The 72,089-nt window shown below is 37.0% G+C and overlaps 3 protein-coding genes and 2 pseudogenes across 5 annotated transcripts; 4 read left to right on the top strand and 1 right to left on the bottom strand.

The window, feature by feature from the left end:
* Positions 1-16,670: 16,670 nt before the first annotated feature.
* LOC143556536 (uncharacterized protein At5g01610-like) lies at positions 16,671-17,123 on the bottom strand. The gene has a single exon (XM_077045826.1). The coding sequence runs from the start codon at positions 17,121-17,123 to the stop codon at positions 16,671-16,673; it is 453 nt and encodes a 150-aa protein (XP_076901941.1).
* Positions 17,124-36,019: 18,896 nt separating this feature from the next.
* LOC143556526 (large ribosomal subunit protein eL18y-like) lies at positions 36,020-37,875 on the top strand. Its single transcript, XM_077045819.1, has 4 exons — positions 36,020-36,128; positions 36,239-36,367; positions 36,549-36,731; positions 37,673-37,875. Exons 2-4 carry the CDS (start codon positions 36,305-36,307, stop codon positions 37,829-37,831), a joined length of 405 nt encoding a protein of 134 aa, XP_076901934.1. The 5' UTR covers positions 36,020-36,128; positions 36,239-36,304; the 3' UTR covers positions 37,832-37,875.
* Positions 37,876-38,959: 1,084 nt separating this feature from the next.
* On the top strand, positions 38,960-42,349 carry LOC143556544 (epoxide hydrolase 1-like). Its single transcript, XM_077045835.1, has 3 exons — positions 38,960-39,534; positions 40,459-40,700; positions 41,923-42,349. The coding sequence occupies exons 1-3, from the start codon at positions 39,067-39,069 to the stop codon at positions 42,167-42,169; spliced, it is 957 nt and encodes a 318-aa protein (XP_076901950.1). The 5' UTR covers positions 38,960-39,066; the 3' UTR covers positions 42,170-42,349.
* Positions 42,350-49,064: 6,715 nt separating this feature from the next.
* LOC143556545 (endoglucanase 17-like) lies at positions 49,065-55,899 on the top strand (annotated as a pseudogene). Its single transcript, XR_013139387.1, has 6 exons — positions 49,065-49,398; positions 49,485-49,685; positions 49,759-49,851; positions 50,797-50,958; positions 54,711-54,831; positions 55,090-55,899. The product of XR_013139387.1 is annotated as an endoglucanase 17-like (transcript).
* Positions 55,900-56,798: 899 nt separating this feature from the next.
* On the top strand, positions 56,799-69,112 carry LOC143556535 (putative GTP diphosphokinase RSH1, chloroplastic; annotated as a pseudogene). The gene is made up of 24 exons (XR_013139386.1): positions 56,799-56,823; positions 56,890-57,053; positions 59,072-59,215; positions 59,523-59,579; positions 59,759-59,850; positions 60,279-60,408; positions 60,668-60,769; positions 61,304-61,381; positions 61,463-61,534; positions 61,610-61,717; positions 62,961-63,058; positions 63,146-63,206; positions 63,297-63,359; positions 63,817-63,875; positions 64,136-64,236; positions 64,383-64,541; positions 64,705-64,836; positions 65,149-65,235; positions 65,329-65,400; positions 65,785-65,871; positions 66,988-67,450; positions 67,579-67,640; positions 67,949-68,017; positions 68,511-69,112. The product of XR_013139386.1 is annotated as a putative GTP diphosphokinase RSH1, chloroplastic (transcript).
* Positions 69,113-72,089: the final 2,977 nt, after the last annotated feature.

Raw genomic sequence — 72,089 nt, 5'->3', positions numbered from 1 at the left:
TTATATTAACAATAAATTAATTGTCAAAGTTTAAAATGTTATATTGTTAGTTCAAATATTAAAGTTTAAACGTTAATATTAAAGTAAATAAGTAAATAAGGAAATATGTAAATCTTTAGACAAATTAAAGTAATTCGTTTGAATATTAAAGTTAATTGGAAAAATAAGTATCCATATATTTTTTGTATATAACCATTATTCGTTATACAAATTAGAAATTTGTAATAAGTATTCATATATTTTTTGCATATAACCATGATTTGCAATTACAAATTTATTTATCATTTCTATTTATTTATCATTTCTATTAATTAGTATCCATTTTATTTCTACACTTTCATAATTTACATAAATAGATAATCGTTATAGACAACCATAAAATTTTATAAATAGGAAATAATTATAAATTTACACCTTCAACCATTTTTTCATATTATAATTTACATTAATTGCAAATCATTTCTATTTATATTATAAACAAACCGATTTTAAAATTAATTTGAATTATTTGAAAATTATTACTTGATAGTAAAAGTGAATAAGTTAATTTGGTATTCGAAAATATTTAAGTTAATATTAAAGTTAATTTGAATATTTTTTAACCATCTAGTAAATAAGTTAATCTTGTATATTTTTGATACAAGTTAATATTCTCTTACAATCCATTATTATGTTATTAAGAGTTACTATTAATGTTGAAAATAGTAACCGTAAATTTTTAATGGTCTTTAAGTGAAGCATAATATATGCATTTTATACATATAATTGTGTATTTATCAATAATAATAATTTGTAATTTAATTATGTTTTGACCGAAATCGAATAATTAATTTGTATTAATTGTATTACCTTTGCTTCAAGGAAAAGAAAAGACAGCGGACACATTTTGGATTTTTAAAAAAATGCATATATATTAGTTGACATTTTGAACTTAAAATATGACATTTTAAAATTAAAAGTTAGACCTTTTAATTCAAACATGGTTTGTTAATTATTTTTCCAGATGGTAGGTTAATAACTATAAATTTTTCAAGATGATAATATTTAATTCAAACATGGTTTGTAATAAATGTTTTAAATTGATGTGCAAATAAACACGGGTACTATCTTAGAATAATAAATATTACAGTTATTGATGTGTAATAAATGTCTTAGATAGTCTTTGTTAGTTTTTGTATGTTTTAGTATTTGATTCAAATAAGTTATAATGTCTTATAATTCATGTAAAAATATCATTTATTTATAAGTACAACATTCGCATTTCATTAAATTTATATTATGTTACATATATATTATGTTTTTAAATATGTTCCACCGTGTGTAACACGGGTACTATCCTAATTCAATATAGAAATGCAGTTATCTGTTTCTTTTAAGAGATTTGGATAACTTGAAGCTTGCTAATGTTATAAAAGAAAGGACACGTTTGGATTTGGAAAATGAAGTTAGTGATAAATGTTTTTCAAGATGGTAATATTTAATTCAAACATGTTTTGTAATAAATGTTTTAAATTAATGTGCATATAAACATGTGTACTATCTTAGAGTAATAAATATTACAGTTTTTGATGTGTAATAGATGTCTTAGATATAGTTCATCTTTTGAATCAACATTGAGATAAAAGTTTTGTTGAATCGACAATTGTTTTATTGATTTGAAGTCTAATTTCCTTTGTTTGCTTATTATTGTACTAATGATATAAGTTATAAAATATTTTAACTTTTCATTTATCTTTGTTAGTCTTTGAATGTTTTTGTATTCGATTCAAATAAGTTATGATGTCTTGTAATTCATTTAAAAGTATCTTTATTTATAAATACAACATTTGCATTTCATTAAATTTATATGATGTTACATATATATTATGTTTTAAAAATATATTTCATCGTGTGTAACACGGGTACTATCCTAAATCAATATGGAAATCCAATTATTTGTTTCTTTTAAGAGATTTGGATCACTTGAAGCTTGCTAATGTTATAAAAGAAAGGGCACATTTGGATTTGGAAAATGATGTTAGTGATAAATGTTTTTCAAGATGGTAATATTTAATTCAAACATGTTTTGTAATAAATGTTTTAAATTGTTGTGCAAATAAATACGAGTACTATCTTATAGTAATAAACATTATAGTTATTGATGTGCAATTAATGTCTTAGATATAGTTCATCTTTTGAATCAACATTGAGATAAAAGTTTTGTTGAATCGACATTGTAGAATTGTTTTATTGATTTGAAGACTAATTACCTTTGTTTGCTTATTATTGTACTATTGATATAAGTTATAAAATATTTTAACTTTTCATTTATCTTTGTTAGTCTTTGAATGTTTTTGTATTTGATTCAAATAAGTTATGATGTCTTGTAATTCATTTAAAAGTATCATTTATTTATAAATACAACATTTGCATTTCATTAAATTTATATGATGTTACATATATATTATGTTTTTAAATATGTTCCATCGTGTTTAACACGGGTACTATCCTAAATCAATACTGAAATCCAATTATCTGTTTTTTTTAAGATTTGGATCACTTGAAGCTTGCTAATGTTATAAAAGAAATGACACATTTATATTTGGAAAATGATGTTAGTGAGAAGGTAAAATGGTTGTTAGAGTGTGAGAACTATGAGTTAAATTTTTATGATCTTCCAAACTCTTTGGAATCTGAAGATAAAATTTAAGGTAACACCAATAACTTAGTTATGTAGTTGATTACTCTAAATTTTTTGTTTTCATTGTTTACTTTTTGTTTTCTATTTAAGTTATTAGTTTAGTTCATTGTAGGTTCCTGAACGCGGATCGTACACGGGAAATCTCTAACAACGCAGGTGCGGAATCCCTGCGTATATAGGTACGAGTGTAGATATTGTAGAGATTGAATACACGAACAATGAACACGAGCTATAAGGTAAACACGTTATATTGAATAACTAAACACGTGACAGTAAGTCACTGTTACAGAGAACAAAACGAAACAAAGCGTAACCAAAAACCCTAACTCACGTCCTCCTCTGTTTCGGCTGAAACAGTGTATTTAAACACGACAACTTCGCCACTGGCGAAGTTGTCAGTAACCTCGCTAAATCAGCAAGTTCGCCATAGCGAACTTGCTGATAACTTCGCTAGTTTACAAAACAAAACATAAACAAACCATTAACTATATTACAGACTCGATAACAAATACTAGACTATGAACTACTGACAAACATGTACCAACAGACTCCCCCTTGGCAGTAGCTTCATATCTTGATCTCTGAGTCTTGTAATCTTGCACTTTCACGCGTGCGCCCCTTCTCTCACACAAACCGACACAACTCCTTGATATTTCCTCGCTTGATCCTTCCAAGCAGGAATGTAGAAGATCTTCTTGTTGTTCAGCACTTCCAGATCAGCCTGCGATAGATTAACAAGATGCATCGGGTCATAAACCCGAAGAACTTCTTGTTCGTCCTCATCTTCCATAACCGCCTCAGCTGTCTCGCAATCCACATACCACCATTTCAGATCTGTTAGGACATTCTTGGGCATGACTCTCATTGGTACTTCCTTCAGATGTCGGACTGGTTTATACTTCATAACCATCCATGGTTTTCCGTCAGCCCTCATTCCCCTATCTTTATCTTCTATCAATCTTCCTTTCTGAGGCTTTAGCAGTTCAAACTTTTTGTCTTTGATGGCTTCTTTCCAGACGATCTTTTCAATAATTCTCGCCATATTATCGTTACTTCTGTTAATTAGCCCCAGTCTTGCTAACTCTTTCACCTCGCATTCCGGTAGGGAGTTTAGAGATCTCAATAATCTTTTAAAGTATTGAATGCCGTCGTACCTTTTGATCACAAATAATTTCAACTCTTTGTCGTACAACCAGCATATAATACCTTTCTTCGACTCTGCATAGCCCTTTATATTATACGTCTTTCTAAACATTGTTGGCACTGCAGGCTTCTTAGTTTTAACAAACCATTGAGCACACCCTTCTTTCCAATTTGGTTGCTCCTCCCATACCGTATTATCTACCACATTCTCATCTCCCAAATCTGCTCTTTCAACAGCTGGAATCTCATGTTCCACTGCGTCATCCACGATCTCTCCTTCTTCCAACACATTCACCACATCAATATTTTCTCCAATCCTTTCAATTTCCTCCACGGGCAACACATCATCGTCATCATCATTCACAAAGTCATCAACCTCCTCCTCATCTAACTCCTTCAAAGCATCGATGACGTCTTCAACATCAGCATCGTCATCAACATCCACAACATCATCACCCGCTGCATCAGTTGACTCCCCCTCAGCTGTGGAAGCCCCAAGATCCTGAGAGGTTCTTGGCAGCTCACCACCTGCACCCGAAGGTGCGTTGGGATCATCGTCATGATCTTGTCGTCTCTTTGTCCTCAACTCATCGCCCCTGCAAGTCGTCTCCCCCTGAGATGCCAAGAATTCCTTGAAGGCATCGATAGTTCGTCCGTGTTCTACCAGGAGGGCGGCTTGGATTTGATTGGCTTCCACCAGGCGGTCAATGGTCTTCGATTGTTCAGCAACAATACGCTCCAGCGAAGCAATCCGTTCAGAGTCTGAAGCAGGCGATGGAGTTGGTGGAAAAGTAGCAGCTGAAGTGACCGCAGGTGGTACACTAGGTAACCCTGCAGTTGTTGTAATTGTTGAGTCGACGAAGCGTGCAACTACCACCGGGGGATCAACCAGTTGGGGTGGTAGCGACACAACTGCTGGTGCCGACGCCTCGACCGTAGTAACCTGTGCAGTAGTAGGCAATAGAGACATACCTGACAAGGCAGGCGGAGCAAATCGTACGAACCTTGAAGTCTCCCCCGCTCCAGTGGCCATACCTTGTCGTTCTCGACGTGAGCGTTTCAGCACAAGTCGGACTGCCTCTTCCTCATCTTCATCATCTTCATCCTCATCCACAGCCCTCGGCCGCTTACCCGATATCCTCTCCCGAGTCACCAACAACCGTCTGGCCTCAGCAAATGTTTCATCCAGCTCGGTTTCAGCTACCGAAGTAGCCGCTGAGGTAGTACCCAAAATCTGAGAACCCGAGAGATCCATATCGAACAGACCGTGTCCACTGAAGGCAGCATCCAGATCAATGTTTGCAGCAGCAGACACAGCCTGCGATGAAGTAGCTGGCACAGCAGCAGAAGTGACAACAGGCGCAGCTGATACAGCATGAGGTGCTGCCGCCTGATGTGGTTGGGGATCGCTGAACTCGTCCCCGCCTGCATGGACATACTCTGGGTTAATTAGATACCCGAAAAGAGGAGTATGCCTGGGACGACGCTCAGGGTTGCTCCGAGCGCTTGACGTCCTGCACTGAGCGAAGATACGCTTAGTGACACACTCAACGAATCGTATCGGGCGCCTTTGCGGTAGAGACGGAGCAATGTGATTGATAATCATCTGCAAGAAGCGCGGATACATAGTGAATCGCTCGCGCGCCGCAGCCCGTATTTGGCGATCAATCTCATAGAATATCATCTGACTAAATGAGTATCTGCGATTATAAGTCAGCGCAAGCATAGCCGATTGCATCGTTGCCCCCATTCCGTCTGTCCCTCCCTTCCTGCCGGACATGCAAACAATCAACACATGCATCAAGAACCGCCATTGGTCCAGCAGAAAGCCTTTCCTCCTTTGTGAGTCCCCCAGCGGACCCGAATAACCCATTCTCAAATATGCTCCATCACGGAAAGGAGCTGTGAATTCCGTAGGGTCATCTCTGGTTTCTGCACCGAACTGCAGAGCCAACCGTATATCCTCAGAAGAGAATTGTATGTTTTGGCCATTTACGGTTGCTCGTATCACCGAAGGCTCAGCCCTGCAATCAAGGTAAGCTGTCTTCCAGAAGTCCTCAATGTTTGGCAGGGAGATGGGCAGTGTTGTCGTTAAAGCATGAAATATCCTTGATCGCTGGAGAAATGTGATAATCTCCCTGAAATCATCTAAGCCTCGTGCATCTGGATCTAAGGTGATATATTGGTTGTGGGATGGAAAGAATTGTCGTTGGTCATCACCGTCATTACCACCAGTTCCTCCAACAGCAGCCATATCTGCACCAAACAAGACAAGTTAGAGAGCAGTAGTGTATTCCACAAGTTCGCATAGAACCAAGTGCGAAGTTGTGAGGTAACCAGTACAGGCGAAGTTAAGGGTGAGGCGAAGTTGGAGACAACTTCGCTTCGTCCTTAAGTTCGTCTGAAAACTGATAAGGCATTTGAAATAGGCGAAGTTAAATTCTTGGCGAAGTTACGGTTAACATCGCCACTGGAGAACTTAAGCCGAGGGCGAAGTTGGGGACAACTTCGTCATTGGCGAACTTCAGCCACTGGCGAAGTTGAGGATAACTTCGCCAAAACCTTAACTTCGCCAGAACCAGAACCAGCGACTGTTCAGATTCAATCGATTTTGTCCGATGATTTTCGGACAAAATCGATGATTTATAAGTGAAGAACAACATATTTCAAAGGATTTGAGACGTAAGGCTCGTCCATGATCACGTAACAAAGGGTCGGAAAAACTTGGTTTTGAAAGACCGACGATCCAAGGTCTCGAACCGGGTAAACTATTACGAACGAGAGAGGTAAGATACAAGTGATAACACATACCACAAGAATAATAGTAACAAGAAACACAAGATCGAAAAGACGATTGAGTATAAAGATCGCCGAAGGATTTGAGGTTTTATGTTCGCCGGAAGATTTATGAAAGAGCTACAGTGTTGAAACAGAACATATATAGGGCGGAGTTGTGTCTGGCGAAGTTACGAATAACTTCGCCATGGCGAAGTTAAGCACAACTTCGCCAAATTCAACAACTTCGCCAAATTCAACAACTTCGCCAGTAACTACAAAATCAGCCCTTTAAGTTTGAAAAATTTGTCATTTAACCTTGGAAGCTTCCAAAAAGAGTTATAACTAAAATGGTCATGTCCAAGTAACCAGTCAAAATTAATACAACTTAAAAAATAGGAAAAACTTATTTTACGAAACAAGGGATCAAATTTCAGTCTAGTCAGGGGACCACCATGTTTTAGAAAAGATCCTAACAGGAATCATACTAACTACGTGACTGTCACTTGGATCCGTGTTTGGCTGTATTATGACATAGAGAAGCAGGTTATAAGCATGTAATAACTTAAATGGTTTTCATTGTTTCTGTGATACGGATTAAGGTTCAGTTAAGCTCAAAAATTTAAGTTGGCAACAACTCAGAGGTAATGATGCCTTCTATCTATTCTCAAAGCGTATTTGGCTATACCCAAGTCACCCCGAATTGACTTCGACCCATAGTGTCTGATTAACTTGTAGATACTCGTTGTCTGCTTCCCGTTTTCTTCTTACTCCAAACTTGAGAAATCTTGAGAAGTGTCGGTTCTCGTGTTTATTGTCACTACTTCTCATAAGTACATTTTTTTTTTTTTTTTTTTTTTTTTTTTTAATCACACATAAGAGTTTTCATCGGAGTACTAAACTACTGCAAGTCCCGAATCTGGATCACTGCAGTGTCTTGAAATGCTTTCTTCACGGGAATCAGAACACTCACGGGCTCGTGTATGACTGGGTAGTTGCTTTTCTGCCTATCCTTCGAAAAGATATGTATGAAGACATGCAAAACTCTTAAGGAGTTTCCACATTAAATTCGAGTAAATTTAGGTTAGTATCACATACACTTTTACGCACCATTAAAATTACCATGACATACAATGACTGTTCTAAAGCCTTTTAAGCTTAATAACTTCACTAGTTAGGCACACATAGTCAGTATATATATCATTTTCCAAGGGTGGATCAATTTTCTTTTAAACACAGCAAAGAACTTCTTACGAAGTAATAGACTTGAAAAGTAATTTCATTTCCCAGAATAAAGTATTGAATTCAATTGCCCCAATCATGTCAAAGTCATCAGGTAAACGGCTATCCTGAAGATCCATTGGATCAGCTGGACCGACCACATGCAAGTATGTGTCCTTCTTACTAAGAATGACCGACTAATTTTCAGCAACTGAAAGAAAAACATGTCAACACTGCCCCAGTTACTTTCAGTCTTCCGGTTAATGGCTATCCTCATTTCCTAAGTCGAAAACAAGGACCAAAACATATCCGAGGAGATGTCCATCAAACCGAGGTAACCGACTAATTTTAAGCAATAAAGACTCATTTTTTTTTTTTTTTTTTTTTTTTTTTTTTTTTTTTTTTTTTAAATCAAAAACAAAGACATGGTTACTCGGGATTGATCATCCCATTTAGTTCAATTAGGTTTTGAAATCTGGATTTATCAAACGCTTTTGTAAACAAGTCAGCAAAATTTTCAAGTGTATCAACTTTTTCGATCTTGATCAGTTTCTTCTCAGCACAATCCCGTATGAAGTGATGACGAATGTCAATATGCTTAGTTTTACTGTGCTTCACGGGATTGTTAATTACTGAGATGGCGGCAGTGTTATCAATTAAAATAGGAGTGAGTAAGAAATTCAGACCATAGTCGCGCAATTGTTGCTGAATCCATAAAACCTGAGAGCAGCAGTTGGATGCTGCCATGTATTCAGCTTCGCAAGTTGAAATTGCGACTGATGTCTGTTTCTTGCACTGCCAGGAAACTAATCTTCCTCCAAGAAACTGACAGCCTCCTGTTGTTGACTTCCGACTCTGATTACAACCTCCATAATCAGAATCAGTATATGCCACCAGTTCAACGTCTCCTCCCTTTGGGTACCACAATCCTAGTTTCGGCTTGCCCTTGAGATACCGCAAAATCCTCTTCACACCTTTCATGTGAGATTCCTTTGGGTTTGCCTGAAAGCGAGCACAAAGACAAACAGAAAACATTATATCAGGCCTAGAAGCAGTTAAATACATTAAAGAACCTATTATCGCCCGATACAGAGTAGGGTCCACATCTGCGTCACCATCTGATTCAGCTCCCAATTTGTGATTGACGCAGATTGGAGTGTCATATGGAGAACTGTCCTCCATCTTGAATCTTTTCAGCACATCATGAACATACTTTGTTTGATGAATGAACATTCCATCTTTCTTCTGATCAACCTGCAATCCTAGAAAGAAAGTTAGTTCACCCATAGCACTCATCTCGAATCGTTTCTTCATGACAGCCTCAAAATCTTGACACATGGATACTCTTGATGCAGCAAAAATGATGTCATCCACGTATACTTGAACCAGTAAGAAGTCACATCCTTCTCTCTTCACAAACAGCGTACTGTCGATCAAACCCCTTTCAAAACCATTTTCCAGCAAGTAGTCCGATAACGTTGAATACCAGGCACGAGGTGCCTGATGTAAACCATATAACGCCTTGCTCAACCTGTATACATGATCAGGAAAGTCTGGGTCAGGAAAACCCGGTGGTTGCTCAACATACACAACCTCGTCAACTTTCCCGTTAAGAAACGCACTCTTTACATCCAACTGAAACACCTTCATCTTTTTGAAAGCAGCAAACGCCAAAAACAATCGAATCGCTTCTAACCGGGCAACAGGAGCGAAAACCTCATTGTAGTCAATACCCTCTTGCTGATTAAAACCTTTAACAACCAGCCTCGCCTTATTTCTCACAATAATCCCCTTTTCATCTCTCTTGCACTTGAACACCCATTTCGTGCCTATAGCGTGCACATTCTTTGGTTTTTCGACCAAAGTCCAAACTTCCATTTTCCCGAACTGAGCCAACTCTTCTTGCATAGCTTCGACCCACGAGCTGTCCTTCAAAGCCATTTGATAATTTTTCGGTTCAATTTGGCTTATAAAGCAGGAGTACAAACATTCATTCATTATACCTGTTTCTTTTATGCTTGAATAAACACAGGTGTGCTCATTCAGGCTACTTCTGGTTTGTACACCCGAGGACACATCACCTATAACATTCTCCAAAGGGTGATCTTTGTGAATTCTCGTGGTCGGAACAGCACCGACATGTAAATTGTCTTCCAAGTTTGAAGAGATCTCATCTATGGTAGTTTCAGGCTGAGAGTGAAAAGGATTAATAAACTCATCTTCAGTTGAGGCCGCAGGGGTATCGATAGGGTTTGATGTGGAAGGCTGAGATTTTTCTGTCATCTGATGTTGCACTAGCTCCTCTTCCTCATCAAATATCATCTTCGTCACAACTCTTTCGTCTTCTTCAGCAATTTCCAAATTAGGTACGTTAAACGACTTAAACAGTTTAACATAGTCAAAAAGCTCAGCAGGTCCATTGCTTGGTTTTGGCGGTTGATAACTAGTAATGTCGGTGTTACAAACCACCTCCACCTTGCAAGTTGTCGTATTGAAGACCCGTCTGTTGGGAGTCCCAACAACATAACCGACTAGAATTCCCTCATCGGCTACTTCACCAAATTTCGAGTTAGTCTTCAAAATCGAACAAGGAGACCCAAAAGGTTCAAGACCACACAAGTTGGGCTTCCTTCCGTGCATAAGCTCGTAACAAGTTTTTCCAAGTCTCTTAACGGTTAACACCCGATTCAGAACATAGCAGGCTGTAGCAACTGCTTCAGCCCAGAACATCACAGGAAGCTTTGAGTCGGCCAGCATAGTTCTGGCTCCTTCAATCAACGTTCGGTTCTTCCTTTCAGCTACTCCGTTCTGTTGTGGAGTATACGGAGCGCTATATTGATGCTCAATACCCTTCTGAAGACAAAAGATTTCCATCTCAAAGTTCTTGAACTCTGTCCCATTGTCGCTTCTGATGAATTTAACTGATTTACTCATGACGTTCTCGACTTTTGTAATTAGATTCTTCACCATCTGAGTCGTCTCGTCTTTCGTTTTCAGAAAATATACCCACGAGTATCGTGAGTAATCATCAGTTATCACCAAGCAGTAAGAAGTACCGCCTAGACTTTGTACATTCACCGGACCGAAGAGATCCATATGAAGTAGTTCTAGAGTACCAGCAATTGAGTTGATCGTCTTGGTGAGATGGCTTTTCTTGTGTTGTTTTCCCTTCTTGCACGCTATGCATTTATCTTCAAAGTTAAAACTCTTTAAGGGAACACCCATCACAAGCCCATTTTTGACAATGAAGTTCATCTTACGAAGATGAATATGTCCCATTCTCCTGTGCCATAACTCTGATTCTGATTCGCTTGCCTTTGTCATTAAACAGGATTCTCTGGTGGCCATTTCAGTAGACCTCATATCCATCACGTATGTATTCGTTTCACGTGGAGCTTTCATTACTATCCATTCTTCTGGTATATGAAAACCAGGCTTCAATACAATTGCTTCATTCTCAGTGAAATGGACAGTATATTCTTTATCACAGATCTGCGACACACTCAGCAGATTGTGCTTTAATTCCTCCACAAAATTTACATTTTCAAGTGTCATTCTCCCATTCGACACTGTTCCTCTCCCAGTTATTCTTCCTCCGCTTTCACCAGCAAAACTAACTCTAGCTCCCTGAACAGGTTTTAAATCTTGCAACAAGTGTTTGTTGCCAGTCATGTGCCGGGAACAGCCGCTATCTACAATCCAAAGATTGTTGGCAGCCCTGTTCAACTGTTCCTGCACAATAAAACAATGAGTTAGAATCTTGGGACCCAAGACCAGTTGGTCTTGGATCGATACATCCCGTACCCTGGCTTTCTCAAGTTAGCGTCAGGATAATTTCTGTACGTCCTGTTAGGGAATCTCCCTGCAGATTGAGTGTAATGCCTTCCAAACCTTTGAGAATAGAAAGTGTTATTTCTTGTGGTTTGGTTGTAAAAATGAGGTTGGTTTTTATGAAAACTTGAATTCGTTACATTTTGGCAATTTTTAAAGTTTTCATTTTTAGCTGGAATAAAATGACGCTTATTCTCATTTTTATTTGGCTTCACATCTCTAAATCTCGGTTTCAAAGGACAATCTGCAACAAGATGTCCTAACCTGTTACATCTAAAGCAACATCTACTCTCCATTTTCTTGTCAAATGTTGGTTTGGATGTAGAGGTAGTATTACCAGCCGTTCGTCTCACATAAGGTGGGACGTACGGATTGAGTGGAGAACTCTTTTTAGAAACTTTATCATTATCTCCACTGGTGGGTAATTCTACCTTTTCTTTTGTCTGACCAGATTCGGACAACATATCCGAATCTGATGAGACTGGACTTGATACAGAAATATTCACACTAGAAACAGGCGAACTTGTTTCGCCACAGCTAACACTTGGTTTGACACTAGTAATTCTAATTGGGGTTGACTGAGCAATCTCAAAATCAACAGATTTCTGAACACTTGGATTATAAGTGTAATTATGGTTAAAGGGTGGTGGAACCTCGTGGTATCCGATTCCTGCCCTCTTTGCAGAGGTACTTGGATCACTCACAAGGTGATCAAGGATAGCCGAGGAGTTTCTGAACTGCTCAAGTTTGCGGTTCAGTTCCACCACCTTTACCTGGTGGTCAGCAATCTGTTTATCTCTATCAGCAATCAATTTTGTCTTTTCTTCCAAAACCTCATAACTAAGATCAATAATTTCTATTTTCTCAGCAAGTTTAGTTTTAAGACTTTTAATGTCTTTTTCACAAGCCTTTATCTTAACTTTATAACTGTTTTCTCTTGCTTTAATGAAATGGTGATCTTCTTTAACAGTTTTAAACTCAGCATCTAATTTGACATACTGATCAGTTATATTGGTTAGTTGCTCAGTCAAATTTTCACAATTAGCACAAATAATTTTGGGACATACCTTGGATCTACCATCCTGATCGTTCGCCATGAAAGCAGTTTCTTCTTCATTTGCTTTCTTCTCTCCATCAACCTTCTCAACTTCTACAGCTTCAGTCTCAGCCATGTGTGCTTGTTCACCCAAACCACTTGAGTGTTGGTTCCAGTTGTATTCTCCTGCCTCTCTAGTTAACATGGCATTGATCTCGCGGTTAATTCCAGAGTGTTGGTTAGGCCTAACTTGTCCCCGTTCAACTCTCTCATTCCTACATTCCCTAGCAAAGTGCCCGAACTGTTGACAATTGTAGCACCTTACTTTTGATTTGTCAAATCCAGGCCTACCACCAACAAACTTTCTTCCTGTTTTGTTCATAAAACGTTTTACCCGTCTCACGATCATTGCCATTTGCCATTGCAAATCCATTTCTTCCAAATCGTCAGCATCAATCTGGTCATAATCCTCATCAAGAACGGCAGGGTCCACAATCTTCCCCTGGATATAATTCTCGTATGAAGCAATAAATGAAGCGTAGACTGCAAACTGCTCTTCAGCAGATTTTACACTCATAGGCATCTTGGTGTAATTATTGCTTGTGGGACCAGCTGAATAACCACTTGTAGAGGATTGAGGCTTTGAAGCACTAGATCCTCCAGCAACAAAACATACGTCCCCATTTGAGTTCACAGAAACATTTCCTTCATGTGCAGAGTCAGAACCTGACTCCCCCTTCGAATAAAATGCAGCAGATTCAGGCCTTGAACTTGAGCCTGAGTTAACTTTAGCACCATACATACCAGGGTCTTGTATCTGGTCTGTGGGTGTCTCCTTTCGAACCATATTTAGCTCATACGTTCTGAGCTTGTTCACTGCAGTTTCTAAGTCACAGTTAGGAAAGTCTTTGTCTTCCCTCATTAACACGGTATACATTTCCCACTTCGGTGGGAGAGCATCTAGAAGCTTTTCAACGATCTCCTCCTCTCGATAGGCAATTGAATAGTTGCTAAGCTCTGTCATTAAGTGATAGTATCGGGTGATAATATCATCTAAGGATTCATTCTTCAAATATTTGAAGACGGAGAATTGGGTTTTTAAAAGTTTAATTTTTGAGGCACGTATACCCACGTTCCCCTCGAATCTGTTTTCCAGAGCATCCCAGAGCTCTCTTGCAGAAGTGTACTTTCGGAATGTATGAAGAACTTCTTGAGGTAGTGCCATAGTAATAGCAGCATGGGCCTTACTCTCAGCCTCATACATTTTCTTCTCCTCGTCATCCATCTTACTGTACTTCTTCACCACATCACGTCCTTCGTATTGCATGGTTGGAGGTACATATCCATCCTGCATGCACACCCACATCTTGGCGTCCTGATATTTGATATACTGGATGAACCTGTCCTTCCATGCCACGAAGTCCGTTCCCTTCATCAACCTCGGGGCCTTAGTGGCTGACCCCGCCTCTACCTCCATCTTGACTAAATCTGAGATGTTAATCGCGGACATCCTTGCGAAAACCTGAAAAACCTGAAAAACACAAAAAAAAATATTAAAACAGCTCAGATGGCGAAGTTAAGAATAACTTCGCTGGAAGTTAACTTCGCTGAACAAGAACTTCGCTGGATCTTAAATTCGCTTGACTTGGCGAAGTTAAGAATAACTTCGCTTAGAATGAGCGAACTTAGGATGTAAGCGAAGTTGGGTGGTAAGCGAAGTTACGGATAACTTCGCTTTGGCGAACTTATGAGGTAAGCGAAGTTGTGGTTAACTTCGCTAATCCTTATATCTTCGCCGAAACCCTAATCTCCAGTGACGGCAACTTCGCCTGAATTCAGCAACTTCGCCCGATGAACGCGAAGAACAGTTCAGATCTGAAACTCGGATTTTAACGAGAATTTTGAAGGTTTAAAGGCTTAAACACACTGGTAGGTAGCTAGAATGAATAAACACACCAAAAACTCGTCCCGGTAACACCCGAAATTAAACGAAATCTACACCCGCGTGAAATCCCGAACCTCACAATCGAGCCGAAAGCTCTGATACCAATTGTAGGTTCCTGAACGCGGATCGTACACGGGAAATCTCTAACAACGCAGGTGCGGAATCCCTGCGTATATAGGTACGAGTGTAGATATTGTAGAGATTGAATACACGAACAATGAACACGAGCTATAAGGTAAACACGTTATATTGAATAACTAAACACGTGACAGTAAGTCACTGTTACAGAGAACAAAACGAAACAAAGCGTAACCAAAAACCCTAACTCACGTCCTCCTCTGTTTCGGCTGAAACAGTGTATTTAAACACGACAACTTCGCCACTGGCGAAGTTGTCAGTAACCTCGCTAAATCAGCAAGTTCGCCATAGCGAACTTGCTGATAACTTCGCTAGTTTACAAAACAAAACATAAACAAACCATTAACTATATTACAGACTCGATAACAAATACTAGACTATGAACTACTGACAAACATGTACCAACATTCATAACTAAAAACCTCCAAAAACATACAATAAACTTCTATAATCGTCTATTTTGTTTGTCAAGTTGTAAAGGTAATTTGTTTTTTTTTGTTAATTTTGAAGAAGTTGACGGTTGGTAAATTTGTCTATATTGATTTTGTTATTTATCTATTTTCAACCCATGTGTAACACGGGTACTATCCTAGTAATATATTAAAAAAATATTTAACCCCATGTCACAACCCACCCCCACCTCCTACAGTCATAACCTCATCTCCGGCAGTTTAGTGAACCACCACCACCATCTCCGACGAGCAACCACTGCCTTTTCAAACTCTAATATTGAAAACCAACATTTTTAGGACCCTTCCTTTCTCACCATCGTCTTTTCCATTTGTCTTCCTCTCCGATCGAAGAAACATCACCCACCATCGCTGTCCAATATGCCCAAACACACCACTCCGACCTTTGTTGACGGAATCAGAATGGGAATCTTGATTGTTGATACTGATGGATTTTGAGAGATAATATTCAGATCTTATTGGAGTTGGGAAACGAGATCTGGGACGGCAGCGACACCAACGAATAATGGTGGTGCGGATAGTGAGAGATCTGCGTCGCCTGAAAAATATAATTGAAGATCGCCTGAAAAATGGAATTGATTGTGATGGTGGTGACTTGTGAAGTTGCAGCAACTAATTCTGTGGTTGATACCTTGATGGTGGAGTTTGAACGGTGAAGATGATGGATCTGAGATGGAGATTAAGGTCTGAATTTTCGAGTACTTGAAAAGTTGGAAATGGTTTTAGGTTTACTCATTATATGACATATCTTAAAGGTTATTATGCAATATTTATTAATTTTAAAAATAGATAATTCGAATAAAATCACTATCCTGGTCCTAAAATTCAGATATCCGAGATTAGGAAATTCGAAATTTCAGATGTCAGAATTTTCATATTGGGATTTAGGATAATTCGGATACGGATAACTTTGAACACCTCTACTTGTGTGGAACTTATAAGAGTGTCTCTTCTTATTAGGCTCATGAATCGGTTTTTTGTGGGTCAGGCTGCGTTGAAGGCTAAATCAGACAAAATTGTTAAACACGAGGAAACTTGTTAAAAGAATCAACATGTGTTTTCTTCCGTTTGATTTTGATACATTTGGTTTTCTGGCCCCAAAGGCTATGATTTTTTTAGTAGGGTTTAGCGTGTCGTGTATGGTATTTGTTCGGCTTCTAAGTCCCAAAGGTTCGTTTTTAGTAGGATTGGTTTTGCTATTAGAAAGGAGGTTTTGGCACAACTTGTTGCATGTTTGTCTGTCACTTTATTGTAATCGTTTTAAGTTTAATGAGAAATTATACAACGAACACCTTAAGTCCATTCCTTTTAGGGTCCAATTATTAATGAAATAGTTATTAATTAATTCATACTAACTAAATAATAAATTTATGTTTTATCATTTATTGAAAATATTAGATGTTATAAATTCCCGAACTATCATTACAACATTTATAATTGCTTACAGTTAGGAGACAAATAAAATACGTTAACTGGGAACTCTTTGTCTCCGATACCATGAATCGTCAACTTGAGTTGGTCTTGATTTCTATTGATATTCACGATACTAACCCATCCGAGTGCTACTTTTACTTTCACACCACCCATTTCCCCAAGATTATTTTGGGAAATAACACCAGTGATCGGGGGACTATATTGGAATTCATAACCGCCCACATTGACTTCACAAATAGTACGTAGATTAACCGAATACCGACCACTTCTAGGGTCAAAGGTGTATCCATAAGCACCGTTTGGAAGAAGACCAACCGGGAGGTTGTAGCTTTGTAGAATTTGATATACCGATGGTTCATCACCTCCCTCAGTAAATGAGAATATGAGGCTAAGAGTAAAGCAAAGCAACATCATTTCCAGCGTCTCCATATTTGGTTTGTAGAGAGCCATTTTTTGGTATTTCTGATGGATTTTAATGTGTTAGGCTTTAAGACAAGATGATATATAAATAGGTTCAAAAAGATATGGCAGCATTTATGTATAAAGTATAATAACCGATCATATTAATTATTTAAGTGCAAAACATTTATGACTCACATGTTTTGAATATTACATTTTAATTAACCAAATATGGACCTAGTGTGAAAACCAAAATATAATGGACAAATCTTACTTATTGATGGTCGGTTATTTTGTATATGCTTTAGTTCGTTTATTATTTAGTTTTAACTGTTTATTCTAGAACTATCGATACTTCATACGTTTGTTATTGGATTTCAGGTCACGGGCGTTAAAGTACTCAATATGGACCTGTTGTGACACGGAATGAAGACCCGGGATGTCCAGCACGCAAAATGAGTAAAAGAATGAAGTTTGCTGTTCCAGAGTCCCATCGCGGTACGCGATGGGTTTGATGAAGTCCCCATCGCGTACCGCGATGGGGGATAAATTAATTATTGACTTTGGTCAATCGCGGTACGCGATGGGCCATAGAATGAGGAATCACCAGAACTTTCGTTACGGGAACGCGTCAACACAGTTGAACCCGAACTTTCAGGGATCGAGCCACAACAGGTCGCAGGGTAATTACCGCCAGGGCAGTTATCAGCAGCAGCAAGGTTCGTCTGATCAGAATCGGGGGTATAACATAGACGGTAACCGGGGTGGAAATTCATCGGGTAATCAGGACCAGCAGAGGGGGTCCTCGGTAAATGCGGATGAGTCGGTGCACTCAAAGTTGGATGCATTGATGAAGTTTATGACAGATCATAAGGCTGAAACGAAGAAACTGTTTGAGTTACATGATAAGTCAGCAGGGGCAATGTCAAAGCAAATTGGTCAGCTCGCAGCAGATATGGCAAAGTTGCAAAAGAGTGCAGGTCAACTCCCGAGTGATACTACAGTTAACCCGAACCATTACTGCTCAAGCTCCAAGAAGGGAAACAATGTGCAAATCAATGCTGTAAGTCTTTTACCTCATTTTGAAATTTCTGGTGTTGAAGTGGATTCACCACCCCAGTTTGTTGAGGAGGTGGTGGAAGATAATAGTGGTGAGAGTGATTATGTCGGTCAAAATGAATCAATTTTCCAAAATGAATCAGAACCAAAAACATATGAAATGTCTTTTTGTGAAAATTGCACATGTGAAAAATGTTTAAATGGTAAATTGACCAACATGAGAGATGAGGAGGTGGAGAATAATACCACCTTAAGTAAACTCCAAGACCCAGGAGTGCCGCTTTTATCAATTCAAATCGGGAAATTTAAAACTGATCGGGCACTTATAGATCTTGGAGCATGTGTTAGTATCATGCCCGGTAGTTTATATGATCAGTATGAATTTGGCCCATTAGAAATGGTAAACACCACCGTGGTGTTGGCGGACCAAACTCATACACTTCCCCGGGGCATGGTGACTAATGTAATGGTTCAGGTGGAGGAATTTTTCTACCCAGTTGACTTTCTTGTACTTGACTATGCTAAACGTGGGAATAATACACAACCACAAGTCGTATTGGGTAGGCCATTCCTCGCCACAGCACATGCGGTAATTGATTGTGCTAAGGGGGTTTTGGGAATCAAGTGTGGAGACCGTGATAAACGGTTATTATTGTTTGAAAATTCTACTAACCCTCTTGTTGACAAGTGTGTATCCTTGGACAAGGATCGTAGAAAAGAGGAATGTTTTGTGATTGACAGGATAGATAAGAAGGGATTTGAGAAACTACAGAGTGAGAAGGTGGAAGAGAAAGGTAACATACCAAGGAAGAAGAAGGTTAGACATCCACCCAACCAAAATGATCGAGAGTGGAGATTGAGGATGTTCGGGCCAGATCATGGCCTATCGGAAGACTGGCAACAAATGATTGAAGAAAAGCGTGCTTATAATGAGAAGGTTACGCGGGAGCGGGCCAGACGCCCACCTTGAATGCCATAAAAGTTTCAAAAGGGTGGTAATTGTACATTTTGTATATTTTTAGTTTAAATTTTAAATTTTTTTATATTACAAATTGTATTTCAAGCGTACCATCATAGCAAAAGCCAAGTGTGGGGATACCGCACCACGAGAAAAGTTGGGATTTTGATGCCTTCTTTTAGCTACCCAGAGTGCTTTCATGTTCTTTTTGCTTTGGTTAATCCAGGTACGTGTATATTTTGTTGTAACCAAACTTTGTGGGTGTTGTTCACTATAAACCCTCACGAGACCCCACTCGTCCTCCCGGGCTACCGGGGGATTTACAGGGCTTGTTGCATACGCTAAATGCAATCGTGATTCCTACGAAAGTGAGTTAGGTCTTTTAACGTTTTTAACTAAGTTAACAGAATTTATTATGAAACAAATTAATTTGGCTCGGTAATTGTTTTAATAAAATCAACAACTATTCATTTTCGAAACTCTTAAAAGACCTATGTCTTACACTTGTGAGAAGCTTGCTTCTACACATCTCGAGATTTTGCAGGTTCGATTGTCAGTTTGGTAATTGGATGAGATGAGAGTATACAAGTGTTACGAGAGTTCACGAGCCGACTGGTCCTTCTCCAGTCACGTTGATATCAGGTGATTTCAGTATCATAATTTAATTTTGTTTCTATTATTTTACACGTTAAAAGTGTAATTGTATAATTGTATAATTCCAGTCACATGAACCCCGAATTTTTAAAATTGCTTAATAATCAAAAAACTAAATTTCAACCCCGTCACTTAAATGTTTATTAATCATTATATCTATTTTAACATTGAGGACAATGTAAACCTCAAGTGTGGGGATGAGGGAAATTTGAAAAATTTTAGGCCGATAGTACCTCGAAGAGTGTTCAGAAACCAAAGTTGTTAATTGTTAATTATTGCTATTAATGCCAAGTCATAGGTTTCTGGTCATGGTTGGTTTCTCAGCGTCTCATTAGTCTTACTCACAAATGTTTTTATTACGAGAAGTTGAAAATGGGGTCGTTTAGGCGGGGATAACGAGTCATGGGGACAGGTACACATGTTTATATCGTCAACCCTATTCCTCTGGCACGTGTGTGAGTTGACCCAAATATATATAATACACATATAATATATAGTACACACACGTCATTTGAGTGCTTTCACTAATGTTCATGGATTACGGGATCGTAGTTGGCAAAATGCAAAAGTGATAGAGGCAATTACGTTAAACCTCGTCTGGATGACCGAGAGTGTGGGTACTGGGGGGTTGGGCCTCATACATTATACATATGAGCGTGGGTAATGTGAGGGGCGGGGGGTTGGGTTCCTTAGAAAACATTTCTTGGACTTATTTTTTTCGTTTGTTTAACCCCGACATTATGTTACGAGACGATCTGGCTTACTAGGTTTATTTGTAATTGTAATTGTTTATGTTTTTGTATTTGTTCCATTGTTAAGCATCACGTTATTATGCTTAAAAAAATTGAGAAAAGGACAAAAAGATGTCTGTTTATATTCAGTTATATATTCTGTAGTTCGTTGATGTTCGTTTATTAAAAAAAATGTGAAATCAGTATGTTGATAGTTTGTTTATTTAGATGTATATAATCAGTCAGTTAGTGGTACATTAGTTTCGTTTTTATTTTTTAGATGTTTTGTAGTAGGCCGGGTCGGATCGTTTGAGCTACTTAAATATTTCCCTTCCATACCCTTACACCTGGCCCCGTTACAACCCTTTTAAAGGTCTCTTGATTTGCATTTGTGCCAAAGCAGCTTGATGGATTAATATGTACTTATGAGTGATATTGAGAGCTGAGAGATACTGGCACATCTTTTGCTAGTCCATATATTAAACTGAGAGGAGAGATGTTATATTACGAGGGGTATGAGCATGTGTGCCTTAACCGGAAACAAAGTACACCTGTCTGGGCGGCTCTATTGTTTTTATCATAGCATTTAACCGTATTTGTGAGATGTCAATCTAAAAACAGTGTCAGTCTGGAAAACTGGGTATGACCTTAAACCTTACTAGTATTAATGTCGATAATCTACATACCTATGATGGAGGTCGATGTTTGCTTTAGAGTTTTGCTTGAGGGCAAGCAAAAGATAAGTGTGGGGATGTGATGGTCGGTTATTTTGTATATGCTTTAGTTCGTTTATTATTTAGTTTTAACTGTTTATTCTAGAACTATCGATGCTTCATACGTGTGTTATTGGATTTCAGGTCACAGGCGTTAAAGTACTCAATATGGACCTGTTGTGACATGGAATGAAGACCCGGGATGTCCAGCACGCAAAATGAGGAAAAGAATGAGGTTTGCTGTTCCAGAGTCCCATCGCGGTACGCGATGGGTTTGATGAAGTCCCCATCGCGTACCGCGATGGGTGATAAATTGATTATTGACTTTGGTCAATCGCGGTACGCGATGGGCCATAGAAGACCCCGTCGCGTACCGCGACGGGACTGCAGACGGGATTTTGAGTTTATAACTTGTTTTTTATCAACATGAAACCCTAACTTCGTTTTTGACGACCAAGAGGCGATTCTAGCAGTTCATATAGGCGATTTCCACCATCCTAGCTCGTGTGAAGATCATACATATGATCCATATCATCTATATTGAAGATTCGATTATGTCTAGGCTCGGATAATCGCCTAGAATCGCACCCGGGATGTATAGTTTGTAACTCTTTACAGTTTTTCTCTTGTGGTTAAGAATACTATGTTTTGATTATTGTTGATTGATATATGATTATTGATGTTTAGTATTTCTGTGTGTTCGGTCGGTTTAGGTTTACGTTGGTCTGAACGATCTGTTACCAGTTGCTAGATAATTAGTCATATAACTGTTTGGTTAGATTGAATACAATAAAACGTACAATTACCCTTAACTGAGTCACACTGGCAAGGACCGTTTGATAACCAGTGCCGTGTGTAAAGTAATTGTTGACGTCTAAGGTTTTGTCTGGTTGATCAGTTTTCAGTTAATCGTTGATAATCAATTTGTTAGGTTACATGAGATACTGTTTGGTTGCTTACTTGAATTCCCGGGTGTGATTTGCTTTGTTAACTGTTTACAGCTCGCTTGTTCGTTTGTTGCTTAGTTCTCTTAATTTAAACTATTGCTTGTGTGATTAGCACTAAAACAAGTACTTCATAATATTGAATCTGTTACACGAATAGCATTGACCACATACTCCTTGTGATACGATACCCTACTTGCTCTAACTATTTAGAATAATTAGGTTTTTGATTGACTCAAATGACGGTAATCACTTATCTATTAAAACAAGACAATGTGTACACATGACACCATTCTAGGGTGTTCACCTAGATGCCAAGTTATCGCCAAGCCACATATTCTATTTCCTATTAATGCCAAATCATCTCATTCACATTATATAAATTTTAAAATTGTAAACCCTTGGTACCGTACAAGTAATGCCTCCATATCTTAAGAGCAAACACCACAGCTCTGAGTTCCAGGTCATGGGTCGTGTAGTTCTTCTCATGGATCCGTAGTTTTCGAGAGGCATAGGCGATAACTTTCTCGATTTGCATCAACACGCAAACGAGACCCTGTATCGATGCGTCACAATGCACCTCAAAATTTTTCGTTCCCTCGGGGAGGGCTAGGATAGGGGCGCTACAGAGTTTGGTTTTCAACAGTTGGAAGCAGATTCCAGCGCATCACCCCAATTGTACTTAGTACCCTTGTATGTCAAGGCGGTGAGGGGTTGAGCAATCTTTGAAAATCCCTCGATGAAACGTCCGTAGTAGCCAGCCAGTCCTCAGAATTGTCGCACCTCGGTAGGAGTCTTAGGTGCTTCCAAGTTTTTGATGGCCTCTACCTTGCCGGGATCGACATGGATACCATTCTCATTGATCACATGCCCTAAGAAGTGAACCTCGCGAAGCCAAAATTCGCATTTCGAGAGTTTAGCATACAGTTGTTCCTTCTTTAGTAATTCCAGGATTAACCTCAGGTGTTCTTCATGGTCGGTCTTGTTCTTGGAGTAAACGAGGATATCATCAATGAAAACAATCACAAACTTATCGAGGTACGCCTTGCATACTCTGTTCATGAGATCCATAAATACAGCTGGTGCGTTGGTTAAGCCAAAAGGCATAACCGAAAACTCATAGTGACTGTACCGAGTTCTGAATGCCGTCTTTGAAATGTCTTCTTCACGCACTCTTAATTGATGGTAACTAGATCTCAAATCGATCTTCGAGTAGTAACTCGATCCTTGAAGCTGGTCGAACAGATCATCAATTCGGGGTAGGGGATAACGGTTCTTGACCGTAACCTTGTTCATCTCCTGGTAATCGATGCACATGCGGAAAGTCTCATCTTTCTTTCGAACAAATAAGACAGGGGCTCCCCATGGTGATGAGCTGGGTCGGATGAAACCTTTATCCAACAAGTCTTATAGTTGAGTGGACAACTCCTGAAGCTCCGCCGGTGCGAGCCGATACGGGGCTCGTGCTATGGGTGCAGCACCGGGGGCTAATTCGATTTGGAAGTCGACTTGTCAAATAGGTGGAAGTCAAGGCAAATCTCGCACAATCGGTATGTCTTCGATTCGCTTCTCCTCCGCGGGTTTCTCGACAATATGAGCTAAAATCGCCAGATGACCCTTTTGTAAATATTTCTGCGCTTTCATGAGGGTGATGACGCTTGTAGTCATGCCGCTTTTCTCGCCCTGTATCGAGATGATTTCACCAGAAGAGGTATTGATATGGACTATCTTGTCGTGACATATAATCTCAGCTCTATTCTCGGATAGCCAGTCCATGCCGACAACGACATCGAAACTACCAAGCGTAAAGGGTATAAGGTCGATATCGAAGGTATGACCTGACAGTTTCAACTTACATCCCGCTAGTACATGAGTTGTTTCTATAGACTTACCGTCAGCTAATTCAACAGGAAACTTAGCATCTAACGGGGTTGGAGTTAAGTCTAAGAGTTTACTAAATGCTTTCGATACAAAACTCCTATCAGCTCCAGTGTCAAAACAAAACAGAAGCAGAACAGTCGTTCACAGGGAACTTATCGGTAAACATATTCGGATCGCTGCGGGCCTGGCCCGACCCAATGACAAAACCTCTACCTTTACCACTACTCCCGCCACTGTTATTGCCTTCATTGTTCTCATTCTGCTTCAGTTTGGGACAATCCTTCCTGAAATGACCCTCCTGACCACACTCAAAGCACCCTTTCGTTGTTGCATGCTGTTTAGGAGCACCCTTAGCCGCTAGGTCTCCCCTACAGTCCTTGGCCCGATGACCCAATTTTCCGCATCGCAGGCACTTGATACGGTCACATGGCCAGCATGGTGATAGTTGCACTTGTTGCATTTCGGGTACTTTCCAGCATAGCCACTCGAAACCTGTCCGCCACCGTTGTTGTTATTGTTGGAACCCTGATTATTGAAGTTCCGAGCGAGTTCGGGTTTACGGTGGTGTTGTTGCTGTGGGGGGTTCGATGAAGAGGACCTGGTGTTGTCAAACTTTCTCTTTCCATTCCTAGAGTTGATGTTGTTGTTGTCATGGCTTGTGTTATCACGGGTTTTGTAGGTGGAACCTCTAGGTGGTAACGCACCTTGTGCAACTGCTTGGTCCGTCAGTTTGTGGGCTATTCGGATCGCTTGCTGAATATTAGCCGGTTTGGAAGACGTCACCATACCCTGAATCTGGGGTACCAAACCATCGATATACATCTCGATTCTCTTACTCGGCGGGTCAACCATCCGCAACACATCACCGCCAGTTCGTGGGAACGGATGGTGTAGGCTTCAATCTCAGAACCTACCATCTTTAACGCCCAAGATTCCGATTACGGCTTCAAGATTTCCTCTCTAGGACAATACTATCCTCGCATCATGTTCTTGAATCCGCGAAATCCGACAAACCGTCAGAGAGTGTGAACTAACAGGATCGGAATCATTAGTTATAATCAAACACCAAAAATAAAGTTTTCAAACAACCAAGACATTAAGTCTTAAGTAAAAATGGGGAAGCGTAAATCATAAACCAAAACAGTTGCGCCACACAGGACGACTTAAAAACACAAGTTGTCAAGACAGAAATTAAAAGTAGTTTTTAAAACAATGATGTTTAACGAATGCATGTCCTAAACCGCGCGCCCGCCTCGGCTACCTGAGAATAACATACTAAAAGTGTCAACACAGGGTTGGTGAGTTCACAAGTTTATATAAATAAAGCGTTTGCGTTTGCGTTTACGTTTTGCGTTTGCGTTTGCGTTTGCGTTTGTGTTTGCGTTTGCGTTACCAGATAGTGTTAAGTCAATTTATATATCAATAGGTAGCTAACCTATCAACAAGTATTACTAAGTGTTCGACACCGAAGCTGACTGTTTATCAATTGCCTTGCCCCCATGTCAACCACGACTATGGTAATGGGTTAGCCAAGATTACACCCACTCGACCTACAGTCGAGTTTAGAGTTGGGTGGGGTTTGTCAAACCCAGTAGTACTACTCAACAGTGATTCGCTATTATCCAAATATTAACCAGTTCGATGTTATGAAGGACTTTGGTTGGTTTGTTTGCCACTTAGCCTTACAAGTGATATATAAAAACTAAACAAAATCTACAGCGTTGGAGTATGTTATCTCCCCCAAATAAAAGCTTTTAAAAAGAGTAAAAAGGGGACGTGAAACTCACTGTTTGCGAAGAATTCAAAAACAAATCCGAGAGATGCGCGTCAAAGAAAATCCTCACTAGTGCTCTAAAACAAAAATGAGATTCTCTAAGTATTTAAACTACTATTGAGTCTCTAGACTCGGCAAATAATACCTATGCATGAGATACGTTTCGTGTTTCGTTTGTAAATTATGTGTGACTCGACAAACACATTGGTGACACGTTACATGTGTATACAACTACTTAAGCATCAAATACTAACATTGTACATTACTAGTAAATTATCTCCCCACAATGGCAATTTAGTCAAAACATGGCAATTATCTATTAACAAACACGTTTCATGTATTTTCACATAGTTCAGCAGCTAGTTTTATCAAGACAGATTTCTACTTGAAAGATTACTCTATTCAACAGATCATAACATATCAATTAATTCACCAAAAATCGTCACAAAAGCACACATGAGTTAGGTTTCCATAACTATTTTTATTGTATTTTTATTCCACATAGTTTTCTCACAAAGACCAAAACATTACAGTAAACTCACAGCAGTCAAAATCGTGCGCAACAGAATGATATTTGTTATTCCCGTTAAATGGTAAATTCAATTAATGCAAGAACAATTGGGTTAGATTCTTAACTCAATATATTAACTTCCAGAAGTGGAACTAACCCATTTGGTCTTGTAGTTTATGATATATGATAATTTCAAAACAGCCTAACAGCAGGTCTCCCAAATCAGCCTTGCACAACAGTTTTGTAAAATAATAAAAACAAACTTTTATACATTCAAAAATTACAAACTCGGACTTTTCAGAAACTAGACTCGACCTAGTATATTATAGAATCAACAATCGCATCAAAACATAACATTAACATCGAGTTATAGTCATCCAAACACGAAATAAATAATCTGTCGAGCATTAGTTTTCATCAAAACTCAATAAACAATTAACCTATGAACTAACAATCATGCATGTAACCCTAAATCATCAACAAACAACATATTTAACACTTAGGGTTTATGTTTACAGGTTTAATCATAAAACAAAATGATAGAATAAATTAGATATGAAGCTTATTTACCTAGTTATCACCTTGGATCCTTCAACAACCTTGTAAACAACTTGTATGTGTATGTGTGTGTGTGGTAATCGGCCGAGAATGGTGAAAGGGGGAGGGGCTGCTGCCGTCGTGTAGGGGAGAGGGAGAGAGTGGGATTAGGGTTGGGTGATTATGTTGTTTATATATTTATTAAATATAATACATGTTACAAATCGACCCCTAAACTTCAAGTGAACTTAATTCTAGCATAACTAGTTTATAATATCCATAATAAGAGGTTATACTATGCAAGCACACAATCATATGTCAACATAACACATATTTATACCGAGCACTTGTTTATATTATATATTGTTTGTTCACCAACGGTTTGAGTCGACTCGTGTGTGTCTCGGTGGAATTCCGAAAGACTACTTGTGTAGTGATTGTCATGCGTCATCTAAACCCTAGTTTAAATGTAATGAGATTTGCGTTACAGTTCATGTGATCTTAAGTTTGAAATAACAGAGTTCGGATTAACAGAGTTAACCTAAAATTGACGAGTGTCACATTATTCCTATGTTGAAAGAATTTTCGTCCGGAAAATTTGAGTCAAGTCGCGATGGGTGTCTGAAAAAGCAAGAAAAATTTTTAGTTTGTCATACCACGTGTCACCACCGCATAAGGCGGCGTATTATTACGGCGCCGCGGTACGCGACGGGTCCTAAGGAACCCATCGCGTACCGCGTTGGGGACAAAAATTGGCTATAAAAGGGGGTTGACGGGCATGAGCTCAAATCATCCCAAAAACACCTTCCTATACACACACATAGCATTGGAAAGCGTGCCCTATCGCCGTAGCAAGCCGACGTGTTGTTTTCTCGTAATTCGTGCAAGAAACGAAGTTATAATCACGTAGTAATCACATAAGCGAGTAGATCAAAATCTTGCCTTTTTCTTATTATCAATCTAAGCATCCGAATTAAGGTAGGAGTTATGTTTAAGTTATTTGAATTATAGCTTAGACTATCAATCGAGGCTATGGCCTTTAACCTTGATCGTATTTTACAAACATTCATTCACAATCAAGTTTTCATAAACGTTACTTCATGTCGAAGTAATGTTAAACGAAAGATATATTTTGACGGGCATGTAGTAACTGGAAGGGGGATATCACCAGTAGTAAGTTTCTTGCATAAGGAAAAGTAATTCGCATAAATCCCAATCAACCGAGGGACCCGTTTACTTACCTGGAGAAACTTACCAACGTGATAAAACCTATTAGGCCAAAGCATGTTATATCAAACGTCACATAAAACAAGTGTTTTCATTCAAAATCAATGATAAACGATTTCAAGGTTAAGCTTACAATCATAGCTTAACATCATTCAAAACATTCATATGAACCTGTTTATGTATAGGTTAAGTATCATTCACAATCAATCAATCAGTCAAGGTTTCCAACACCGACGATACAGGTGAATACATTCAAACCTTTTCAATCAGTCAAAACATATTTATACTCAATGAGACGAACAGGTGTTTGTCTTAACGAGTCAATCAATGTCTACATGAGATCGAGTAATCTCTAAAACGTTATAATACAAAGTAGAGTATAATATCAACTCATACCGAATACGCATGTGTATGGATCCAAACATAACTGTTAAAGCTCAATCAATCAATCAATCAAAGGCAATGAAGCCACGAGCTTAAACGGTCATGACCAGTTCTCAGTTTAGGGCCGTTTGGCTCGGGGAATACCATTGTGTGTAGGGCAGTGGTACATATACCGGAAGTAGAAATGCTTCCGCTGAGATTGTCAAGAAAACTATATTTGTATTGTAATCGTCATTCAAAATGTTTTATTGAGTCATACGTGTTCACCAGCATATAGCTGACGTATTTTTCCAACCCATTGCAGGTAATTAAGCATAAGTAGCATTAACAAGGATTGGATTCTTAATGAAGATAGAAGCGCGTACAAGATGGCTCCGTTTTTATATAAAATCCTTGTAATATGAAAACATATATTTTGTAAACCAAAACTCGGGTATTTAATTCCCGAGTAAATTTTCAATGTAAATTAATATTATATTCAACCTAAAGTGTTCCGCTAAAATTAACCCATAAACTCTAATATATTTACAAAACAGGTACCAACTTGTGGTCACACGCCTAGGCCCTAAGTCAGGGTGTGACATATACCATCATTGGTAATTCCATTATTAGGTGATATCAATTGTTATCGATTTTATTGGTAATTGTTCCAGTTACTAACCAAAATATAATTTCTTATTTTACCAGTCATTTTTTCTGGTTAGTAATCAACTGTTATATGTTGATATCAATTTCAGGTTATAACTCCCAATTTGGTTGAATAGTTAATGCCATTGATGGAGTATTTGCTGCAAAAATGGCTTTGATTGAGTGTTGATGTTATTTTACGACTATTATTGTATTTATGTATTCTACACAATTCATGTAATTTAATTGATTTAGACATCATCAAAATTCTATCGTTGTTGGTCAAATCCATTTAATATATTTCCAGAATTTTGATTCTTTGTCAAATTCGATTTTATATATTTCCATGATTTTAATTACATAAATACAATAATAAAGTTTCCATGATTTTCACTTATTTCCACGTTTCCATGATTTTCATTATTGGTCAAATTCTACTTAAAAATTTCTTCAAAAGTTTCCTGTATTAAGTGAAGTTATTAATTTTTATTTGGTTAGTTTCATATGATGACCATTATTAAATGAAAAATGTAATGACCATTTTAGTTCACGTAAATCATTGCAAATGAAATTACCTTTAATTCAATTTATGACAGTTGATTTTTGTATAAAGATATTTTAGGTAATTAATTAATTTACAATTTGATTTCCGTTTACTTAATTGTGAAAGTTAAATTAAATTACTTAATTGTGGAAGTCAAATTAAATTATTAACGTTGTCCAAAACACCCGGGTAATTATGAAAGTAAAATTAAATTATATAAACTCAAAATTATTTTAATTCACACTAATATTATTGCTACAAAGATTTTTGTATTTTAATAATGATTTCAAATATTATGATAACTAATTATCATTTGACCAAAATGTATTTTAATATAATATCAACATTAATGATATTATATTTTGCCAACTTTAAAACCATTTATACTTTCTATATATGTAATTAGTTTGAATTTAAGTTTTTGCAATATATGTTGTCCACTAATTAATTTATTAGTTATGACGTTTATTTAAAATCAATTTTGGAGGACATTTATGACAAAATTAGATGTTTTACTTTTTCAATAATTCTTAAAGCGGATTTTTCAACGTTTACGTATTACATATAATAATTTTCAATTTTATTATATTTTCATTCGTAGAGAAAGTTTGTCTCAAATTCCTAAGGATCAGCTGTCAATCGTGTGTTTATTGACGACTATATGTTTGAATTTGAAGATTACAAAAACGAGTATCATAAAAAACTATGATAGTCATTTATTATATATATATATATATATTGTTTATATTTGTCGTCAGTTATACAAATAAAATTTTTGTCATGTGTAGCTTGTTTGGATTGCTAAACGACAATCAAGCTCACGTTCAGAGGCCAATCACTTCCAAAATATGTATAAGACAATACATTTTTATGTTGATTTCATTAGAGTATTATGTTTTAATTAACATATGTGTTATATGTACTAAGGGTGGCAAACCCAACCCAAATGGGTTGTTTTGGGTCAAGATGGATAAACATTAAAAGTAAAATGGGTTATGATAGATCATAAAAATTCTACAAGTGGGCCAGGATGGGTTGGAAATATACAAGTGAGTTTCATTTATAGGTTAAAATGGGTCAAAATAAAATATCCATGTTATCCAAAATTTATCTATTTCAAAATACCCAAACTATCATGTGCGAAACAAAACTCATCTGAAACCCAAAAAACGATCAAAACGAAACAAAAACCCCGAACTGACTAAAACGAAACAAAAATGAAACTGAACCGAAATAGAAAAACGACCAAAACGAAACAAAAAAACGAAATGAAACCGAAAAAATAACAAAATCGAAACAAAAAAAAGCGAAATCAACCGAAAAGCTAACCAAAACTAAACAAAACCACCGAATCGACCAAACCGAAACAAAACTGAATCGAAATAGAAAACCGACCAAAACGAAACAAAAAAAACGATATGAAACCGAAAATTTGACCAAAACGAAACAAAATAAAAAAGCGAAATGCAACTGAAAAGCGGACCAAAACAAAACAAAAACACCGAACCGACCAAAACGAAACAAAAAACTGTAAGGCCCCGAACCCGGTAGCCTTACTTTAGCGTCGGATTTACTCATAAACACAGTTCTTACAAATCAGAGTTCATTAAAACTTTCGCGGAATATAAAAACTTTCATGAAACGTTACAACAATCCAAAACTTGCCTTAATTAAACATTCTTGTCTTTCAAAATAAACGTCAATTACATTAAAACATCTTGAGTCTTCAAATGCCAGTCTCCTATTCGCCCACCATGTGCCCGCTCAAGCTAGTTGTCTCATTCTACTCACTTGCGTGCATACTAAAAGTCAGCTACGCTGAGTGAGTTCTAGTTAATCGGACGCCATACAATACATACACATACATACATATCCGAAGATAGATATCCATACCTAACTAGTTACCCTTCTGTTCTACATACATACTTACTACCATACATACATACATATCTACAATCACTAACCTCAGTCTACCGAGAGTACGTTCATAGTCCGCCGTCTATACCTGTACTCAAGGTCATGAACACGTAAAAGGTCCGCAGTCCTTACCTATGTTCACCATTTATGGTACGTTCAAGGTCCGCAGTCCTTCCCTATACCATCCTACATCCACAACACGTACAAGGTCCACAGTCCTTCCCTATGTTGCAACCTAAACCATAGCACGTACGAGGTCCGCAGTCCTCACCTATGCTACCACAATACAAATACAGCACGTATAAGGTCCACAGTCCTTTCCTATGCTGATGCCTATCTATAATACGTATAAGGTCCGCAGTCCTTAACTACGTTGTCGTCTATTATCTGTAACACGTATAAGGCCCACCGTCCCTATCTACGTTTACATCTATCATCTACTTTACGTATAAGGCCCGCAGTCCTTAACTACGTTGTCGTCTATTATCTGTAACACGTATAAGGCCCACCGTCCCTATCTACGTTTACATCTATCATCTACATTACGTATAAGGCCCGCAGTCCATAACTACGCCATCACCAGCCGAGTCTATGTCCGACAAAAGCTAGAGGGATTTGCCATCCTAACTTACTATGTCGAACGTAGAACTCACATACCATTCGTGTACCTGTATACACATACTTCACATATACAATAATTACATTATAGCATAAGAACACTCTAGGCGTTCTTTACATAATTCATTTAACAATCATACCTCTTGTCGATACGTGCAATATCCGAAGATCGTTCACGCCCCGACAAGTATTCATTGTAATGTTCATACATCTTCGATATATAATATTCGTACCTTTATTTTTGACCTGACAGTACGCGCAATATCCGAAGATCGTTCGCGTACCGACAAGCAATCATTCATATCCATCACATATATCACATATGGCATACACTTATCACTTAGGATAAATGTATTAACAACACATCGAGTATGCACACAGCCCCGAAAACATAACACATAAATGGGGCTAGAAACTCACCTGAATCCTGTTACGCTCTCCGTTAATCGTTATTCCTTTCTTGAGCTGTGCACGGCTAACTGTATAATATTTACATGTATCAATTAACTACTACTACTCATGTTGTATTTCTATCTTTATACAACCCACAACGAACGGGGGTCCGGGGGCAGCGCCCCTGGCAGTGGGGTCTAGGGGCGGCAGCCCCTAGCAGGGTCCAAGGGGCAGAGCCCCTGGCTGGGGTCGAAGTTAAACTGTCTTAACACATTTTCCATTAGGTTTTTAATTTATTTTCTAATCGAACTTGACTTTAGGCGAAGTTAAACCTTAGGCGAACTTAGCTTTAGGCGAAGTTAAACCTTATGCGAACTTAGCTTTAGGCGAAGTTAAACTTTGAAGGCGAATTTACCAGTTTGCAGGCGAAGTTATCAGTTTGCAGGCGAAGTTGCCCAGTTCGCAGGCGAAGTTGCCCAGTTCGCAGGCGAAGTTGCCCAGTTCAGCTACGGGTTTGGTTTTTATCAAGCATTTTGGCGATTTTAATACCCTTGTTATGGTTCGACATCACCCACTAACGTTCCCTAACCATTTCGTTCGTATATATATCCCGTATATACTATAAAGCTTGGATCTTTAAGCTTAAGGACATTCAATAAAACATAAACTTTAAAGGTCAAGAACATACCTTTTGTGCTCATTTGGATCTCTTTTAACTTGTTTAATCACAACTAATCGTTTACTCTCTCTCGGATCTTGCCCGTTTCTCTCCCTCGGCCGCCGGCCGTATATGGCGGTGTGTGGTGTGTGTGTGTTTTGGAGTGTGTAGAGATTATGATGGAAATGAAATGAGGGTTTTGGGTTTTAGGTTGGTTTAGGGGATATTTATATCCCTTAAAGCCCATGGACCTAAAGCCCATTCTCATTTAACCCATCTCAATTAATCTAAATCCATGATCCGTTCTTTACTCGATATTAATTAATTAATAACGCGGAAATCACTAAACGTAACTTTCTTTATTCAACATTATAAATTTTAGGATGTTACAAAAACCAAATCGACCAAAACAAAACAAAAAAACCAAAACGAAACTGAACCGAAATAGAAAAACGACCAAAACGAAACAAAAAAAAAACGAGATGCAACTTAAACCTGACCAAAACAAAACAAAAACATTGAACCGACCAAAGCGAAACAAACAAACTGAAATGAAACTGAACCGAAATAGAAAAACGACCGAAACGAAACAAAAAAAACGAATTGAAACTGAAAAACTGACCAAAAGGAAACATAAAAAACTAAATGCAATTTAAAAACCGGACCAAAACGAATCAAAAACACCGAACCGACAAACGAAACAAAAAAACTGAAACGAAACTAAACCGAAATAGAAAAATGACCAAAACGATACAAAAAAACCGATATGAAACCGAAAAACTGACCAAAGAGAATAAAAAAAGCGAAATGCAATAAAAAAGATTACCAAAACGAAACAAGAAAACTGAAACGTAGCCGACCAAAATAAAACAAATGAATCGAAACGAAACAAAAAAAAAAAGAAATGAAACCGAAAAAACTAACTAAAACAAAACAACACTGAAACCGAAAAAACCGAGAAATCGAAACCGAAGTCATTGAAACCAAGCAGATACCGAAACCGACCGAAATGAAAAAAAACAAAACCTAACCGAAAAAAACCTCGAAAAAATCGAAATTGAACCGGAACAAAAAGTTTTTTGTTTTTTTTTTGTTTTTTTATGAACGAGGAGGATAGGGAAAACATTTTAGTTATTTTACATTTTGCATTTTTTATTTATATTTTTGAGTTATTGTTATTTTAATAGTTTTTTTGAGTATTTTTTTTAGGGGTTTTTAAAACCCTTTGTATGTCAATCTTCACTTGGGTCAAGATGGGTTAGTTTTATCAATCTTGACCTATATTCATCCTAACTCTCTATTTTAAAAATCAATCCTGACCCATACCCATCATGACCCATCACCCAAATCCAACCCAACCCACTCCTATTGCCACCTCTAATATGTACCCATTTTATAATTTATAAACATGTTTTAAATTTCATTTATATCTGAACGTCTTTGTATGTTTTTGTATTTGAATTAAAATAATAATTTAATATCTCGCAATTTATGTTAAAGTATCTTTTTTATATAAATATGACATTTGTATTTTACTAAATTTATAATATATACATGTTAATATGTTTTAAATTTTCATAAATATGACGTTAGAAATATGCTCCATCCGTATGTAACACGAACACTATCCAAGTACTGTAAAAAAACCAACACACGTTCTGTTTTACTCACAAAAATCCCTCAACAACTTTTCACACGTTAAATTACAACAACATGTTAAATTTGAAAAAAAAAATGACATAACCTATGAAAACAATTATATTATTATTATTATTATTATTATTATTATTATTATTATTATTATTGCTTACGTGTTTGAATTCAGAAATCGTTTGTGAAGGAAAACAAAGCAAACGAATAGGTGTGTTACGAGGTATGTCATATTATTTCACAAAAATGTTTTGCACAACTTGAAGAACTATAATAACTTGGCACGAGTTGCATATTATTTGCATGTTGTCAATTTTGGATGATATCTATTGCTGGTAGTTGATGCAATTTTTTTACTTTGTTTTACATGAGTAATATCCTAGTTTCTTACTATTTACTTTATGTGTCAATTATTCTAACATGCGATTATTATTTAGCTATTTGTAGTGCAATATATTGTTAAAGTTGTGATATTGCTTTCAATTGAATTCACCGGAGACTTGGAGTTAAAGGTCGCCTGAGAGGGACGGCTACAATGGAAGTCGTCGGAAAGTAAATGACAACGCAGGAGACGACAAACAACATTTAACTTTTACGACGTTTTCAGAAAAAGATAAAAAGAAGTATTGAATTACCATTTTGTTCTCCTAATATGCTTTACATGTAATATAGATTAGATAATGAACTATTTCAATTATGCTCTAAGTATGTAGTTTGAATGTTAGAATCACTTGACTCACATGTATAGTATGTAGTTTGGATGTGAGAATCACTTGCCTCACATGCTAAGTATGTATGATTCACATAAGCTTCTTTCTTTTATGTATGTATTACAAGTCAACTAACCAAAGTATGAAAATTACCTTTCATTAATGGGTCAGTAACACGTAAACTCAAAATCTAATCTCATCCATGTAATCTTATTTGTTATTCTAGTTAGCCCAACACATATAACATATAATAGAAGCCCAAAAAAGGTGGCCTACAATCCAATCTAATCTATCAACACATAATTTAGCCATTTATGGGCTTGGTGTTCATAAACCCTAACTCACTCGTTTTCTTCCACCACCGCCGCTCGCCGTCATGGTACTCTCATTACGCCGGAAACCCAACAATCTTTTTCCGTTTTCTTTAACTTTATATACTTAATAATAATAATAATAATAATTATTATTATTATTAGGGTATAGATCTTGTTGCCGGTGGAAAGAGCAAGAAGACAAAACAGAACGCTCCTCGGTCCGATGATATCTACCTTAAACTTCTCGTTAAGGTTGTTATTATAGACAATTACATTACCCTTGGTTTGTTTGTTTGTTTGTTTGTTTGCTTTCATTTTTATTGGGTTGTTTAATAAGTATTTGTGAATGAAAAATGGATCAGCTTTATCGGTTTTTGGTGAGGAGGACTGGAAGTAACTTCAATGCAGTGATTTTGAAGAGGTTGTTTATGAGCAAAGTCAACAAGCCTCCAATTTCTCTATCCAGATTGATTCGGTACATGTCGGGCAAGGTATACTTATTATTCAATTCAGTTTATGTGTTATGATATGTTTTTTGTTGTTCATGTATGATTGATAATTTGATATAGTTAATTAATAGGCATTGATGTATGTTATGAATGAATGAACTGGATTGTTTGTTATTTATATCTTGTTATGAAGTTTTGATGTTTATATATGTTGGTTTATTAGGACGATAAAATTGCTGTGGTTGTTGGCACGGTAACGGACGATGTTAGGGTTCATGAAATCCCGTGTCTCAAAGTCACTGCTTTAAGGTTTACCGAGACTGCACGTGCACGGATTGAGAAGGCCGGTGGAGAATGCTTGACCTTTGACCAGCTAGCTCTGCGAGCTCCTCTTGGCCAGAACACCGTATGTTACACCTTTCATGTTTAACCAATCAATTCATTTTAACTAAATATTCAAAATGTACAAGTTCGGTGGGCTGCGTATCGGGTTGACCGGGTCAAAACAGACCTTTTGGGTTTGATTGTATTGACTGAAACATATTTCTCCAAAATTTTGGTGTTTTTTTGTATTCGAAAAACTAGTGTCAGATTTGATGATAAAAATCAGACAATTTCAAATACAATCTGATTGTTAAACAAAATGATTTAGGGAGTTTTATGCCAATAATTTATTTGTTTGACCAGTTATGGTAATACATAACACGAATAGACTTGTTTACCTTATTGACCATTTGACCCTTTAGAGATAGTATGCAGCCTGAACCAATCCATTTTCAGTATTTTTTTTGTTTCGAAAAATGTAAAAGGCATACTTTTAGAATTTTAAAATGAAAACATAATGTATTTTTGTATAAAAAATTTAGCCTTTGCGGCTAGTTTTGTATTTAGTTTACCTAGGTGCAAACAAGCCGAGCCTGAGTTCAACCATGCTCAAATTTGGCTCATGAGTGGTTTTTTCAAGCTCGAGTTTAGCTTGTTTCTTATTTGTTAATTAATTTATATACATATACTACAATATTATACATAATAATATTTTATTTTAAAAATATTTATCTAATATTTCTAATAAAAGTTATAAAATTTAATAGGCTTGTTTTGGTTCGTGAGCGAGCTGAAACTCGAGCTTCAAAAGTGAAGCTCAGGCTCATTTGACAAGTATACTTATTTTTAGGCTCGGGCTAGGTCTTGATCTCGTGCTTAAGCTTGTTTAAGCTCAACTTGATTTGAATTTTCAGCGAACCGATCTCGAGTAGCCCACAAGCGGCTTAGTTTGTTTACATCTTTATCTGTTTTACCCGTTAGTTTTCAGTATACATGATACTATTATTTGGATGAATGGTGTAGGTTCTTGTAAGAGGTCCAAAGAATTCCCGTGAAGCGGTTAAACATTTTGGAAAGGGTCCGGGTGTGCCACATAGTCATACGAAGCCGTATGTGCGGTCGAAAGGAAGGAAGTTTGAGAAGGCTAGAGGAAGAAGAAACAGCAGAGGGTTTAGAAACTAAGCATTTTCAAATACTTTTATATTGCTGTTTGAAGCTTGAATCAGAAATTTGCTATTAGAATCTTTCTTGTGGCATGGTGTTTATGAATTCTATATTATATATTGTGATTGCTTTGTCATTTCACTATAATGTTTTTTCTTAATTGCTGAAAGAGTTTTTTAATGCTGTGTCTATTTTCTGTTACTTTTTATGAATAAATCACTCGACGTTTAATCCGATGGGGTCTTTTAGTTTAATCGACGATAACAAAAAGGCATGTTTTGCTACAGGAAACCAACACAAATTTGGTCGGTGTCGACGGCATCAACACTTAACCGTAAAAATAGATGGCGGTTGTTATCGACGGTACCAACGCTAAATTATAGGCTAAAACTAAATTTAACAAAATAGAAAAAGAAATTTAAAATGAAACTAATGTACTACTAATTCATCTGATCATCTTCATTCCACACTAAGAACCGCACTACACCAAGCTAATAATAACAATTAGGGTTGTCACATTTACCTGAAATCCAACCTGAAAAAACCCGTACCCGAACTAGAACTAACCCGACATGAAGAACCCAAACCCGAGAAAAGACTAACCCGAACCCGAACCGAAGTAATTCGGGTTGGTTCTCGGGTTTGATTTATAAGTTTCGGTTTAACCCGAATAAATTTTTAATTTTGAAATTAAATTGTTTTTAGGGTATAATATGCTAAGTTTTAACGACTAAAGTTATCAGAACTTGGCTCTAATCGACTGTTGTCATTCTAACTATTTTGAATCGATTATTTATTATTAATTTATGTTTTTCGTTTATTACTAATAGCAACCGAAATCGAACAACCAAATTATGCCCGACTGAATACGATTATGGTACGAGTTGGTTTTTCTCTTTTGAATTGTTTTATTAAGTTATGTTTTTTTGTTATTTGATTATCTACGTTATAAGCAAATAAGAATATGTTGTTTTAATTTTAGCATCGTAGTTTTTAAATTTTTTTGTTTTTGTGTTTTTTTAAAGGATACTCGAAAGCCGATTATCCAAACCCGAACCCGAAAAACCCGAAACCCAAATAACAAACCCGAACAATGTGTTTCACATGAAATGCATCGCTTTAAATAAAATTGAATAGAAGTACTAGTAGCGTTGATTATTAATATTGTCCAACCGGCCGGTTTGTTTCCACATCCCGACTAACACACACACTCACACCCATCTCTTCCACCGTCACCGGAAAACAACAACAACATGGACACCATACAACACAGCAACATCCTAGTCAACGGCATAACCATGCACGTGGCCCAAATCCCCAACCAGGGCCCACCAGTCCTCTTCCTCCACGGCTTCCCTGAACTCTGGTACTCATGGCGCCACCAGATGGTCCACCTCTCCGCCTTAGGCTACCGCACCATCGCCCCAGACCTCCGCGGCTACGGCGGCACCGACGCCCCTCCCTCCGCCGCAGACTACACCGTCTTCCACGTCGTCGGTGACCTCGTGTGCCTCCTGGATGCACTGGCTATCCAACAGGTCTTCCTGGTTGCCCATGACTGGGGCGCCGTTATTGCCTGGAACTTTTGCTTGTTACGCCCTGACAGAATTAAGGCCTTGGTGAATATGAGTGTCGTCTTTAGTCCCAGGCATCCCCTTCGAAAGCCGATTGAGTCGATGCGTGTCATGTTTGGAGATGATTATTATATATGCAGATTCCAGGTCTTCTTTAATCATTTGTGAATTATGATTTCGGTTAATATTTTCCGGTTGGTGGGGGTAGGGACTAGCGATTAATCGTGAATAGTCAGTAGCGATTAATCCGCAACTAGTAGGTAGGGGGTAACAACTATCAATTAATCGGGAATTTTGTGATAGTTTTTAGGAAAAATGTGAGTTTTCCGGCCAAAAACATTTTCCAAGCGACCTGCAACTAATGGTGTTACCGTGTTAGAATTCTATTAGTCACGGACTGTTAGGAACACATACGTTAAACGTTGGGACCGTCAACTGTCAATTCGTTAGTTGGGACCGACAGTGACAAAAATGCAATAGTTGGGATTAATAAAAACCAATATACCTTCTTAATCAATTAAGAGTATCTTGACACAATTTCTACAAAACTTATGGTATGAACATAACATCATACAAACCCACCTACCCATAATTTGTTTCATGTTAGATTCTCTATGTGGTCACTTAACCTTTATGTATTTTTAATTTCCCTAACGCCATCTTCTTCATTGCTTTCATACTTAGTTTGCATACTTGTTAATTGTTATGAGTTGTTCCTTTTACCTTTTTACTTTGTTGGTGACTTGGTATACTGAAACCATTTATATAATTAGTGTGAGGATTAATTAAATACGAATAACATTTATTGTGTAAAGTATACGGATTTACAAAGTGAAGAAAAATCCACGAGGTGGCATTTTCGTAACTGCTTAATTGTTATTACCTTAGTTCATTTGGTTGCGAGTATTTTGTTGCAGAGTAATAATAATTACTAACAAAATAACATTTATTGTGTAAAATATACGTATTTTGTCGCACGTTTTTTTCTCTTTGCTTTGTACAGTTTACATGATAAAAGTGATTTGTATCTAATTTTACCCCGATATAATTATATGAACTGATAATATGCAGCAACCTGGTGAAGCAGAAGAAGAATTTGCTCGCGTGGACACTGCATTAGTCATTAAAAAGTTTCTTGCATCTCGGAACCCGGGCCTACTACTTGTCCCTAAAGAAGTCGGGCTCGGGGGTAACCCAAATGCTAAAATCCCACTTCCTTCTTGGTTATCAGAAGACGATGTTAATTATTTTGCCAACACGTTCAAGCGAACGGGTTTTACTGGTGGATTGAATTATTATCGGGCCATGGATCTGTAAGTCATCTTTTCATGTTCTTAGTGGGTTCATGTTGCACCTTATGTTTAAGAGATGTGGAAATTTCGACCCGTTTATTGTTGGGTCACTTTAACCGAACAAACAACGGACACGAATAGTTAAACGAACGGGGTTTTCTTGATCGTGTGCAATCACTTATAAAATAAGCATGTTTGTTTCTGTTCGTATGTTAACATAAACGAACAGACAAAAACGAATCTAAATGAAGAACGTTAACAAATATAAATGAATGAACGAGCCGGACCACTCGCAATCTACTCAAGCTCAGATCGTTAAAAGGCTCGAAACGAGCCGAGCGCTTTTGAGCTCGAGCCCGAGCCTCAAATAAAGCTCGTTTAGTTATCAAGCTCGAGTCTTGTATGGGAAGCTTGTTTAGACTTGTCGAGTTTTAACGAGCCTTGTGTGTGCTTTAGCATTACCTCTTTAAGACTTCTATGTATTAGTTTTACATTACCTAGTCAAGTTCAAGCCGAGCTTTGGCTCATTTATGGTATCATACGAGCTTAGCCTCGTTTAAAGTTTTTCTCAATATAAAAAATAATAAAAAACGTATATAAGTTAATTAATAAATAATAAACGAACCAAGCCCAAGCTTTAAAAAACAATTAACTAGCCGAGCTCGAGATTGAGCCCTCATAAGTCAAAATGAGCTGAGCTCAAGCTTGGTTCGGCTCGGTTCGTTTACACCCTTAGTCATGTCCGTTCGTTTATTTAAATGAACAAAAGTTTTATTCATGTCCGTTCATTTAACTAAATGAACATTTTTTTATATTCATGTTCAGCCGCTTGCTACATAAACGAACTTCCCGCCAATTGGTTCACGAACTGTTCAATGAACATCAGGCCTAGGTCATACAAGTTGAAAGTCAACCCAAGTCTGTTTTTTTAAGCACACAACCTTTTTATATATATTTTGGGTATTACTGTAAAATATAATATTGGTCATTATATTTTCATATTAATGTACCAACTTAATGATTAAACTTACACTTTTAATATGACAGTAATATGAATTTTATTAGTTCCCTTATTATTTTGGTACTTATGTTACCTGCATTATAAGTCTATAAATAGGGGATTAGTGTTAAGTAGACTAGTAGAGTATGATAGTTGAATTGAATATTATTATGGTAATAATGTTATTACCCTGTTATATTATTCATTTCATAGTTTATATTATCTTGTGTGTAATTGTTGTAGAAACTGGGAGTTGACCGCAGCGTGGACCGGTGAGCAAATTAAAGTACCGGTTAAGTTTATTGTAGGGGACTTGGATATTACTTATAACACCCCCGGTGTGAAGGATTTTATTCACAAAGGAGGGTTTAAAAAACATGTTCCTTTCTTGCAAGAACTTGTGATAATGGAAGGAGTTGCTCATTTTATCAACCAAGAAAAGCCCCAAGAAGTTAATGAGCACGTATATGATTTCATCAAGAAGTTTTGAGTTATTATGTTATTTTAGTTTGGTCCGGTTAAAACGGAAGTTGTACTCAATAGCGGGTGTTTAGGACGTGTATTATAGTTTGTTCTCGGTATCGCCACTGATCAGGTGGAATAATGTATGTTAACTTGCTATTAATTGCTTATAATGTAATGAAAGATTGCGTATAAGTTGTTTTGAGAACATGGTGTTTTTTAGCAATCAATGAATCCATGAAAGATTGCATCAGTTTATTTTTTCTTAACGACTAACACTTGGCTAAAACCCTTGGAAAACTCTCATGGCGCTTCATCCAGGCTTAAACACAGGAATATGACATATGAGTGGGATTCAAAACCGCAACAGCAAACCCTAAGTGGAAATAGCAAGATTGCATCGGTGTAACTTAAGCTTAACAATCATTGAAGAAACACTAAGTGACCCCGGCAGATTACGGATAATCTTAGGGTCAAGTAGACGTTTCCCACGAGGGTTAGGTCCGGCAAAGATGGTTATTCTTCTGATGACCTGCAAAACAGACACCGTGAGCTCGTCACTGAGAAGGGGGGTACCTCCTTGTGACCACCCTCCCGCGTGAGAATCAGACTAGATTGCTCTGAATATAAATGTATATTAAGAGAAATAGCTAGAGCAGATAAGATATGTGATGGTATAAGATAGTATATGATACCGTTCCAAGGTGTTGGAGTATTTATAGCCGAAGGTAGGTTTCCAAGCAGGTACAGCCAGCTGTATAATATTCCTTTTCTACCAACTGTGGGCTACGCACGTGCCATGCTGGTGGTTGGTGGGTAGGCAGCGGCTGATAGTGACATGGCCGGCTGTGTACTATTCCTTTTCCACCAACTATAGGCTATGTACGTGCCACGACAAGGGTTGGTGAGTAGGCAGCGGCTGATAGTGACATTTTGTACTAGAGCGTGCTCCTCGTCGTACTGTTGTCAGTGAGCTGTCACCCTGTGATTGGTTCATGGGCTGCTTTGGTCAGATCTTGTCTATTTTGTCCATACCTTGGCATGTATAGTACAAAAGATCCTCCAGAAGCGTACGGACTGGCTCATTTGGGCGGGAGTATTCCCGCCTTGCTCATTCCTTCTTCAGGTGACATTACTGAATTATTGAGAGTTAGTGCCTTGTGCGTGTAGCCTTGCTATTAGTGCGGGTAGCCTTCCCTGATGGCTTGTATCCGCAGCTGCGGGAACAGGCAGGGTACTTCACCATTGGGAGGCTTTTCCTGCGGGAACAGCTGGCGTACTGCGCGTAAGGTCTTCATCTCTCTGAGCATGGTGGGTCCTGCGGAACCAGTTGGTCTTTGCGCAGACGTCCCTCTTCAAGGTGAGTCTTGCGGGTCTAACTGGGCCCTGCTGGGACCTACCTCTTCAATCATGAATATGTGAAACTGTGAAAGATTGCATATAAATTGTTCAATAAGAGGGTGGACCCGCTATCTGTTATTATTGATGAATTGATGTGTGTGGTCACTGGTACCCAAACTTGTATACTAACTAAAATGCAAAAGATAATGTTAGACACAAGACCCTACATTTTAACGGCTTAAAGCCTTAGCTTTTTCCTTGATAGATATGAATCGACCCTATTCAAGACTAGGGTTCTAGACGCACCGCGCAACGAGTCTTCATTGAAATGTTCATGAACTATTCGACGGGAAATTTACTTACGTTTGTTCTTTAGTAAATGGACGAAGATGAACAAGAAATTGTTTAGCAAATGAACGCAGATGAACATGAACAATGATCATGTTCGTTCGATTGTGTTCGTGAACATTCAATAATATGTTAATCTATGCATGTTTATTTATGCTTGATCATTAAAGGTTTTTTATGTTTTTATTTTTTAAACTATAGTTTATTACGTCAATACATTTTCAAATAATTATGTTAAGTACTTAACCTCATGTATATTTTGGGTGATTAAGTTAATTGTTGAGAAAAAGAATGTTGAGTTTTTTTTTATTTTCAATTTAATATGTGTCTGTCTTTGTTCGTTTATGAACTTAGCAAACAAACATGAACAAAGTTAATTCCTTAATGAATGAGCACGAACAAGAAGCCATGTTTGGTTTTGTGTTCATGAGCCGTTTGTTTGTTTGATAAATGATTAGCGAATGAACATGAACAAGTTAACATTCGCTTATGTTCATTTGCAACCCTATTTGAAAATACTGCTTTCACCCGTTAGTATGTTATAGTGATATCACTGTTCGACGCCAAATCGTCAACTGCCCTAATGCCGCACTTCTTGAAATACATATATAGGAATAAAGATGATAATAATAATTATAAGCAAATAAAATATATAACCACGATACATTTCACTTCAAAGACAGACATATGATGCATGAGTAAGACATGGTCCAACATTGTGGTAAGTGGTAACATAATGTAAGGTCATTTTATGTCGATCGAAATGACATTCCTTTTTGTGCATTATACATCATATTATTATTATTCTCTCTCTGGGAAAAGGTGAAAGAGGTATGGGGTTAATAACCATGTGACTTATGGCTACATGACCCAAACTCATGTGGCTTGACCCAAACCCATGTGGCTTAGCAAAACACCAAGGTCCATAGCCATGTGGATTTTTGAAAGGCGTAGGGCTCTATGCATGCAACCCATCAAAGGCTTCTTGACCTCTAGCATCTTATAACCCGTTTGTAATTAGTCAATCTTTTGTAACCTTTTTAGAGTTAATTGGTTTTCAAGATGCATTCTTTCGTATATTTTGTATGTACTGAACAAGTGCTTCTAAACACTACCCTTATATATGTACATACTTGCGCGTGTAGGCGCGAGTGCGATTAGTGTCATTTTGGCTCGGTTCCAAATCAAAATATTTTTAGAGCGTTCTAAACCCATTCTCATCCGTATCTTTAAAGTTTAAGAAAATCGCTTAAAAACACTACTCAGTTCATTCTCATCTCCGTAACTAGGGAAACCTAAAGTGAACCCCTATATTTAGGGATACACTATTCATTAGTTCCCAATTTCATACAACTTATTAAATGATGACATGTAAACATATTAGTTATATCAAAGGGACATAAAGAAAATAGAGGATATGGATGAAGAATGAGATGCCACTACGAAAGTTTTTTTAAATGAAAGATAGATTTAGGAAATTATCGTTTTTAGTTAGATTACAAGGATAACAATATAAAAAATGGATTGTGAATGCGTAGATGTTCTCTTTTTAGGGTGAACTATATTAAACTAAAAGTGATGTAATTGCGCAGAATGCTAAATAAGGATGACAATGAGTTAGGCTTGAGACATGTTTAGATAATCTCAACCTCATATTTGATTACAAAATTTTATCTAACACATGTCGAGTTTCTATAAGGTATTGGGCAAAGCCCACGAGTTTCCGGTATACATATTAGTTTCTCAAAGATACACATAGAGTACACCTTACCCAAAACACATTAAGTGCCAATTGAGCTTTTATAAAATATTACTATTCAATTACATTGGGTAACTATTAATCAATTAAAAAAATAATTGTCAAACAAATGGGGCTATATTATTGGGAACCGAGTTGGCTACTACATATTACAAATCTCATACACTGTAAAATTTTCTAAAATAACCTCAAATATGACTCAAATATTTATGATTTTCCTTATTAAATTCGGGTTTCATTAACGATACCTATTGCTAAATAACTTTTTCATCAAACATTTTAACCTCGGTACGTGTGTGTTCTTTTTTCCGATTGGTGACAACGGTAGCCAATCATTTTTCTCATTTTTGTAACTTTTTCCTTTTAATTATTCAAAAGCAGGACTATTATTGTTTTAAAAAATATAATGTATAGATATATTATTTATATATACACACGTGTGAGTGTGTGTAATATTATAGAACCATTATAAAGTCAATTACAGTTAAAATATTAGTTTGACTTGAACGGATGACAATTAATCAAGTTTAATTTTCTTGAATGCTTCCACGAGTATAAACAAGCTGAGACAAACCTAAGTTCGCCTGAACTCGAGTTCTGCTCATTCAACTTAATAGAGTTTCGGCTTTAGCTTGGTTTGTTTCAATCTCTAAGTCTAAGCTTAAACTTGTATACCTTATTTAACCTCTCGGGTGAGCTTGGTATTTGAATCTCGGGTTCAAACTCAATAAACCTAGTTTGCTTTCGGTTTTTCAGGGAAATGAAATCGAATAGCTCACACCTAACCACAACGTCTTTTTTTCTTTGGAATAGGCAAGAGTAAAGAAGTACTATATGTTTTAATAATATATAAAATGTAGCCATGAATATGGTGGGGGTATGATTTGAGAGATAAGATGATGAAGCAGTAATAACACATGGGGTATCATTCATATGTCACATTCCCATTCCCATTCCCATTCCCATTCCAGACACCATACCTCCCGTCTTTTTATGACAATTGTCATCCCTTTATCTATCTACTCTTGACTTCATTCAATGCCCTTTGTTTTTATGTTCTCTGTTTTTTATTTTTCAATTTTAAATAATGCACGGGTAAATGTAAATTCTTGTTAAACAACTTAACTAAATTCTGTTTGTTAAAAGAAATCCACGTTTTATAATTGTTTTTATAATATTACTTGTTTTGTTTATCCATTTTCACAAAACGATGGTCAATGTTTCATTTAACTAACAACCACATAACAGAACACCTTAAAGAGTAACAGTGGCTTTTTAAAACTTGAAATATTGAAATGCTCACGTGACTTGAGAGGCTGAAGATAGAGTATTATAACTACACATTATCTAAGTTAAAACCAACATGGGTAGAAAACTCAATACAAATGTATATATAAGTTTGACTTTAATTCACTTAGAACCTGTTTTTATTAATTCCTGTGTTATGGTAATATTTTAAAATATAAGTACACACTTATTAATAATGTTAATTGTTTAAATAATGCATTATTCTCGTAAACTAAAGTCAAAATTTTCAAAATTTCTTCGTAGGGTGGTGTGGGAGGGCTTTGGGTATTGAACACGAGAAAAGTTATCTGGGCCTCTTATAGGATTTTCATATTAAATGATTATTTATAATTTAATGAGATATTATAATCGTTTAAGGGTTATGCGGGTTTAGTGAGACCAATATTCGTGAATTCGAATCAAATGTATGAGAAGTCTCTATTTACAAATAAAACAACCTGATGGCTTGAGATAAGGTGTAAAGCAACAAAAGAGCTTTTAAAGGTTTCGTTTGTATATATTTAAGATATGTTATTATTTTTATATATATAATATATATTCTCTTTTAATAAATAGAAGAATTCATTACTTATCTCATAAAAGTATTAAATCGAAAGATATAAACAGTCAAAAGGAATTATTTATCATCAAAAATAAATTTCATTTTTCTTATTTTCTTAAATTTATCTTAAACAGAGATAGTTTTGGAAGATAGTCAAATGAAACCAAAATGATATCTGTAAAATTTTCTTTTGAAATCTCAGTCAACAAATACAAACAAACCCTTCATAGCTTGAAAGGGTCCCCGTTTGGGTGGTTTTTTCAAACTGTTCAGTTTTCGGTTATTTTGGTTTTTAAATTTTTAACGATGAGTTTGATTCTTTTTCTGTTTTGCAATTGGTCAGAAAATTTTAAGCTAAAAGAATAATATAAAAATAGATAAAGGCCCTAAATGTTTGTTGTTGATTTATAAATATTTAAATATTTAAGCCTAAAACTTTTAGGTTACACCATACATTAACTTTTACCTGACGAGTGCCCGCGCGATGCAGCGGGTCTTTGAACGCGGATGGACGCTATTAATTACATAACAATTATGAGTGTTTATGGTTCGGTTTAAAACCTTGAAACCGTTTAAACTGGTCATTGGCTTGGTTTCACGGCTGGGTTGTTTACTTTCAGTCGTTTTTTCTTACTTCTTTTATCCTTTCAAGTATCATATTTTGATTTAGTTGGAATTGATGATACGGTTATATTAATAATCATTTTAAGCAAATTTTATTATCAAAGCTTAAACTCTTAAACCAAACCAGAACCAGAGTTAATAACAGTTTGGTTTCAATTTTTAATGGTTTAGTTTTCGTTTAAAAACAATCAAAACAGGCATTGAACACCCCTACGTAACATATTAATTTTTTCAATTGAAAAAATTATAATAATATTATATACAAATTAAAGAGAATAAAATACTCGTTTTTATGGTGCAATATTTTTACAAAAATATTAACGTATGAAAAACTTATTGTCGTTTAAAAATCGTGGGTGATAAGTTGGTTTTAAAATATAATAATATTATATACAAATTATAATAATATGAAAAACATATTAATTTTTTCAATTGAAAAAATTATAATAATATTATATACAAATTAAAGAGAATAAAATACTCGTTTTTATGGTGCAATATTTTTACAAAAATATTAACGTATGAAAAACTTATTGTCGTTTAAAAATCGTGGGTGATAAGTTGGTTTTAAGTTGAAACTAAAAACATGATATGGTTAAATATGAGGGGGCAAACTTGTAAGTTGAGTGAATTGTGTTTAAAAGACAAGTTTACCCTTAATTACACATGTATTTCATGTTTTAAGTGTTGTAAATTACTTAAAAATGAGTGTCTTAATTTGTCATTGTTTGGTGTATTAATAATACAGTATTATATATAGTATAGATATAGATATAGATAAATTAACTAACATTCAAAAATAAAAATAATAACACTCATAAATTAAGTTAAAAAAAGTAGTTGTTTTTTTGTTTTTTAAGGTTTAGTTATGTTATGAAAGTCGGTTTGGTTTTTACGGGGTTGTTTCGGTATCCTGTATATGCAAAACCAAAACTAAACCAGAAATTCTGTTTTGAAAAAAAAAAAATCAAATAAATGGTTTTGGGTCGGTTTCCTTTCGTGTCGGTTATTTTGGTTTCATTCATACCCCTAGATTGTAACAAGTAAAAAGAAAGGGGGTGGTGGAGTACGTTTAGCACAACCCTTTTTACATTTTGTGACTGATTCATGTGATGATTTAACAATGCAGGTAGATTTAGTAGGCGGGTACTATGATGCAGGGGACAACGTTAAATTCGGGTTTCCAATGGCGTTTACCACCACAATGCTGTCATGGAGTGTGTTTGAATTTGGCGGTATGATGAAAAGTGAGTTAGGAAATGCCAAGACCGCTATTCGTTGGGCCACCGATTATCTTCTCAAAGCCACCGCACAACCCGACACCATTTATGTTCAGGTATTAATGCATAAAATGTAGAATAATAAAAACCACGTAAGATATTATATATATATATAATAATATCCGTTGACAATTATTTGAAGGTTGGTGATGCAAATAAAGATCATGCTTGTTGGGAAAGACCAGAAGACATGGATACACAAAGAACAGTTATAAAGATTGACAGAAATACCCCTGGAACAGATGTTGCTGCTGAAACAGCAGCTGCTCTGGCTTCTGCATCTTTGGTTTTTAGAAGATCTGATCCTAATTACTCCAAAATCCTCTTAAGAAGGGCAATGAGGGTAAGTTTAAGATTTAAAGGTTTCATGAATATTTTTTGCAGTGTTCGAAGTTTTGCTTATGTTATGCAAACAGGTGTTTGCATTTGCTAACAAGTACAGAGGTTCTTATAGTGATGGGCTCAAGAGTTATGTCTGCCCATTTTACTGTTCTTATTCTGGATACCAGGTAGTTTAATTCAAATTAGATTTATAATTGTTTTCATTTAGCTAGCTTTGTACTAGACATACCTCATCTCTTATGCCCGCTAAGCTCGAGCTTGGCATGTTTCGAGCTTTTATTATCAAGTTCGGCTCGTGAGTAGCTTTTCAAGCTCAAGCGCAGCTAAGGCTTGGCCAGCTTATTATTTATGTATTAGTTTAAACATTAAAATATTTAATATATCCATAATAAAACTATATAAATAATCAGATTGTTTAGTCTCATTAGTTTAAACACTAATTTTGACGTTATTTTACTAATCTCATAAAAATAACGTTAAAAGTGGCGGAAAGTTAATCAGGCATCATGTGGTGGCGTTGATAGCCGAAAGACAAGGGTACATGAACCAACAGGCGGTGTCTCGATGGTTGAGTGTTATGTGCCTTATGTCCAAGGCTTGATGCAAAACTACTATCGAGCCGGGGGTCTCACCGGAAGCAGCCTCTCTATTCCTAAAGGGTAGAGGTAAGGGTGTCTACATCTTACCCTCCTCAGACCCTACCATAGCTTTGCTATTGGTGGGATATACTGAGTACGATGATGATGATGATGTTTAGTCTCATGAGCCTACTCAAGCTCGACCAGTTATATATAGGCTCGGGCTTCTTTAAGCTTGGCTCGATTCAAGCTTTTAACGAGCAGCTCACGAACAGCTTTTAGCGAGCCGATCTAGAGGAAAGCACCTAAAGTGCACCCTTCGTCATATCAGTCATTCTGCCTTTTCAAATCACTTTCTCCCATTATATACACCCGTATGGCATTCATTAGTTATACACTAGTATACATGTGTTATACATGTGTTATACATATCAATCAAATCACATCAACAAGTGTACATTTAACACAAGCCTCTTCATAATTATGGATTTTAATTAAGTAGTAACTAAAGAAGTTGTGATGTGAATTGTGAAGGATGAGTTGTTATGGGGAGCTGCATGGTTGCAAAAAGCTACAAGAAGCCCGGCATATCTTAACTATATTCAGGCAAATGGTCAAACACTCGGTGCGAATGAGAATGATAACACATTTGGCTGGGACAATAAGCATGTTGGTGCCAAGATTCTTCTATCCAAAGTAATCACATCATTTCCCCATGATATCGGTACCTTTTTCCGTCACGTAACATGTTTTTAAAATGATTTTTCCCTAATTTCGACAGGTGAAGAAACACTAGTCGACCCCGGGCAGATTACGGATAATATGGGGGTTAAATAGATGTTTCCCACGAGGGTTAGGTCCGGCAAAGATGGTTGTTCTTCAGATGACCTGCAAAACAGACACCGTGAGCTCGTCACTGAGAAGGGGGGGTACCTCCTTGTGACCACCCTCCGGCGTGAGAATCAGACTAGATTGCTCTTGAATATAAGTGTATATTAAGAGAATTAGCTAGAGAGAAGATATGATAATAAGATATGATACCGTTCCAAGGTGTTGGAGTATTTATAGCCGAAGGTAGGTTTCCAAGCAGGTACAGCCGGCTGAATAGTATTCCTGTTCTACCAACTGTGGGCTACGCACGTGCCATGCTGGTGGTTGGTGGGTAGGCAGCGGCTGATAGTGACCAGGCCGGCTGTGTACTATTCCTTTTCCACCAACTGCAGGCTATGCACGTGCTACGACAGGTTGGTGAGTAGGCAGCGGCTGATAGTGACATTAAGTAGTAGAGCGTGCTGCTCGTCGTACTGTTGTCAGTGAGCTGTCGCAGCTTTGGTCAGATCTTTTGTCCATACCTTGGCAGGTACAGTACAAAAGATCCTCCAGTAGCGTACGGACTGGCTCATTTGGGCAGGAGTTTTCCCGGCTTTGGGCGGGAGTATTCCCGGCTTGCTCACTCCTTCTTCAGGTGACATTGCTGAATTATTTAAGAGTTAGTGCCTTGTGCGTGTAGCCTTGCTGCGCGGGTAGCCTTCCCTGATGGCTAGTATCCGTTGCTGCGGGAACAGGCGGAGTACGTCGACCATTGGGAGGCTTTTCCTGCGGGAACAGCTTGCGTGCTGAGCGTAAGGACGTCACGTCTCTGAGCATGGTGGGTCCTGCGGATCCAGTTGGTTTTTGCGCAGACGTCTCTCTTCAAGGTGAGTTGCGAGTTTAGTCTTTGCGCAGACGTCCCTCTTGAAGGTGAGTCTTGCGGGTTCAACTGCGCAGACGTCCCTCTTTGAGGTGAGTCTTGCGGGTCCAACTGGGCTCTGCTGGGACCTACCTCTTCAAGTCCCCCCAGTCCAATGTTCTTCTCATGAATTGTTAATAAGTGAGGTGAAATTTTGGACTTAAGCAAGGGTTTTGAAAAGGGTTTAGTTTTAAGGTTTTCCATGGGGATTCTTCCCGCGGAAGTCCTAATGTCACGTGCAAAAATTCCCGACTTTTCTGCTTGATCTTTGGGTATGATGCGGGTAGGTCTGTAACCTCCTCGCAAGTCAGGAGCGTTGAGTTCCACTTGTGTAGATTCTCCATGAGGTTTTGGTAGTTTTAAACATAGTGATCAATTATGTTAAACAACCAATTCCATCTTGGAGCTTCAAACAATCTAGTTCTCAACGTTCCCGCTATGCGGGGATGTTATTTCCGTTTCCGCAAGCATGGCCCAGAAGATCCTTCTTGGTTTCAATTCCCTGCGGAGTGCTAAGTATGTGAAGGGTTTTGCCTTGACACTGTACCCGCACTCGTCTTATAGTTACTTTACTTCCAAGGTATTCCTGGCGTCAATTCCCTGCAGGTGCTAAGTATGTGAAGGGTTTTGCCTTGACACTGTACCCGCACCCGTCTTATAGTTACTTGGTTGCCGAGGTATTCTTGGCTTCAATTCCCTGCAGGTGCTAAGTATGTGAAGGGTTTTGCATTGACACTGTACCCGCACCTGTCTTATAGTTACTTGGTTGCCAAGGTAAGGGGGTAAAGTCCCGCTTACTTTTGAATCTTTTTGAATCTTTTTGAAATTCGAAGAGTTGGTGAAAGGATAAGAACAGTCCAACTGTTGAAGGGACGTCAGCGTGGTCTGACGGTTTCTTCTGACAGTTTCAGGACGTGCATGAAGTTATGGCGGCGTAACAGTATATGGTCATTCCAGACGCTTTTTTAGGCGCGTGGGCGCGAGTTTTCGGGCGCGTGGCCGCGAAGTTTACGGCGCGCGTCCTGTCGACAGTTGTTTGCCAGCTTGCATATTCCACGTGTCATAGTTTCATTGCACCTGCGCTTTTCCGTCTCTCCCGCATTAAATTCATCGCATTCATTGCGATGAGTATATAAAGGGAGGAGAGGATGCATCTCAACTCACAGTTTCACTTCTTCTTCTAAGCGATTTCCGGCGAATACTCTAACTTTTGTCGAGCATTCTCCTGAAATCGTTCTTTCCATCTTCCAAAACATGTCTTCCATTCGTGATCCTGAGGCTATTGCCGAGGAGTCCGAAGTATACACCGAGAATCCGATATCCGCGTCTGATAAGGATGATAAGAGTACTGCTGGCGAGTGCCAGTGTGCTCTTTCCGTCGACCTGTACCAGTATATCGTCAAGAAGTTCATGCTCGAGCCTTTCGAGCCTGAGTTTCCTGAGTCTCACCAGACGGTGTATGATGCCCCCAAGGGCAAGATAGGGGTGTATGCTGCATTCTTTGTCTATGGGAATCTGAGGTTCCCATTGACGGAGTTTGTGTACCGTGTTTTGGAGAGACACGGTGTACACCTAACGGAGGTGCACCCGATGGCGATCGCAAAGGTTCGCCATTTTGAATGGGTGTGCCATATTCTGGGCGTTGAGCCCCGCGTCGACCGCCTGATGACCTTCTACTCTTGGAGGTGCATCCAGGGCTGGTATACCTTGGTCAATCGGATCAAGGGTTTGAAGATCTGCGCTACCGAGCGCAGTCTTCGTTCTTGGAAGCGGGAGTTTTTCTATGTCTCCGCTCGCGTCGTCCCCATTGCGATGACGTTCAAGAACGGGAGGGCGCTCCCTAGCCTTCACGCCTCCAATTACCAAGAGGCGGAATGGTTCGCCAAGATCTCCCAGATCCAGACTCCGGTTTACCACTTTGCGGAGTCTGGGATGATGATGCTTGGGATGATCCGGGTATGGAAGGATGCTGGGGCAGAGGCGCCACAGATTCCCATCGTCCTCGAATACGGTTTGAACTCTATCCCTTACGGTATGCTTCATATCTTTTTGCTGATTTAGGGTTTTTCTTCTAACTGCTTTTCTGTTTATTTTCAGAGGGGAACAATTTGCAGTCGCTTCTGCAACCGCGTGAGAGCGGTGGTCCCGCTCGGCTGGGTACTCGTGCTCTCGACGAGAACGAGTTGCCCATCTTGGAGCAAACGGCGGATAGGTTCGTGGAGGTCTACCCGCCGGGCCACGAGATTTTGAGCGCCACGTGGCCAGGTAAGGGTTTCTTTAACCCCCGTCCTCTCCATGCTCAAACCTCTGCTGGAATTCCTCTAATTTTGTCATCTTCTGATGAGGAATCCGCAGACGGTCCTTTCTTCGTGAGGAAGAAGGCAGCTGGCGAGAAGGGCAAGGCGAAGGTTGTCTCCACCGCCGATCAGGGGAACCGGTCTGACTCGGAGACCGAAAGTGAGGAGGTGGCGGGGAACCCTGGTGGTGGTGAGACAACTGTCCCGGAGGTTGAGACAGCTGTCACCTCCGATCCGCCCAGTACGACGACGGTGACCGGCGTGAAGAGGCCGGCTCCATCGGGTTCGTCCCCGCCTGTCAGAACCTTCAAGCTCAAGAAAACTTGTAAGTGTAAATTAATCTTACCCGCAATTCTTTCCGCCATTGTTTTTAATATCTCGTCTTCATGCAGGCGTGGATGCTACCGCATTCCAGAGTGGAGCGGGGATGAGCGTTTCTTCTCCAAAAGGTTCAATCTCTCCATGATTATAAGGGTCATGCCGATAACTTCATTTGCTCACTTGTTCCAGGAGTCCCCTCTTCTCAAACCCAATACACCCCAGGTTTCGTTTCTGTGTTTCATCTTCGTTAATTATTCGGTTTGATATCAAAAACCGAACTGGACCGAAATTGGAAAAAAGAAAAATATCCATAGTTTTAAATCCTAACTTCAACATTTTTATGCTAATAACATAATTAATCTTTACATCCAAATAAAATCCAAAACCAAATAAATCAGAAAACCGAACCGATAAACACCCCTAACTGTATTTTTTTTAACTATGTTCATATCAACAATTTGCATGTATTGATTGTAACAGGAGGGCTTCTATTCAGAATGGATGATAGTAACCTACAATATGTAACATCCACTACATTTTTATTAGTAACCTATGCCAAATTCCTAACCCGATCGCACACGGTTGTGAACTGCGGTGGTGCCATTGTGACCCCTAGGCGACTTCGAACCATCGCCAAAAAACAAGTCGATTACTTGCTCGGCGACAGTCCGATGAGGATGTCGTTCATGGTGGGGTACGGTCCACGATACCTGCAAAGGATCCACCATAGGGGATCATCTCTCCAGTCAATATCCGCACATCCAGCTAAAATAGATTGTGGGTCCGGGTTTAGTTTTATGCATTCGGAGGCTCCAAACCCAAATGTACTAGTTGGGGCTGTTATTGGTGGACCGGATGAACATGACCGGTACACAGATGAGCGGTCTGATTATTTTCAGACCGAACCAGCTACCTATACGAATGCGCCACTTGTTGGGACGTTGGCGTATTTGGCGCATTCGTATGGGCAGATTTAGAGGGGTGTGGATTATGGTTATGGAAATGTAAAATGTAATGTGGGGAGATTAAGGTTAGTTCAACCCATAAATGAAAATGTAAAATGGGCTGTTTAATTTGGGTCCAATCAATTTAGACCAAGTTGATAAAATTAGCTTGGTTTGTAATATTAATCATCTTTTCATTTAGTATTTATGATTGTATGGTTTTGTTTGATAGAGAGTGCAAAATCAATTATGTGGTTCATATTATGTAGTTTAGATTCCGGGACATGCTTTGCACCAACCGGAAGGTTGCTGGTGTAGTTTACTGGTTCCATAAAAAACCCTCATTTGTTGAACCATAGCATAGTAACATACGATACAATTGAGCTACACTGATACAATTGAACTACGTTGAACAACCAAAGGAGCTTCGCTCAATTGGCCTTCTTATGCTAACGAATTTCTTGTTAAGTCCCATTACTTGATCATACTGATTCTATTCGAATTCAGTTAAAAAAATATATTATATTACTTCCTAATTTCAAAATCACCCACAAACTTTAGTTTTTTAACAAAAAAAAAAAGTATAAAAATAAAAAATACACCAATCTATGAAAACAAATAAATCATTAAGTTATATCATTCTAAATATTCAAAGTAGTAACGTTCTAACTACATTAATTTAATAACTAAAATGATGAATTTTCAATTTTTAGTCATTAGAATTTAAAAGACTTATGTAATTTATCCTTTTATAGATATGTATATTTATAATAAATAGAAAATGTATAATTTCAATTCAAATCAAATTTAAAATCATAAATTTACATTTGATTACTAAATCGAATCAAACCTAAACACCCATAATACAAATAATGTTTTCATAACCAGATAAAACTAAAAAAAACCGGTTGTCATTCCATAATGGCAAATACTGTGACAAAGAAAGTGAGAAACCACCATCTACCGGTTCATTTCCAACAAAACAAACATTTCATTTCACCAACTAACAAAATCACAATACAAAAAAAATATCTCTACAAATTTTATAATAAAAGTTAAAATATTATTTTTGTGGCATCAATCCGGCTAACCATTTTCATTATCCTCTCCTCATCATCTTCATTATAATCATCGTTCTCAATTTCAATCTTCATATAAACCCTAACCTAATTAATATAATAATACTGTCTCACTCATATTTCGATTAATTGACACTGTGTTAGGTTCCGATGCGTTTGGTTACACATGGCTTCTGCTCCGTTTTTGTCAGGTACGTACTACTGATATCTTACTTTTAATTCCGTGATTCTGGATTTAGGTTAGGGTTTTGCGTGATTGAATTATGATTGTGCAGTGTCATTAGAGTGTGTGAACGTGTGTAAGTATCCCAAAGGGGACTGTAGTCCGGTTACTTGTGCCTGGAAGGCGCCTAGGGTTTTGACTGGATCGTTAGCTAGCACCGCCAATGGACAGAGTGAACGGAGGATTCGGCATGCTCATGTAACACTCACTTTTCTTATACCTTTAGATATTGTGTACACTGCGTGTTTCGTGTTAATGTTATGCAGAGTTATGCCTACAGGCTGCAATTCAGACTATCCTTTTAACTAGAATAATAAGAATCCGTACTAGATATCTAATCCTGAACATTAACCAAGGATAATGTGATTTGTTTTCTTATTATGCAATGCAACTGCTATCTAAACACTAGAAATAATAATCTGTTTAACAGAGAGACGTTATTAGGAGGTTTGAGACTAGAAGCTCAAGTGCATGGTCCTAGGTTTCATATCATGTGAATTTTCTATCATTTCATGCTTTTATTGGACATGTGCATATTTTTGAACAATTGTATATAGATTATATTAGAAAAAAAATGAAATATCAATGATGTTTGTTAAAAACAATGAGCAATTTTGGAATCAATGTGATAAACTCCTGAAAATACAGATGCATAAAATCTGGTAATATGCACTATTGAAATTGGAGCTGAACACACTCTTTTGAACTTTCAACTTAGTCAGAAGTATGTGAAATCTAGAAATTATTAGTGTGTAAACATTAAAGATTTGTTAAATGGCTGTAAGTGCTAGTGATACTATATATATATATATATCTTGTATCAATAGTTATCGAAGGTGCAAGGCTCACTCAAGGCACATAGGCCTCGCATAGGCCTAGGTGCAAGGCGCAAAAAAAGTGAGGGCCTAAGAAAATAAGAGCACACTTAAATATAAAAATTAAAATATATTATGTATTAGAAAAATAATACTATTAAGGAATAATTATTATGTAACATTTAAAATTATCTAATAGTACCAAAAGTTCTAAGAGAATCAAGATTCAAATGTAATTCCAAAACTTGAATAACAAAATGTTCAAAGTAAAGTACCAAAATGTTCGTCGTCATCGTCATCGTACCCAAGAAGTCCCACCAATAGCAAAGCTATGGTAGGGTCTGAGGAGGGTAAGATGTAGACAACCTTACCTCTACCCCATAGGAATAGAGAGGCTTCTTCTGGTAGACCCCCGGCTGGATAGTAGTTTTGCATCAAGCCTTGGACATAAGGCACGTAACACTCAACTATTGGCCGATTGGTGCTTGTACTCTTGTCCTCTATTAAGACCACCACATGATGCTTGATTAACCTTCTGCTACTTTTAACGTTATTTTCATGAAATTAATAAAATAACGTCAAAATTAGTGCAATTTCATTTTTGCTCCCTGAGGGCCCACACATATATACATTATACGCGCACACCGCAAATAGGGCGTCAAAGTACCAAAATGTTCAAAAAACCAAATGTAATAAAGGTAATAAATAGTAAATTTCAAATGATCATTGTTCTTGATCATTCATCAATACCAATAAAGGTGTTGTCAACTTCAAAAAGCGAGGGCCTAGGAACTACTGAACTAGAAGCGCATATATTGGGCGTCACCTAGAAATTGGGCCTAGCCGCAAGAAGCGGGGGCTTTTAATAATATGCTTGCATTGGTGCCTATTAAATTATTTCATCAGCACAATAATTGAATTTAGAATCATTCCTCTGTACTTGTTAACGGTGAGCTTGAGAATTGAGAAACTTTTTTTGTTTTGTTTTTTTGTTTTTGTGTGTTTTGATTATTCAAACTTTGCACCCGTAGTTTCATCACCGCTATTGATCATTTATGCATTTATAAGGGACTAATCTCATAAATAGAAATGTGCTTTCACATGATCCATTTTGGTCATTGTACAATGTATCACCTCAAGGCTCAAACTAGTCATTAACCTCTCCATTTTGGTTCTTTTATAAATTTTTCATGTAGGTGGTCACTGTAAGTGTCATTGTCTTTTGCTGTATTATGGTCATAATGATCAAAATAAAATCATTTTCAAAGTTCAATGACCAAAGTGTGACATTTGGATAGTAGTTTGCTCTTTTATGACATTATCCCATCTATAAGTGTTAGATGCTAATTTCTTTTCTACGTTTAAATATTTATGACCATCTATTAACTTTATTTGTGTCAGAGATGTGAAGCTTTATACCATTTACCCTCACGAAGACTTGTAAGGTCAAATTTGCTCCATCTAGCTTGTAAGAAATGGGTAGTGGGTTGTTCTTCATCTTTTTCTTCAGGATATGATGAGGTCTCTCCTGACCGTTTGTGGGAGGTATGTGGATTATTGCCATGTTATTTTTCTCCCCAGAAAATGTAGGAATATGTAAAAAAAGGTTCAAATGATGTTCTAATAGCACCCAATAGATAGATAAAGGGGCTATTGCATAAAAAGGTAGACTACTTTTGGTTGATTTCTATTGGGTTCATTGCACCAATAGAGAATAAACGTTCACAAAACTGTCAGTGTACTGTATATAACCTACTTTCTTGTTTTAACCTTTAGATGTAATAAACTTATATTGTGTTAATAGAGCAGTTGAGTAAGGGTTGCTAATGCTTTTTTGTTTAAATTACCTCAGGATCTTAATGCATACCTTACGTCTGATGAGTTAAAGTTAGTGCGCGATGCTTTAAATGTAAGTTTTCGTAGTTGTTATCTGTGACTTACAATTTATTATTGGAGTAATAAGCATTGTAAATCAGTGACCTTGACATTTGACATTTCATTTCTAATAAACAGTGTACTTGCGAAAGATATTATATTATAATTCTGTAGTTAGTGGTGACGATGATTTTTTAACTTTTGGTCGTGTAGCTGGCCTTTGAGGCACACAATGGGCAAAAACGTCGAAGTGGAGAACCTTTATTATTCATCCTGTTGAAGTTGCAAAAATACTTGGAGAACTAGTGAGTTCTAAAATACTATGAATGGTCTTATGGAAACAACTAGTTAGACATCCCATCAGCATTGGTGGGGCCCTTCTAACTTCTCTTAAATTTTAATTGATAATTTACGTAGAGGTCATCCAAATATGTGTTTGGTTTCATTCAAACCAAGTTTCTGTTAAAACCTGTCAGATGAAGAAATTGTCCTTGTAATTTTGAAAAGTCAACAATACCCCTGAAGTCGTATTCTCTTAAAAATAGTTAAGGGCTTTTTCGTTGTTCGGCGTGTTTGTGGCTGAAATGGGCATAAATGAAACCGAATATATACCATGTTGATCTATAAAGTAGTTCTAATATATGAGTGGCTGTGGACTTCATGTACATTATCTCATTTCTTTAATAATGTTGCAACTAAGATCACTTAGCTGACTTAGCTTTTTTAAATTAAGGAATTGGACTGGGAGTCAATTGCTGCTGGTTTGTTGCATGACACAGTTGAAGATACAAATCTTGTTACTTTTGAAGAAATAGAGAGAATTTGGTGCCACTGTTCGCCACATTGTTGAAGGAGAAACTAAGGTGTTATATTTTGCATATAAGGGGTGTTTGGCATTGTGTTTTGAAAGCGATTACACAATTTGACTCTTAAAACAGTCGGATAATGAGAATTGGATTTACTATACCCAAACATTGGAAACTGATGTTTTTTAAAAAGCAGCTACCAGATTTTTTTAATATTCAACTCCAAACAAGCCCATATTTAATTTTGCAGATGTGATTGTTATAATTTTGTTGCTAGAAGTTGCACGTGTTAAACTTGATTCTAGTTTGATTTTAGGTGTCAAAACTTGGAAAGTTGAAGTATAAAAATGAAAGTCGGTCAATACAGGATGTGAAAGCTCACGATCTTCGACAGATGTTTCTAGCCATGACTGAGGAGGTAAAATATTCATGGAATTTTTTAAAGTTTGTACTTATGAGTTATGCCAAGTTCTATTTGCATAAAAAAGTAACCAACTCTGATCTAAAAATGTAATTTACTTTCACCTTTTTGTTCTTGTATGTAAGAAAAATTGTTATTTTCTATCGTATGTAATACAATCCCAATTCTTTAGCAGGTAAACTGGTGATGTGGCATGGTAGTACATTCCCACACCATCAGTTGCAAGTTTGTTTTATCTGCTATAGAAGGTTACTTAAATACAAAGGTAGAAGATGGAAGAATGTTACAATTTACATGCAATGGTAAAAAGAAACATTTTTCCTACATACTATGACAAAAAGTTTAAAGTAAGTTGTCTTTTGGTGTAAATAAGTAAATACTGTGTTCCATCAGAAAAAACAAAAGTCAACATGCTCAACGTATCTGTGGCATTATACTTTTGACCTTTAATCGAAAGTTCTGAAGGTTGGTTACCTTAAAATCCAACTTTTCTTAAGTTCTCATCTCCATTGAAAGCTGCTTTTTTGTTAGGTCCGGGTGATAATCGTTAAATTAGCAGACAGATTACATAATATGCGAACACTTTCACATATGCCTTCACATAAGCAGGTTGGGTCAAATTTGGTCGAATATCTCAACAGTTATATTATTCAATATCACATTGTTTTCATAGATTTTTACAATGTGCAGTACAACATTGCAATGGAGACACTACAAGTCTTTGCTCCCCTTGCAAAGCTTCTAGGAATGTACCAAATTAAGGTATATTTAAATTCTATATTTAAGTCATTTTTTTCTGCTAGAAAGATAATTAATTGTTTTTTTTCCCTTTTACAGTCTGAGCTTGAGAATCTGTCTTTTATGTACACAAATCCTCAAGATTATGCTACAGTGAAGAGACGAGTTGCAGAACTTTGTCAAGAACAGGAGAAAGAAATTGAAGAGGTACTTTAGTCATAAGTGACTTGTTATATAAATACACACACACACATATAAGAGAGAGATAGAGAGAGAGAGATAGGTCTATACAGAACACTATATATTGTGAGAACATGCTGGACAAAATAAGTCAATTTATCATTTCAATCTTAAAATGTTTTTTAATTATAAGAAAATGCTTGTTTATTCATCTCTCCTGAAATTCAATACACACATGAGAAAATACCGTTTATGTATACATACACCTGTATAACTAATGCGTAAGTTTTGTTACATACACATCTGTATGTAAGCGATTAATACTACAAAGAATACAACGAATTACTTAAATGGTCATTATAAGATAGCATATATGTGAAGCAAATTTTTTTACAAATATGAATCATTGACAGTTTTTAAAAATTGGATCTAGACGGGGATTAATCAGTAATCAGCCCTAAACCGATGCGATTTCACCTAATTGGACCCACTAACCGGTAGTCGGTCAAATTGGTAAAAAAGTTGGGGATTAATCGGTCAAAAATCGGTGATTGATCATTCGGTAATCTGCCTTTTAAAAAAAAAATATTTTCAGAGAGGGCAACCAGACCTTGGTTTTCTCTTTGATTTGTTATGTTTATGTTTGAAGTATTTATGTGAACTATTATATGTAAATTTTTAAAGTTATATTTAGTTTTGAAAAATTACGTATAAAAATTCCAATCTGGTTAATCTTAATTAATCCCTATCAATCGCTAGTCTGTGCCCCACTGCTCGACTAGCGCCTAGCGAGTTCCACAACACTGATCATTGATAAAAAAAACTAAAAAACGACTTAGGTGTGTTCTTTTTATTTAGTGTTTTGTAATGAACCTCACCCATTTATCTATATTTATATATAATATAGATATCCTCCTTATGAAAGCATCATACTTACCCATTCCATGCTAAATAAAGAAAAATCAATTACTTACAATAAATAATCTGTGTTTCTAAATAAACAAATACTAAAACAGATTTGTTATTGTGAAATGTGAATCATAGTGAATCATCTCAATGCATAATGTTCCCTTGGTTAATTACTGAAACAAAATATTACAAAGAACTAATTAACTTTATCTACCATGAATGGGTGAATAAGTAAAAATTGGCGTTTTGAAAGGCTAGTTTCGAAATTTAAATGAATTTTTATCAAATTTGAACTTTGAGGGGGATGTACATGTTAATGTGAAGCTACATGTTAATGGCTCATTGTTGCTTCTTGTTTTAGGCTAATAAAATTTTGATTAAGAAAATTGAAGATGACCAGTTCTTGGACCTTATGACTGTGAAAACTGAAGTGCTTTCTGTCTGTAAAGAACCTTACAGGTAAGATAATGGATAATTCTTCATCTGATTTTTGTTTCTAAAACCTCTAATTTTATCTTGTTTGATTTTGAACTCTTATACTTGCAGCATCCATAAATCTGTAGTGAAATCAAAAGGTTCAATAAATGAAGTTAATCAAATTGCACAGGTAGTTAATGTGGTAAAAACGAGTTCATCTAGAATATTGAGTTTCGTGTGATTTTAATTGTCTGACATGTTTTATGCATTCTGTTAACAGCTGAGGATTATTGTTAAACCCAAGCCGTGTGTTGGTGTGGGCCCGCTGTGTAATGCACAACAGGTAAAGTTTACACGTCTTGTTTGTACATTTATAGTCATGAATGACTGCAAGTTTGTTTATTTAAATTCTTCTATGTTCGTTCGTTTATGTTTGTTTTAAGTTTGTTCATTTACGTTCGTTAATATATTCATTTGAATTTTTTGTCCCATTACAACTTAGTTTAATTTTGATAACTTTTTAGGCTCAACACATTGTTCTTCACATTACTTTTAACAGGTTTTAGTCCAGTTTAAAAATCAGTAATAAATTGTAATTTGTTATCAAAATTTTAAAGTTCAGTAATGAATTGTAATCGTTTTTTGTCGCCCATAGTCTAAATTTGGTTGCTGAAAATTGAGACTAGAAAAAATGTTTGAAATTTACTTCTATTTCATGCAGTTTTCTCTTATGAGAAATATAACGTACAATTTCATATTTGTTGTTGTATATTTTGCCTCATAAATGCTATTTTATGCAGATTTGCTACCATGTTCTTGGGCTGGTACATGGAATCTGGACACCTGTCCCTCGATCTGTATGTATACGTGCCCTTTTTTCTTTTGTTTTAACTTAATTAGAGGTGGTTTAATATTGTAATATCTATAGTTATAATCATATTTAAGACATTAATTATTAATAAAAAAAGGGCAACTGAAGTAAAACCCTATGGTCGTTTGCTGAATAAGAACAGTATTCCCTGAACTTCATTTTAAATGGTTTAATCCTTTAATTTGTAAAACTTAAGGATAACGACCTCTTTAATATCGGGAATAAATCAAATAACAACAATTTATTTAATTATTTTACATTGCAACCCCAAAACCCAATGGTTATCAGAGTCTTCATACTACTGTAATCCCCTTTTCTTTATGAGAGCATGTTTCGTCTAGAAGTGCAGGTAACTTTCTTATGAAATAATAGTCATTCATCTCAATTGTTAAAACAAGTTTTTAGGTCACTCATGTATGATTGTTAAAAGACAAAGATACCCCTAATTATACAAGTAATAGGGTGAGATAAATTATATATTATGTTCATATGCAGATCAGAACTGAAGAGATGAATTTGATAGCAGAAAGAGGTATTGCTGCTCACTACAGCGGGAAAGTTATTGTTAATGGTTTAGTCAGAGATACGATGGCTAATGAAAAAAACATGAGAGGGAAACCAGTCTGCCTTAATAACACAAGCGTGGCCTTAAGGGTATGATAGGAAATTTACTCAACCAATTTTCTAGATCAAATATCATTAAATTACAGGAGCAATTTTATGTGCACCCCTTTAGAAGTTCAAAGCTCCATATACACACACATATATACATGTGTGTGTGTGTGAAAAATGAAATGGATAAAATTTGAATTTTCAGATTGGTTGGCTCAATGCGATTAGAGAATGGCAAGAGGAGTTTGTTGGACGCATGAGCTGTAGAGAGTTTGTAGATACAATCACCAAGGATCTTTTAGGTAGTCGTGTTTTTGTTTTTACGCCAAGGGGAGAGGTAAAGTAATAATTTCTTATTATTTAGATGTGACAAAATGGACATATTGACTCACAGGTCAAAATGGGTTCTTGATCAAACGGGCTGGTCAACATTATTTTGTCCCTGTTTTTAAAATTTCGTTAGTGCTTTATTGCTTAAATGGTATTTACTTTGTTTAAACTAAATCAACATAGAAGTTTGAAAACAGTTTGAATAACACTTTTAGACAATCTTAAGTGGTTTGACCTGGTCAGCCTGTTTAATTTTATAGATTAGCTTATAATTTGACCCATTCTTTTCTATTAAATTTATTCTTTTAACATGTAACAGATAAAGAATTTGCCTAAAGGTGCAACTGTCATTGACTATGCTTATATGATAAGCACTGATATTGGAAACAGTATGGTGGCTGCAAAGGCAAGTCCTTTATATTTAATCAATTTATTGTTTTAAAAAAAAGTTGTGAAGGAAATCTGAAGTGCAGTTATGTTATTTATATATTATCATCAGGTTAATGGAAATATTGTACCTCCCTTGCATGTGCTTGCAAATGCTGAAGTTGTGGAGATAGTGACTTATAATGTTAGTTTTTCTCGATCATCTTACTACTCCTATTCAAGAATAAATTACTTAGTTTTTTGGTTCTGGTAACGGGTTAGGTAAAAAGGGTAACTTTTGGTTCTGTATTAAATGAGTCAGGCCGGCTTGATCTGAAACAATTTCTGTCCAAAACTCTTTTAATCATTTTAAACAATTAGTGTGTCGAATATGCTTACAAAGATTAAAATTTTCAATTTAATGATTTAAAGATATTATAAAATAAAAATACATTTTTAAGCAACTTTCAACCCATTTGACTGGTTAGAGATAAAGTACAATCCTGAATCAACCCCTTCATAGGAAAACATGTCAAATTTGCCTTGCTACCTCATTCATCTGTCAGCTAATAACTTTCTTTACTATCAGGCACTCTCAAGCAAGTCAGCTTTCCAAAGACACAAGCAGTGGTTGCCACATGCAAAAACACGCAGTGCCCGACACAAGATTATGAAAGTAGGTTATCTTGGATTGGAATTGTTGTATGGTTACACTATGGGTGTAAACGAGTCGAACCCGAGCTTGGCTCATTTAACTTACGAGAGCTCGAGCTCGGCTAGTTTTGAGCTCTATTTCTAAAGCTTGAATCCGGTTCTTGAGTAGTTTTTCAAGCTCGGGCTTGGCTCTTTTATTATTTATTAATTGTTTCTATAAATAATCATATACATTTATAATTATATATACATATAGTTGTAAGTGTTTGTCAGAGCATGCAAATTTTGGGTCTTGCTTTGAAATGTGTCAGCTGGGTTGATGTGTAATACTTTGCCCCAAGTTTTTTTCTCTCTTAATAAACAGTTGGGTGCATCAGATATGAATGCAAAAAAGTTGTTATTTTAATGGTAATATAATATTTAAAAGGGTTTTATTGCACAAAAGTTTTATGAACTTTCACATCTTTCGTAATTGTATGTAATGATCTATATTTTTTACCTTTTGAAAATGTTTATATGTTTCTATTTGATGCCATTGGCATATGCTGTAACTGGATAAAAAAGTGCCATGGTAAGGGTTTTCCAGTTACAAAAGTTTGGTACATAAAATAATATAGTTCATTGCATACTATGACAAAGCCATGAAAGCTCGTTACCTTTTGGAATAGCAAAACTTTTTTAAATAAATTGATTTAGGAGGTTTTATGCATAATTCACCCTCTGTAACCCATTTTACTCGTTTAATTTCAGCTACTTTTTTTACCCGTTTGACCTGTTGAGTAGGGGTGAGCATGGGTCGGTTCAGTTATGCTTAAAATGAAACTATAACCGAGCACTTCGGTTATCGGAAAACCTTAACCACTTGGTTTCGGTAAATAATAATTGGTGGTTAATTCAATTTGGATTTTTTATAAGCATCTACACATAAATTTATCAATATATAGACACACACACACACACATATATAACCATATTTTTCGATTACTCAGTTATCACCTAACCAAACCATCGGTTAATTGTTTGGTCCGATCAAGTCGGTTTTGTGCTCGCCCCTATCTTAGAGATAAAAGTATATCCTAGATCGACCCATTCGCAAGTAAATGATCCAATTATCAAACTGGTTTTCTTCTGTTTTAAGTTTTTGAAGGAGCAAGCTGCACAATCTGCAACCGAACTAACGGTTGACTCATTCAACGAATTTCTTGCTGACTCTGGAGACGATAGTGAAACCGAAGATGTACCCGACTACTCTAAAGGGACCCAACACACATGGGAAAAGATTCTGATGAACGTCATGGAAATGTCATCCTTAAAAATAATCGGGCAAGATATTTTTCAGTTTAAAACCGGCAGTAGTATCAAGGTCCCCAAAGTTAATGGAAAACATAACAAAAGTGTGAAGAGTACGAGTTTGACCAAGTCAAAGGGGGATCCACAATCTCAAGTGAATGGTGTTGCTAAAATGATATTTGCTGATGTTCCAATGTATAAAGAAGTGTTGCCCGGTCTTGAAAGCTGGCGTGACGGGAAAGTTTCATCATGGAGTGATTTTGAAGGACATTCTGTTCAATGGATGTGTATGGTTTGCATAGATCGAAGAGGTAATTATTATTTCGGTTTCGTTTTTGTTAGATTAATATTGACTACTGTAGTTGTTGCTCTAACATGTAAGCATATGAACATAACTATTAGTTTATGGGATATTACCAATTTTGCTACTAACTGACAGGTATGCTAGCTGACATAACGAAGACATTAGCAGATGCTGGTGTCACGATATGCTCATGTGCGGTGAGTGATTGACCTCCACATTACTACTATATACACAATAGCATTTTAGAGGTGTGATTTTGACCCGTTTTCTTAGGGTCAATTATGTTTGATCTCAAACGGGTCAAATCAAATGTTTACATAAGTTAAAATCTGAAATGTGTCAAATTGTTAAACGTCACCCAAATTTATTTTGAATCCATACACCCTCCCAAATTTTCAAGTAAGCCATATAGATTTTTATTGCAGTCTATAGTTTTTGTAATCATGTTTAACGCCTTATGTATTCTTAAAAGATTTTAACATGTATTTATTGTTAATAATAATAGGCGGAGGTGGTTAAAGAAAAAGGAATGGCAGTTATTCTCTTCCAAGTTGAATCTAGTTTGGACGACATGGTATGTGTTATAAACTACTGAAACAGGGATAACGTACGTATAGGGCACTCAAGTATCAATTTGGATTTGTTTGTGCCAATCCTGATCAAAAACTTGCCGGGTATATGTAATTTGACAAAAATGCCCCTAATTTTCATATAATAGTTTAAATGTGTAATACCTATTACCTACTTTAAAGAACCTTTTTCTACCCCAAGAAGTATTGATAGCTCTTTCAAGGGTATTCTTATGTTTTTCAGTTTTCAAGGGAATTTTCGTCATTTGGCATGTAAAACGACAAAAATATCCCTATTAAAAACATTATTTTACCCTAGACATACTGACACCTCATGAAGGGTATTTTAAGTATTTTATTTTTCCAGGGCATTTTCATCATTCGGCAAGTTTTTGACTGTATACATTATTCCTTTAAGAAGGTTTTCGAGACTTGCATATTATTTTATTTAGCTGTTTGAAAATGTTCATGGACTATGTGTTTGTTACATGGGTCCAGGTTAGTGCTTGTTCACGGGTTGAGTTAGTCATTGGGGTCTTAGGATGGTCAACGGGGTGCAGCTTGCGAGGGTTAGCCGAACAACAGGAAGTACGAGAATGCTGATCATGTAAAGTGGTCAACGGAGGTTGACCGAGTTTCTTTATTGGGTATTTTTCATGCATGTGGGTCTTTAATTGTCATATATTTGTTCAATCATCATGATGAAAATAATCAAATCTGTAGAGGCAGGTGGAGTGTATATAAAGGGAGAGAAAAGGAACTAGTTGTGAAGAGTATACATGTAAAGATACTTGGAATGATAAGAAAGTTTTACTAGATTGTTTAAACTTGATAACATGAAAGTAATAATCATCGATTCGATGTGTTTCTAATAATGCTTGGGATTTTGAATGGGGTTTATGTTAAACGAAACCATAGAGGTTTTAATTCGATTTAATTTCATGGCATGGACAAGAGAGCCAAATAATATTTCATCCAAAGGCATTTGCGACGTTAACAGAAACACCAATTATGAGAAGTATGGTTGCAAAAATAGGGATCACTTAAAGCTTCTATGGTCTTGATCATTATAGAATGAGTAAAAAGTGAAAGAAAGGATGAAAACAAATGACATTTAGTCCCTTTTGCTTTGAATATTTACCTTTAACTTCCAACTTTCAAATAAACCTGACTCACTTTAATACATAATAAAACTCGGGATGTTACATATAAGTTATTACACAAATACCAAATTGTTAATATTAGTAAGAAAAAGTAAGAAAGAAGCTTAATTGCAGTTATTCATGTGCTGACAGCCTGACACACTTGTCTTACAACCTATAAGGCTGAGGGGTGCGGAGCGCGAGAAGGGGCGCGAAAGCCCATCCGCTCGCGCCCCGGGGCGCGAGCACCACACCACCGAGGCGCGAGAGGGGCGCGAGCGCGGAAAAAGAGGCAGGCGCAAGGCCAGTAGCGGCTGAAAATGGGCGTAAAGGGGTCTTGGGTTGCGTAAATAGAGCCGTTGGGCTCTTTGTTTATTAAAAAAAAAATTTTTTTTTCTCTATAAAACCAATATCACATACCACCCAAAACCAATATCACATACCAATATCACAAACCATCAACCCATTTTAACCATATCAAACACAACTTCAATCTCCAAACTCATATATAATATCCCAAAACCAATTTTTTTTTTAAAAATAATGTCGTCGTACTCGTCTGATTCCGACTCCTCCGAAGAGGATGATTTGCTTCTTCATGTAGGGGGAGTTTTGACCGCAACCGTGGTCAATCTCTTGCAAAATCAAGCCCATCAACCCCGACTCCCGAGGGTTAGAGCACCACCTCGTGATCGTGATCGATCGGGTGCTAACGATACTTTGATGAGGCATTATTTTAGCCCTCAACCGGTATACGCGGAGTCGGATTTTCGAACTCGTTTTCGAATGAGCAGGCAATTGTTCACGCGTATAGCGAGTGATTTAGAGGCACGGTTTCCCTTTTTTCAACAAAGGGAGGATGCTAGGGGTCTTCCCGGTTTTACCCCTCTTCAAAAATGCACGGCTGCTATCCGTCAATTAGCGTACGGCATCTCGTCGGACGCTTTGGATGAGTATTTACAGATGTCGAAAAGGGTTGCACGTGAATCCCTTCATTTTTTCTGCCAAGGTAAAAAACATTAATTTTACTTTTTATTAAATATTTATTACATTTTGTAATATATATTGTACGTAGGAGTCATATCGACTTACGCTCGGAGATATCTGCGTAAACCTACAACGTATGACATCCAACGCATATATGAGGTGCACGCAGAAAAACATGGTTTTCCTGGGATGCTAGGTAGCATCGATTGTACGCATGTTGGATGGGCTATGTGTCCAACGGCCTGGCGAGGTCAGTTCCACCGTGGTGATCATGAAGGGCCGACCCTCATACTTGAGGCGGCGGTGTCACAGGATCTTTGGTTTTGGCATGCTTTTTTTGGTGTTGCTGGGTCAAATAACGACCTTAATGTTATCGATCAGTCACATTTGATCAACGACCTTATCGACGGGGTTGAACCACCTCAATCTTTTATTGCAAATGAAGAACTCTTCAAGTACGGGTACTATCTGGTCGATGGTATTTACAACGAATGGGCTGTGTTAGTTCAAGCTTTTACAGATCCAATCGCCGACAAACGGAAGTATTTTACGAAGATGCAAGAGTCTGCTAGAAAAGATATTGAAAGAGCTTTTGGAGCTATAAAAAAACAATATTATGTTCTGGCGAACCCGATACGTTATTGGACTCGGGAGAGGATAATGGACGTCGTCTACACGTGTCTTATCCTACATAACAAGACGTTAGAAGACGAGGGCAAAGCTATATGCCAAAACTACCAAGGTGACATTCCGCCACAACCGTCCACAATCAGTGATCAACAAAAACTTCATAACATAGCAAATATCAAGAGCTTTGAGATACACGGGGATCTTCGACATGAGTTGGTTGAACATTTGTGGGCGAGGCGACCAGATGATCTTGTATTAGATTAGTTTTATTATTAAATATTATTGTTTGTTTAATTTTTAGTATATTTTTTTTTATTATGAATTTTCAAAAAAATGTGTGTTTTTTTAAATAATTTCTTGTTTTTTTAATAATACGTTTTTTTAATACATTTATAAAAAAATAAAAAAAAAACCGCTCGCGCCCCCTCTCGCGCCCCTCCACACCATGTCCCGGGGCGCGAGCACCACAACCAACACCTATCTTATCAAGTTTCTCTCTCTGCTACACGTCACAATATTATTGGCTGGCGCCCCCCACTCGCGCCCCCTCTCGCGCCCCCCCACACCCCTCAGCCTAATGACCTTGAGTTGCTACAACTTGGTCGTCACATTTTCTTGATTTTTTCTTTTTTATTTATTTACTGCAACATACACCAATCTGGTCATCAATAAAGGTGGTCTTACAAGCAAAAACTTGCTAATGATTACTTGACACATAAGTTATTGTCAAGGCCCAAGTTTTCATTTTGATGATCAATCAAACAGAAATTCAGGACAACCTATTGACTCTAGAACAGCCACATTTTCTAGGGGTGTAATTGGCATTAACCTAACCGAACCCGGTTCGGTTCGGTTTGGTTAATTTCGTTTAATAACCGATATCAAACATGTGCTAAAATTTTGCTTAAAAATACATGGAATGAATGCTTAAATAAATGAAATGAAGGCATAACAATATGAAATTGAGATATTAGTACATGGAATTGAGATATTGATACATGAAAATGATAGTACTAAACTATTAATACGTATAATACATGAAATAGAGGAAAAAAGGCTGGAAAATATGAAAAATATGAAGAGATTGGCGCGGTTAATTTCGGTTACTTCAGTTCAGCTCCGATTAACGATTATGTTATTGCTCGCACCTAACATTTTCCCATGAATTCCCCTTTTCTCCACCATTGGTCTATCCATGACAAACATGAAGTAAAAGTCAAAACATTTTATTTGGTTAATATTGACATGCAAAGTAAAAGCTGAGTTTCAAAGACATCAGAGTGTATGGCTCAAGTACTCAAGAAATAGGCGATATACT

This window comes from Bidens hawaiensis, unplaced genomic scaffold (assembly GCF_021521415.1).
Source record: "Bidens hawaiensis isolate Kalapana, Puna unplaced genomic scaffold, B.hawaiensis_p1.1 tig00018610_1, whole genome shotgun sequence".
Taxonomy (NCBI): Eukaryota; Viridiplantae; Streptophyta; class Magnoliopsida; order Asterales; family Asteraceae; genus Bidens; species Bidens hawaiensis.
The sequence above is the reverse complement of the archived record's forward strand: the minus strand, read 5'-3'. Positions and strand labels throughout refer to the sequence as shown.

Excerpts from the sequence above, each read along its gene's own strand:
- LOC143556544 (XM_077045835.1), top strand. The coding sequence starts at position 39,067 with ATGGACACCATACAACACAGCAACATCCTAGTCAACGGCATAACCATG. Across the intron at positions 39,535-40,458 it reads ATTATATATGCAGATTCCAG|CAACCTGGTGAAGCAGAAGA; the intron begins GTCTTCTTTAAT and ends GATAATATGCAG. Across the intron at positions 40,701-41,922 it reads TATTATCGGGCCATGGATCT|AAACTGGGAGTTGACCGCAG; the intron begins GTAAGTCATCTT and ends TAATTGTTGTAG.
- LOC143556536 (XM_077045826.1), bottom strand. The coding sequence starts at position 17,123 with ATGGCTCTCTACAAACCAAATATGGAGACGCTGGAAATGATGTTGCTT.
- LOC143556526 (XM_077045819.1), top strand. The coding sequence starts at position 36,305 with ATGAGCAAAGTCAACAAGCCTCCAATTTCTCTATCCAGATTGATTCGG. Across the intron at positions 36,368-36,548 it reads TTCGGTACATGTCGGGCAAG|GACGATAAAATTGCTGTGGT; the intron begins GTATACTTATTA and ends TTGGTTTATTAG. Across the intron at positions 36,732-37,672 it reads CTCCTCTTGGCCAGAACACC|GTTCTTGTAAGAGGTCCAAA; the intron begins GTATGTTACACC and ends TGAATGGTGTAG.